Here is a 72089-nt window from a genome sequence, read left to right on the forward strand (position 1 = left end):
TAGGGTCTACCTTAGGGGTGGCATACGTAGAAAAAGGAGATTTTAAGGCTTGGCAAGTAGTTTTAAACTGCACACACAGGCCTTGCAATGGCAGGCCTGAGACACAGTTAAGGGGCCTCTTATGTGGGTGGCACAATCAGTGCTGCAGGCCCCCCTAGTTGCATTTAATGCACAGGCCTTGGGCACTTCTAGTGCACTTTACTAGGGACTTAAGGGTAAATTAAATATGCCAATTAGGTAGGAGCCAATGTTACATGTTTAGAGGAGAGAGCACATGCACTTTTGCACTGGTCGAAATTGGTAAACTGCACAGAGTCCTAAAACCAGCAAAAACAGGGTCATAAAAATGGAGGGATGCAGGCAAAAAGTTAGGAGATGACCACCTTAAGGCTGTCAGGTCTTACAGAACACATCTCAGCAAACAAACTCACAGAGACAATTTGTTAGAAAAACCAGCGCTTCATGAGTGCAATTGTTTTCAATGGCCCCTGGTCTGCATTTTTTTGCAGTTTTATATAGTACAACTGTGGCCCGAGAATAAAGAACCAAGGATTGTTGTGTCCTTGTACTGGACCACTGTATGGCCTTTTACAATCTACAGGTAGTTCAATAAAGGACATTTGGTGCTTTATTTCCTTGTATGCTTTTAAGAGGTGCCTAAATCCTGCCTGTTACTTGTGCATTTTATGTATTTTTTTTATACCGTTAATTTAATATGCATTGGTTTCCAAGTAGTACCAATGGCAAGTGAGCAGACACTCAGGGATACAGGCAGTGAAGCTTCAGCTCTGCTTTTATTTGTCCTTTCCTGTGTTTCTTAACATATAGCAGCTTCAACCTACTAGAGTGTATGACCTCTATCGTTCAACACAGAGGCCTTTGAAACAGATGCTGTTATGTATCTGCATAGCGCATACCCATAGTGAGTGCACTGGTGGTGTGCCAAAATTAAGCCCATCTTAGCCTGTTTGCACCCAGATCATGCCAAGGTCCCTGGCTCCTGGCATGGTGTGGGTGCATTGCCTAGAAGCAGCTACTTTCTTCAAGAGCTGCATGCCTTATGATTCTGCTGTAAGTGTTCTTCTACTCCCATAACCTATTGCATGTAGGCCCAGTATTATGGCTCCCTTACAATAACTCCTTTGACTTCACACTCAGACACAAAGGCACAGAAATGAGCAGTGCACCAAAGGACCCTATCACCATTCTCTCACCAGTTACATAATAAATATGCATGTCTTTCCAAAGCATAGTTCCAAAATATTAGATTTTATCTCTACTTATAATTCAAAAGCTCTTTTCCTTAGTGAAAAATGTCTCTCAGAATTCTTTATGATAGATATGGGCCCTCATTACAACCTTGACGGGCGGCGGAGGCCGCCCGCCATGGTTGAACCGCCGAGCAGCCGCCTATCCGGGACAACGATGGTGGGAAACCGCTGGTCCCGGCGGTGTGAACGTGGCGCTACTGCCACGGTCAAAATATGGCGATTTTATACCGCCAGCCTGTTGGTGGTACGATCGCCAAAACAACCGTGGAGGTCTTTGACCGCCAGGGTTGTAATGAGGGCCATGGTCAAATTTAGTCCAGGTGTCTATGCTAAGGTGTGCCAAAAAAATCCACTTTAATTTGCTGCTGCCTTCACCCACAATGCAGGATGCACTATAGAATTTATCTTCTCCAACCACTCTGACATGTCCATTAGCAGCCTGTTTCCTCTTGTTTGGACTGATCACTTATCTGTCCCTATCAGTTGTGGTTGCAATATATCTGCTCCAATCAAGGATAACCACCTTTCCCTGTCCAAAGCTTGGGCTAAAATTATCAAAGCTAATTTGGTTATTGCTCTGGCCTTGGCTCCCCCTGTTTTTTATGATTTAAATCTGAAGATGCGGGGGTGGGGCTATTCACCAGGCAAAATGCAGCAGCTAAATGTAATCCCCTAAAACCCACTCAATAATCTTATCACTCTGCCTGGTCCAAGAGAGCCCACTTTGCTGAAAGTGGTTAGGGGCTGAACAACGTGGTTCCTGTCTCTGGACACCTGCCTGCAGAGTTGTTGTACAGGAGACAGCCATAGCCATGACAGGAAGCTCAACAAGAGGACACAGGCCCAGAGCTACAGAAGCACGAAGGAGAACCAGGAGGAACAATATCAGAGTGGTGGAGGTGTTGGAGGGGGCAGGGGGCAGAGTGTTGAACTTTTTCTGGAGGACCTCATCACTCAAACGCCTTGCCCCAAGCGATTGTTTAATTTCTTCACAATAGAGAGGGCACATAGGATGCCAGTCTCTCTGTCGTGGCAGGGGGCCCCTCCCAAAGCCATAATTGCAAAGGTCTTCAACTTTTGTGACAGGGACATGATCCTACACGCAGTGATCTTCAGTACGAGAACAAGGTAATACGTTTCTTCAAAGACTTCACGCTCCAACGACAAGATATGGGGCATTTGGAGTGCATAGAGGGGGGATGAATGGGAGGAAGAATGAATGGGAGGGGCTAGTCAAACTAGCAGATGCATGGCACTTCCTGGACCCTTCATGGTTCTTACTACTGAAAATGATGCTTCATGTTTATTTTGTAAACAAACCTGTTTTTAGAAGCTTAGTTTGCAGTTCTGAGGCAATCACTGTCAATAATCTATTTTGAGCAACAATTGTTTTGTGATAACAATTGTGACGACTAATAAAAATATAAAAAAAAACCAAAATAAATAAATAAATAAATCTGAAGATGCATTGTCTCACAATGCCTGAATATCTTTGATCCCCAATTCAATCGCTCCTCTTAAATTGAGTACACCTTCTTGCACCTCCTCCTCAGCTCAGCTGATAAATGGCATTGTAGCATACTGGAACGTAAATGGAGAATGTTATGATTCAAATTATGAGCAGATTTATAAATCTTCAATCAAAAATTATAACAAACTTGTGAAAACAGCCCAGGCTTACAAACTATCCTTATCCACAAACTTGTTCAATTCAATTTTTATGCATTATTAGGTTATGTCTGTGTCTACTTGCTTACCAGCAAATGATTTGTTCCTCCCAGGAGTTATGCAATATGGCAATGTTTTCCTGACTTTGTCATTTCCATAGTGGAAATGCAGCTCACAAGTCCCTGCAGATGGACATCCAATCTAAGTGGATTGGCTAACAACCAAAGTATTTTAACGCTGTTTACGCCTCTAATAAGCCTACTACATCAGGCTAGCACACCATGATAGCAACACTCTGGCAGTCTGGATTGGCAGCAGAAACACTTCCTGATGTTGTACAGGGATACTTTGTAACCAGCTTTTCTAAAAGATTTTGCCATCTTCACACATTGTGAATTGGGCAAACTTTGAGGAAAACTATGCAAAGGTTCTAGATACACCTATTTGCAAATTTGCACAGACCTAACTCAAGCTATACCATTTGAATTGTTTCTGGGGAGATCAAGAACCATGTAGTAATTCCTTTTTTTTCACAGTTCATAGGCAATTATATAGCTCCTTTTTTAGGTCAATAGAGTGAGTACCAGCATTCTGATTTTTTTTTTTTCCAGTCTGAAACACCAAGAAAAGGAGACAATACAAATACATACAAAAATCAATCAATTATCATACAGCCTCTATTATACACATAGATTTTTCCAACCATTTAATCAATGGTGCCCAAATTCATTCCCCCCTGCGTCTCTTCTTATACCCTTTAAGTCTATATAAACTCAGTTCAATATTATAAATCGCTAATAATCTTGACCTCCATATCTCAAATGTAGGGGGCTCTTTTTTAATACAATCCGTGGTTATACACAGCCGGAGTATTGCCATTGCCACATATAAAAAGAGTCTTATTTTTTTTAATGCCGGCCCCATTTCTCCCAGTGTATCGATCACTCCTAATAATACCAATGTTGATGACAGCTTCACATTGCATCCCGTAATCTTGCTGAGAAATGCTTCTAATTCACCTAACAATGGTCTCAGCTTGGGGCATGAAAAAAACATATGCAAAATCTCTGCCTCCATCCCACCACATCGGTTACAGTGCCCCTCTGATCTTCCACACATTCTCATCTTTGCTGGTGTATAATATAAATGAAATAATGTTTTGTAATGTTGCTTTTTCAAATTTGCTGAAAGAAAGGTCGTTTCTGCCATTTCTAATGATTTACTCAACTACTCCCCCTAATTCCCCACACGTTTGACCCATCTTTCATGCTGTTGTACAAAGTCATCTTGTTGGGCATTTATTAATATTGCATATAGCGTACCTATCTTCTCTCCTCATCCAATGGCCTCTATTAATGCTATCTTATCCATGAGTGGCATAGCCTGTCTGTGGCGATAGAAAAAATCCTGCATTTGTAGAAACTTTAAAAAAATGGGTCCTGGGAAAACCATATTGTGTCTGCAGCTCCATAAATGATTTACACCTTAGATTTCCATATACATCCCCTGCCCTCCTTATCCCTTGTCGTCACCAGAAAGCTAAAATGAGATCTCTGAAAATAAAACTAGGGATAATAGAGAAGTCCAATGGAGTATACACAGTAATCTTGCCCAGTCCCAGCCTTTGTTTTACCTGTACCCAAACCTTATAAACTGCTTGTAGAGCTTTGAATCTTACTTTTTTTAAATAGCTAGGCTCCTCAAATTTCGACAACCACCCTCTTGCTGCCTGCCCAGCATCATTTCATACAAGGAGGGTTGCATTTCTTGATTATTTTCTCTAACCTCTCCCATTATTAGTTCATCCACATGTTGAAGGCAGCAGGCATAATAGTATAATGTAAATTTGGGAACCGACCAGCCTCCTTGACATTTAGGAAGCATCATATATTTCATTGCCCTCCTCGGTTTAGCATATCCCCACAAAAAGTTACTGCTTATTGTTTCAAGTTTTTTTAGCCAGCTTTTTGTAATCTCCAAGGGAATCGCCAGGAATAGATATACTTTTGGCAGAATCATCATTTTCAAAACATTGCAACGACCCTCAAGTGATAGATATAGATAGTGCATTCTGTCCAAGTCACTTTTCACTTTACTTAACAAAGGAGCTAGATTAAGTTCCACCACTTGATTAACGGCAGCAGTAATTTTTATTCCCAAATACATAGCTTCTGATACCACCCGTTTGTCCTTTACCAAAATCATGTCCCGAACATACAATCTGTGTCTTGTCCGCATTCAGTTTGTATCCGGAATATCCTCCAAACTTTCTAGCCACCTCTTCAATTTCCTTAATGGCACTCTCTGGATCACTTGTTATCACGGATACATCATCCATAAGCGAACACCTTATACTCTTCACCATGATAAATCAGTGGCTTGATGTTTATACACCCCTCTTGTTTAGACAAAAAGGGGTCTATATATAATGCAAAAAGCAGAGGGGAACAGGGACATCCCTGTCTAGTGCCCCTTGAGATCGATATAATACCTGATTCCAACCCTCCCACACACACTCTGGCTTTAGGGGCTTCATATATTGCTCTAATAGCTGTTATATACCCTGTCCCTATCCCCTTCCACTTCAAATTTTCCCATAGAAAATTCCAAACCACACGGTCAAATGCTTTTTCAGCATCTAATAATAATAAACCAAGAGGTGTTCCATACAAATCGGTGAGGTCAAACAGGGAATTATTCTCCTTATATGATCAACCGTTCCTCTACCAGGAATAAATCAATGCTGCCTTTTACAGACTAGCATAGATATAACTTTTACCAGTCTACTTGCTAGCACCTTTGCTAGATCTTCCCATCTACATTTAACAACAAGATTGGCCTATATGATCCGGGGAAACTTGATGACTTATCCTTTTTTTAAACACTATAATATTAGCATATTCCCAAGATAATGGAACCTGCCCTTTTTGTGCTTTACAAAAAGTATCATGCATATCCCTCTTTATTTCTGTATAAAACACTTTATAAATCTCTAATGGTAAAGCATCTGGCCCAGCAGCCTTTCCTGTTGCCAAAGAATTCACGGCTTCCATTATTTCCTCAGGTTGAATCGGTGCATCCAACATCCTCTGATCCTCTAAGGAGAGTCTAGCCATTTTTAACCCTCCCAAAAATTCTCTAACCTCGCTTTGAAGTCGTTCAGAGTATACTATATCTTCTCTATTAACTCTTGGTATAAGTCCTTAAAAACCTCTATAATTTCCTCTAGTTTTTCATGCTTCTGCCCCTGTGCATCAATGATATTCTCTATACTTCTTTTAACTGATTTCTGCCTTACACGTCTTGATAGAACTTTGCCGGTTATCTCACCATATTCGTAATATTTAATCTTATGGCTCTGATAATCAGCTGCAACTACCTTGTTCAGATATGCATTGATTTTAGCTTTTAACATCGATATCTGAGTCTGTATGGAGGTATGGTCCTCCTTATTTATGATATTTTGAACTAATTTCCTTTTCTTCACCATAAGTACTTCCTGAAGCTCTTTCGCCTCATTCGCCTTAGACTTCTGTAATCCCAAACTATAGTTTAGGGTTTCATCCCTAACACCCGCTTTAAATGAATCCCACACCATCCCACTCATAGCCGTATTTCTATTAATCTAAAAAAATTGTTGAATCCAAATCTTCATATGTCCTGTATATCCGGAATCGACTAATAATTTCCTGTCGAATGTCCAAGCATGACGTGGCCTTACTAACCCCTTTATCAACACAGTTAACATTAAAGGATTATGGTCTGACAAACACCTGGGCTTGAGCTCTATTCTTGCGTCTCAAATTAGATTACCAGAGATAAAGAAGTAATCCAAGCGTACTAATTTCGCGTGTGGGGAAGAATAATAGGTATAGCCCGGATCTGGAGCCATAATGCTCTCCCAAGCATCGATTAGGCCATGATCCATTATTAGTCTTCTTAAGGCCTTCCATACTTTAGATTTCCGTCCCCCATATTGGTTCTGATTACCCATAATATTACTTACTTATATATGGATATTTAAATCACCACATAATATCAGCGGTACTGGCCACTCAGTCAATTCCGAATTTAAGGTATCTAATACATCAACCTCATCAAAATTTGACCCATAAATGGTATAGAGGGTAAATTTAAATGTACCAATTATACATTCTAAAAGAGCCCAACGCCCGTCCTTATCTACCCGAGAGCGACCATCTTGAAAACATCTGGCTCTAGCTAATATTGCCACTCCCCGTGTCGACACCTTCTGCTGAGTGCAGGCTAAAAGTACCAGTCCGAATTCTTTTAACAGCTCTCGTCTTTCCCATGAAATATGAGTCTCTTGCAAGCAAAATAGATCCGCTTGAATTAATTTAAGACCAGCTGCCACTTTTTTCCTTTTTTGGGAGTTATTAAGACCACAAATGTTCACTGAACATATCCTTAATCTGCTAGCCATTCTTTCTTGTCTAAATGTGCATCTTGCTTTAACGTTGCCACATCTCCTCTACTTCTACCTCCTCTAAAACCCAACCTCTGTCTTTGCTCGACTCTCTCATTGATCTTTTCCTGCGACCTCGTATGTCTCTTTGCTTGTTATCCTGAATATTATTAACTGTCAGTAATTTCTCCCTACTCCCCCAGCCCACCGCCCTCGTGCCCCGCACCCCAGACCCTTCCTCCCATCCACCCCTCCCATCCCTTCCTCCCCTTCCTCCCCCCCCCCAAATCCCACCCCCACCCTTAAAAACTGTTTTTGGAAAGTATGGGACTCCGCTGTCCCTGGTGATGGATACGTGACCACTCTGCCTGTCTCTATCCTTATCACCTAATGCCCTACACCCACATCAAATCTCATTACGATCGCTACAAGTGCCCTGTTTCCCAGTACTACTTATTAACGCAGGAGAGGGAAAACGCTAACACCTCTCTTTCCCCCCTTTTTTTTTTTTATTTCCCCCCCCACCTCCGGCTCCCTGTCAACTGCCAAGTCCATCCAAAAAATCCCTTGTTTTACCCTCAGACGTAAATTACTGAGTCCTACCACCAACTACCACCTTTAATTTAGCAGGATTTATCAGAAAGGCCTGCACACCCTTATTCTGCAAGGGCTGAATTAACTGGCGAAGCCTCCATCTTTTTTCGACTGTTGTGTGGCAGAAATCAGGCCTTACAAAAAAATCATAGCCCCTAACCGTACGTTTAAAGTTAGGTCGGGCAAGATCATAAACAGCCTTTTTTGCCTGGAAATTGAGGAGAGAAATTAACATTCCCCTCGGCCTGCTGTCTCCTTCTGTAGAGGATTTACCTGCCCTATTAAAGGGAAACCGGTGTGCCCTCTGAATTTCTCTCTCCCACTCCCATTGGTTCAAATCTGGAAAAGCCTCTTTAAACAAAGCAACCACAAACCCACGGGGATCAGACCCCTCAACCCCTTCTGGTATACCCAGTACTCGTAAACTATTACGTCTCAGTCTATCTTCTAGGTCTGTAAATTTCCACTGGGTATCCTCAAGTTGTTTCTCCATGGTATCCCGAGTCAATTTCTGGGAGCCTACATCGTCTTCCAATCGAGAAATCCGGGTCTCCACCTTCTCCATACGTGTCGCAAACTCTGAACATGTTTTTGCCACACGATGAATTTGAGTTTGCATTTTACGACAAGCTAGTTGGGTTCTACGACTCTCAATCTTTGATTCCTCTCGATGCTCCATAATGCTTTGGTAAATGGTTTCTAGAGAAACTGGATTACATTGTTTTTCAGTATTACCATACACAATCGAATCTCCCTTAAATTGATTATTCGAGTATTCCCATTGAAGACCTTTGGTTTCCTGAGGTGTAGATAAATGTTTAGTAGAGCCCGAGTGTACACTCCTCTTTCTCAGTTTTTAACTTACAGTGATATTTTTGCCACTCTCAGGTAGTTCCCTATCCGAGGCTAGAGAGGATGTTTCAGACCCCAGCTCAAGAGAGATTTTTTCCGCCTCTGAGTCCGATCGCTCATAACTCGACCAGCTTGACTGATCCGAAAGAGAAAAAAATGTATCACTCTGTGCCAGATCCTTATCCCAAGTTGTAGCTGGCCTTGGGACATCCACTTTGATATAGCTCGGTATGCCCATTTTATCCGATGTTGCCTGATCCATAACTAGGCTACCCCCATTGCCATCAGGGGGCCATTGCTGCACATTTTCTAGTTGTGTTGGTATCTTATCAACTTTCCTGCTGTTCGTTATGTCTATAAGGTTATCTGTAATGTGGTCTATCTGTCAAGGCGTGTTGCGGTGATTCTTTAATATTGCAGTTTTCTCTGGTATTTTACTGCCCGTTCCCTCCAGTCCTTTCCGAATCGGGGTTCTGACTCAGTACCAATAAACCCAGGCTGTTCTGCTGTATCAAGTGAAGCCACCATCCCTATTTCACTCTGTGCTCCTCCTTGTTTTTTTTGTTTTCCAGGAATCTATCCAGTGAAATAGTTTTGATTTTGGCATTCATCTTCTCACACAAACCACGCTTCATTTCAAGCATTACCTCAGCAGACGCTCCCGGTCGGGTGGTTGTGCTTGTCCTGATCGGTTTTCCTCACCCTGCAAGTAGCGCTGCATTCACTCCCTTCGGCGGCATTCGTCCGACGTCTAACCTCAAACAGGCATGGACACTGCAACAATGTAGCCAACGCAGAAGCTGCCGGAGAGAACAAAGTACCACCACTAATATCGAAAATTGTGACTTTCAAACTTTTCTATTGCAGAGGTCAGGGCGCATTCCTCAGTCGAATATCACGGGGAGTACCAGGTAAAGAAAAAAATTACTGTCTGACGGGAGCAGGCAGAGGAGGTCACTCACAGCCGACTCACATGGCCGCCATCTTGTTTTCCACCCTAGCATTCTGATTTGTTAATTGCAGTATCCTTCAAAAATCCTTGCTTGCTAGTGGTCAGTTTGCCTCTTTGTCCTGCCTTTTTTCACTTTGGGAGCAGCACAAAGTACTGTGTAATTACGCTCTGTCCTGTTTATCTCTTCTGTAAGGGACATTTTTTTGGCATTTGCCTGTTTCACCTCAACGTGTGGGTGCATGTTCAGTCCCTCCTCCCCACCAGCTCCCTCTGTAAACATAAACCAACAGCAGAGGGGGCTTTTCCAGGGCCAGCTCACCCTTGCTCTCTTCCTTTTGTGGTTTTCAGTCTGTGTGGCAATAAAAGTCCAGTCAGTAATTTACAACGCTATGAATTCTAACTCGAGCAAACACGGGACTATTGCATTCAAAATGCTTGCTTTGTTAACCCCTGCTTGCCTGGTGCCCCAGTTCTGAGATGCTTTTCTCAGCCTTGCGCCGGGGTACTGTTCAGTCAGAGATGGGCGTGTCATAAATAATTGACGGCTTTTCTCTACAATCCTCGCATTCACATGGAGACAACTGCAAGGCCTCATCAGAGTGGCAAAGGTGTGAAGCTGACTGGTTTGCTGTCGGTTGTTGGTTTCCAGTGAGGTATTAGGAGATAGTACTAGGGCGATAAGAATATCAAGCACGCTGTGGAAGGTCAGCAGTGAAACCGAATGGCATGGAGGCAGGGCCTGCAGCCCCAGTTGCCATGTTACCTGGCAGCATGCATGCCAAAGGCTTTTGTCTTGTGTCTAAAGTACACAGCATCGGTTCTTATCACAAAATAAGATATAATTGAAAGGATTAACGCCACAGAGGAGGTATCTGGCTAAAAGAAAGAAGATAGTATCTGCTGTAGACAACACATGCCTCGGTGACTGTTTGTAAGGGTTTCGCTTTAGATGCTATTCCGTTCTTATTACGCACGATTTGTATTTAGGCGAGTTTGCAGTTTAGCTCCATTGCACTTCACTTCAATCGATCATTAAAAAACAAAATGTTTATCTTCAGAACGGACTGGAATGCTTTTTTAATTAACCAAATGAAACTTTGGAACAGTGCAATAGAAAAGTTTGTCACATAATTAATTGCAACGTGCTTTAGCCAGCGAGTTTCAGGTGAACTGTTTTATTATCTTCTGCTGAATTCCTGTTTTATCTTTTTATGCTGGACAGAGTATCAAACAGTGTTTAAATAAATTAAGCGATTCTCAAATTTTGTGGGATGAGTGGTTTGCTTTTGCACTGCAACGGCGTAGGAGTGTTAGGAATTGTTTATTTTTTTATACAAAATTTAACGGAAATGTTGTAAAATTGCACTTTTAGCACGAAATGTGATTTGCCAGTATCTCATGTGATGACGTACTTTGCATGAAAAAGTTACATGAGATACACACTGGAGAGTACTTTGAGCAGAAAATGTCTCTGTGAAACATTTGGGGGCATATTTATACTCTGTTTGCACCAAATTAGCTTCATTTTTTTTAAACTCTAATTCAGTGCAAAACTAACTCCATATTTGCTAGACCCGTCTAGCACCACATTTATGGAGTTAAAGTCATTTTTTGGAAGTGGAGACCTACCTTCGCCTTAATGAGATGCAAGGTAGGCATTCCCGTGCAAAAAAATTACTCTATGGCCTTAACGCCATATTTAGGGCATATTTATACTCTGGGGCATATTTATACTCTGTTTGCACCGAATTAGCGTCATTTTTTTTACTCTAATTCGGTGCAAAACTAACTCCATATTCAAGGCCCTGATTTATACTTTTTTTGCGTCGCATTAACGTAATTTTTTGATGCAAAGGTGGCGCAAACTTACAACATATTGCCCCTTGTTTATACTTTTTGCTGCAAAACTGCACTAACTCAGTTTTGCACCAAAAAGTTTAGCACTGGCTTGCACCATTTCTGTGCACCAGCCGGGCACCATATTTATGGAATGGTGCAAGCTAGTGCAAAGGGTAGGATAGAGTAAAAAAAAAAATGACTTTAGTCGAGTGGGGCTGCCCGTATAGAAGAAGAGGGTTTAGCACCAAAAAATGACTTTAGGCAGGTTAGACTAAAAAAAAATGACTCTAACCAGATTAGTGTAATTTTATGGTGCTAATCATACCATGCCACATGACTCCTGCCTTAGAAAAGGCAGGAGACATGCCCACCACCCCAATGGCCAGCACAGAGGACATTGCCATTGCACCCATTACAGGGCCCCCTATGGCGCTTTCAAAAATAAAATGCAATCTTACCTGTACTTACCTGGGATGGGGTCCCCCATCCTCCGCAGTCCCTCTGGTGTGGATGGGGGTGCCCCTGGGGCTTGAGGAGGGCACCTGTGGGCTTATTCCATGGTGTTCCACCATGGAAATAGGCCCGCAGGTCCCCTAACGCCTGCCCTGACCCAGGCTTTAAAAAATGGGGCAAAGCAAGATTTGCACCATTTTTTGACCCCTCCTCCCTCCCTTGCGCCATTTTTGCATGGGAGTATAAATATGGCGTTAAGGCCATAGAGTCATTTTTTTTTGCAGGGGAACGCCTGCCTTGCATCTCATTAAGGCAAGGTAGGTTTCTACTTCCAAAAAATGACTTTAACTCCATAAATTTGGCGCTAGACGGGTCTAGCACCAAAGTATAAATATGGAGTTAGTTTTGCACCGAATTAGAGCAAAAATGACGCTAATTCAGTGCAAACAGAGTATAAATATGCCCCTTAGCGTCCAAAAATAATGCTAATCTCGTTAGAGGCATTTATTTTGACTCTAACCTGCCTAACGTCATTTTTTTAAATGCTAGCCTACCCTTTGCACCGGCTTGCACCATTCCATAAATATCGTGCCCAGCTGGTGCTAAAAATGGTGCAAGCTGGTGCAAAACTGCACCAAAAAGTTTTGCACCAGCTTGCACCATTTTTAAAAAGTATAAATAAGGCCCTTGCTGTGCAAACCAGTATCCTGCAGGTCAAAATTATGAAATGTTACATAATACAAACTTAATTCAGTATTATTATTAATAATATTATTCTATTTTCATGTAGTGTTTCATACCAGTTTAAAAGCGCTGAAGCGAGAGGTATCACTATTTTCTGCCCTATTACTAGGTATAATGCTGTGCCACTGGAATTATATAGCAGAGAGGACCAAATTATGCAGCACGGTTGAAAATTTATGTGGCGAGAAAAGTCCAGTTATGCATGTACAAAGCTAATAGCTCTAACTCAAGCAAATGCGAGACCTATTGCATTGTAAATGCTTGTTCTCATTTTACTCCTGTAAGTGTATGCTTTCTTTATTAATTTTAATGTCTGCACCCTTTACCTTGTAGTATGAAAAATAGCTTACTGCTGCCTCGCTGTCCACTTTACAATTGGTATCAACCACTATGGCGCTGTCCTGGCTTTTCTTCTCCCACATCATTTTGTGGGAGAAGGACTCAGGTATATGACAACTGCCCTGTTATGTTTACAATTGCATCTAGTTCGGTATGGCAGCTATTGGCAGGTCCCACATTGCAACTAACAGCTTGGTTGGTTGAAATCCATTCACTGGGCTAGCCGTAGCAGTGTAGGAGCACAACACTCTCTGGCTCTTCTGAAAGAAAGATTATAAAGTCAGCAGCCAGAAACATGCCTGCAGTTAGACAAGGCCAGGAGATTGAATATGTAGGATTGATAGGGTCAAGTCAAACCGCCCGTCTATGGTAATGGCAAAGAAATCACAAACCTCTACTATCCTACAGCAAAGCTAGATGAGATTTCTCCAGCAAAAGCACTAACAATTTAGGTTATCATACCAACATTGCTTTCTACTGCAAGTACTTTTAAAATGCATCGTATTTGAGAACAATTATGTAGAACAGACCAGGTTTACTATCACATTTTCTTTGTTGTCAGTTTATTTAGGGTCAGTTTGGCAGAGTTTAATAAAGTATTGTTCTGGCTGACCATAGGCTAACTGTGTCTTTACTGACACCTCCCCTCATGACACCAAACCCCTTTTGCCCCAGCACATTCCCACAATTTGTAGGATCACAAAAGGCTATTTTAGCATTTTTGAAACTGCTGTAAGGGTAGAATGGATTAGACTATCAGAGCCTACAGTGTACGGGAAAACAAAATGCCCAGCCGCCTAGGGCACAGATGAAGAAGCTGCAACAGGTGTCTAACAGCCATGTCCTGCACAGGAAGCTTGCTGAACATGGCTGATGGCTATGTACAGCAAATTTGAAGGTACATGGATAACTGGTGCAGCTTAGAACTTGGCAGGCTCTTTGAACTACTTGCAATGTGATCGGTTAATAAGCACATGCAGGGGGTTACAATAACTGGGTGCAGGGTGAGTCCCAAGATCATGCATTATGCACAGTGCCTAACATATGTGGCCAATTACCTGTGTTGTTATTTTCAGGGCATAGGTAGCATATTTTTCACACAAAACTTTGAAATTAACTATATATTTAAACTATTAACTCCTTGAGTGGCTAAAACAGCCTTGGGTGTCTTCATGATGCATACACACAGATCTTTCCACTCACGTACATACACATACATATACCATTCCTACAAGCATTTGTTTGGACATAATATAAAAAATAACAAACATTTTGTTGCAGGAATAGCATGATGTCAAAAATATTGCGAACATGAAAGGTAAGTATATCAATTTTAGTCTTGTTTTGAATATTGTTGGTAAATATATAATTTACTGAAATGTTATTGCATATAATGTTGTTTGTTAACAATATGGTACTAAAACAACATCATTTTATAATTTTTTAATCAAATGTGATTACAATATTTTCAATATTGAGATGTTGGCTTTATTTGGAAAAAGGTGGGGAATGTTTAAAGTATGTCTGTGTCAATAGTTTTTTTAAATAATTGAAATATTTTATGTAGTAATTTTGAAATGTTAAAAACTGAACTTTTTTATATTTATGTAAAGGTAAATATTGCTTTGTTGTTGGTATTTATTTGTTTTCACTTTAAAGAAAATAATTAATAATATTTTATTAGTAGGATGTTGGGTGTAAGGGAAGAGATTGGGAAATATTTTGAAATATTTTTATCATATTTAAATTTGTTAATGTCTTAGATAAACCATATTTATATTTATCATTTTTTACAAAAGTTACATTTTGAAACATAATGCTTAATTTTAGATATTTTAATTGTTTACAATTATAATTTTACATTAACAAATAAATAACATGTTATTATTTTAAATTAATTTGACTTTTTCTTCAATTTATTTTCAATATTGTTCATTTCTTTGCATTTGTGTAGGTAATACATGTTTATATTGTCTTAACCTTTTCTTAAATTGTAATAAAATTACATACTTTTAATTTATAGAAACATTATAAATTAGGTCTAAAATTAAGTAGTTTGTCATTTTTATCACATATTATTTTATTTGATTAAATGCAGGTTTTTAAATGTTGTTTTCAGAATTAAATGCTTTATTTTATATTGGTTTATGTTTTATTTTGTAGTATTTATGTAAATTGTAAATGTGTATTGTAAATAGTTATTTTGGGGGTTTCTAATGCTATTTATGATTTTGAGTAATGAAGTATTGTCTTGCAGAATTATTAAATAATACCACTGTTGTTCCCAAGCACTTCCCTACAATGGCTTAGCTTGGCGAGGAAATAGCAAATCTAACCCATTTGGTGTCCAAAACCAAAACAATTTAGGTTTCTGTTTTCATTTAGTAGTATTTTTCTTTTTTAACCCTACCTGTATTTTGTCCTCTATGCATGTTATTTTCAGGTAGATTTTGTTTGTGTCAGTCATAGTTCTATGTTGCTATTCAATGGAAAAGGGAAGACCTTTTTTAGGATTTTCTTTAGGTTTTGAAGGGGGGTGGAAATGGGTAGATCTCGTTAGTATGGGTTATGGTGTTAGTTTAATTTAGTGAGGTTGTTTTAATCACTGTGGATTACTTCAATGGATTTCAATTTGGCATTTCATTTGTGCATTTCATTGAGGGGTTACTTTTAATTTCACAGTTTTTTTGCGAATGACGTGGAGGTTGATGACGTGGAGGTTGAGCTGTGCAAATGTAAATAAGATATTTTCTATTTATTTTTGGTGGGAAATGTAATATTTTAATATGTAGGTGTATTTTGTTCTTACTGTAATGGATTATTTACACATTTTGTATGTTTCTGTTTTAGTTTGTCATCTCCTTTGTGTGTTTTTATATAGCAGTATTTTTTGTTTTCTTACAAACAGTTTGAATTAAATATTGAAATAAAATATTTTTGTAAATATTATTTATCAGGCTTGATTTGTATTTTATTAATATTTGTATGTTATAGATTGACTATTAAAACCAATTATTATAATATTTATTTAAATTCATGTGTTTTAGTGGTTATGTTCTATTTTAGCGGGAAGTATATTGGTTGGTAGTTAGTTTATAATAGTGATTTAGTTATAATTTCTAGGCTATTTGTTATTTATAAAGAGTCTGGATTTTAATGGTAGCATTTCAAACATTTCCCTGGTTTATTTAGTTATTTTATTTTTGATTTGGTTACGTGACTGTTCTATCCTTAGTTGTTGGTAGTCTTTGTCTTTTTGGAGGGCTTCTATTAATTTTTAGACTGTTTTTTAGGTTCGTCCTAGTGCTATCCTTCCACTGCGTTGTTGGTTTTGTCTTGTTGAGCCATGGTGCTGTTATAGACATTCCACCATGGTGCTAGACCTGACAGACTTAGGGTGGCCTTTCCCCCAAGTTTTTGCTTACCTCCCTCCATTTTCCTACCTTGTTTTTGCTGGCTTTAGGATGCTGAGCACTTTACCACTGATAAGCAGTGCTAAAGTGCTTGTGCTCTCTCCCCTAAAACATGGTAACAGTGGCCCATACCTAATTGTCCTATTTAAAAGTCCCTTGTAAAGTAGGCTATATGTGCCCAGAGCCTGTAAATTTAATGCTGCTAGTGGGTCCAAATGTTCAACACAAAATGACAACCCCATATATTCTTGTGGGCTTGGGCAACCATAGGTAAGTTTGTGAAGGTGCCAACAAGGGATTTAGTTAAAAACAATCTCTTGAGGAAATTTCCTATATATTTATGATGTCCAAAAGTGACATCCAAAATGAACTGAATAATTATTTTACTTATACACAGTAATTGAAAAAAAACAAAAATGTAGATTACTGTATACAAGTCAAATAATTATTCCATTCATTTGGGGTGTCACTTTTAGACATCAGAAATATCTAACACATTCAATCAAAATATTTGTTTAAGTGATTCCCTGTCACCTTTACTTACCTAACTAATGAGCTTGTGTCACTGATTGCGCCACCCACTTACATACCCCCTTACCCATGTCTCAGGCCTGCCATTGCAGAGCCTGGGTGAGCAGTTTAAACTGCCATGTCGACCTAGCAAGTTAAACCTCTTGCCAGGCCTAAACCTTCCCTTTTTATACATAAAGGTCACACCTAAGGTAGGCCCCCATGACCCATGGGATAGGGTTCATTGTATGTAAAAGGCAGGACATGCAATTTTGACATGCATGAATGTTCAAGTTTTAAATTTATGCATGCAGCTTTGCATGCCCTGGTATACTACTGGTACCCACTGGTTTTCACTACTGCAAGGCCTCACACAAAGGAACCTTAGGTGTGATGGATAAGCAATCAACATCCTTATGGGCCATCCTGGGTTGGATGGGAAGGAGGGTCTGACACTCACACCTGAATGGGAAGTGCTCTTCCACACACAATGGGCTACATATCTCCCAGTAGTGAGTCTAGAGTCAGGGCAGGAAGGGAGACCTTTGTGTCCTTCAAAGACCTTTCTTTGAAGTCTCCCACACTTCAAAGGCACAATTGGGTATAAGTAATGGACCTCTGACACCTCAAGCTCAGTACACTTCTGAACTGTCAATACTCTTCCAGAAAAAAGGACTGCTGTGCTGTTACAAGGACTGCCACCCTGCTGAGCTGCTACCTACTGTTCTCCTACATTGCTGAGCTGACTTGCTGCCCTTAAGCCTCGAAGTGAGAAGGTCTGGATCTGCATCTCTACATCCCAGAACCAAAGTGACTCCAATGACTTGCTGGCTTGCCTCCTGTATTCAGAAGTCTCAGGGACACAAAAGGCTTCCAACTCACCTGCTACAGCTCCTTGACCTGTCTTCAACCATCTCCTTACCCTCAAGAGATGGCTGTTCAGTTCTGGGCCCTTGGAAGTGCTTTTTGGCTCCTAAATTCAAGCTTTTGAGTTCTTTGAGACCTCAATTGGTCCTGATTGCACAGGAATCACACTGCTCGCATGAACAATCAGCACTAGCCATCGCAAGTTCATCTCTTTGCACAGCAAGTACTACCACTCATGACTGCGAGGCTCCAGCCTGACCACCTGCATTGCACCACTGACTATTTGCGCTTGTGGACCACTGACAGTGATGCTCTTCTTGTACCCTGTGACCTTCTTCCCTGGGAACAGGACTCTTGGCTTAACTTTTGAGAAGGTAAAACTTCAGCTGGACTTAACAGAGACTGTACCTGACTCAAGCTTCATTGCGGTTGGCCTGAACTTTAGAATTTAACCCGGTCTAGAGTGATTTATGCTTCTAGGCAGGATATTGCATTTTAATCATTAAAAATTCATATCTCCACTTGTACTTATAGAATTTTTGTCATGTTGGTCTTGTTTAAGTAATAAAATTAAGCTATTTCAATTTAACTAGGTGTGGGTATTTTTGTATGGTGTTCCCACTGTTTTACTTTTTGAAGTGTTGAATAAATGCTTTACACATTGACTTAAGTTAAGCCTGACTTCTCTATTCCAATGTACCAGAGGCTGGGCACTGGTTAATTTATGCTGTGTATCTGACTTACCCTGACTAAGATTGTGGTTCTTGATTGGACAGGGTGCATACCAACTGACTGCCAACCAGAAAGCTAATTTATAGCACATAGTATTTGGAATTTTAGTTGATGTCTGTGTCCATAGCAGTACAGCATGCATTTCCATGTGTCTGAAGTTATCCATTAATGAATTTAGAATCCCTATTTTACTAAAGAAGTAAACATAATGATTAGCATGTTGTATTGGTTAGTTATCTCTGTTTCATGTACATATGTCACATCTAGTAACTTTTTAATTTCAAGAACAAATTGGCTTTTTTGCATGTTCAACACTTGGAAGTGCAGATTTTTGCAGATGTTATTGAATGCTTTAGTTGAAGTGGTATTAGCAACCTTCTATGGCTGTGCGTGGATATAGTATAAGTATTTTTTGTGTCATTGTCCGTTCAAAGTCTCTTCTAATTTTCTGTGGAGAGTAGTTTTTACTTTGATGTGATTTAAAGTGCATAGCAAATTGCATTTTGTTAGGGAGCACTGCATGAATTCAGGTTTTATTAGTATTATGATAGTCACCATGAATAGTGTACGTTAGTCCTGTCAGTCTTAGGGTGGTGTTCCCCCAAATTCTTTGCTTTTGCCCTCATGGTTAGGTAAATCCATTTTTGTTAGCTCTAGGTCTTTATGCACTTTACCGCTGTTGGCCAAAACTAAAGTGCTTGTGCTCTCTGCCTTAAACATGGTGAGGTAAAGTTGACTAATACCTGATTGGTTTATGCAATTTACTTATACTCTTGATGTAGAGTAGTATTCCATATTTAGAGGGTGTGTAATTTAAAAGCTACTGGTGGGCCTCCAACACTGATTGTGCCACACACTTAAATAGGTGCTTCAAACATGTTCCAGTTGCCATGAGATCCCGAATGCAGTTTTAAACTGGAAATTAAATTTAGCAATATAACCCCCTTGCCAAGCTATAAACTCCCCTTTTATTGCATATAAATGACTTCTAAGGTAGGTCAAGGTAGACCACAGGATAGGGTCCATTGTAGGTAAAATGCTGGGCATGTACTTTTAAGTTTTACATGTCCGGGTAGTGAAAAACTCTTAAATGTGTATTTCACTACTGTGTGGCCCACCTCTGCCATTGAATAACATAGGGTTGCTTCATTACATTTAATAAGTGCTAATTCTATTCTTGAGAACAGGTAACTTTATTTATTTATTTATTAATGTGCAGTTACTAAAAACAGTTGTATGGATGCAAATATAAAACGTTTCACAATTAACTTCTTTTGTGACATAAAAAATCATGCTAATAATACAAGTTACACACAAATCACAAAGGGATTTGGCGAAGGTGGGAAAACATTTTCATAAAAATAATATCTGATGGTTTTTCAGTCATATCATTGAAAGAAAGAATGATAATATCACAGTAACTACAATTTGTTGAGAAAAGATGGTGATGCAGGCTGCCTTTTTAAAGCTGGGCCATAAATTCTTGCATAACACTGAATAAGGTCTTTTAGCCTGTGGTGGATTCAGGTTTTGGCCATAAAGCGTTTAGGGCTGGGATGTTAAAACATTTATTAGAAGCATTTCATAAGACAATATCATAAAGTGGGAGCATTACGGTGTCATTGTGGTAAGGGTTGTGGGACAGCCTTTTAAATACAGACTATTGTCCCTTGCTTGACCCTGGCTGGGTACATCCTCATGCAGTACTTTTAGTTTATTGGCCAGATCACCTGGGTATTTTATGAAACAGGTGGTTAATCTGAGATCACTGGATTGCAGGGACTGAATCACAGCACTTCTTCATTAATGGGTCACTGCTGCAAAGACAAATGGCCAGTATCAGCATTCAGTCAGCAAAAGTGGATTGGTAACAGGCAAGCATTTCATCTTTTGTGTCTATGAAATTGTAATTAAAAATCCTGTTTTAGAGTAAAGTCAGATTTTTTGTTACAATTTTGAAAATGTCACTTTTAGAAAGTTGTCATTTTCTTGCTCTATTCGGTGCCTGCAGCCTATTCCTGTGTCACATGACTTGGTGTACTTGGCAGTTGGATTTTGTTTATTCCCCCCAGACAGCCACCCAAATGAGGGATTAGGTGTGTCTGGGTGGGCCATCGACTGGCTGGGGTGGGGGAGCTGGGCACAGCCTCACTTTCAAGTGAACAGTCTGTATTCTGCCGTCTGACAAGTGGCTGCAATGCAGACTTGCATCGAGGATGCATCACATAGCTGCAGTTCTGATGAGCTGCAAGGTCTGTGATGTGAGATTGCATCAAGGATGTTTCACTTAGCATTTTTTCTGATATGAAGCTTTGAGGTCAGCAATGGTAAACTGCACACAGTCCTTAGTTCAACAAAAATGAAATCAGTAAAAATAAGAGGATGAGAGCAAAAAGTTCAGTGGAAAAGGCAGAGGCTGACAGGTCTAACAAACATTTCACAACCATGTATTTTGTGACATCTATACGATTTAAGGTTCCTTTCACTGAGGGCCTTACTTTGATAGGTTGACCAGAAGAAACTGCTGTACATGATGATTGCCAGATTTTCATGCCCTTTTTTCCTAAATGTGGTACTTCCCCTTGCCTATCTCAGACAGGAACATATACTTGAAAGGACTTGACCCTCATCCATCTTTCCCTGGGTCTCCTCTGCATTGCAATCCCAGATATGTATGGGTGTTCTGCGTTTTTGTGTGCCAAAAGGCAATTAACTGGATGAAGTACAATTATGCAATTTGGAAAGCACCTGAACATGAGTTGCTGATTTTGGGTACCCATGCCAGGTGGACACATACCACGATCTTGTACTTTTAACACCTAGACATTATAAAGCTTCTTCCACTTAGTGACAAACCTCTCTCACACTCATTAGCTGGCTGGATGATGGTCACCAAATCTCCAGCCTTTTATTTCAAAATATAGTAATTCTCTTCTGTCTAACATAGGAAAATATTTGTGCCAGTGCTTGACACCCATCCTTGTTCTCTTAGATGTCATGAGTATCTGGATGCTTGCCATATTTAATTGCGCATAAGGGTCTTCGACATAGACTTCACATCCCATTTTGGCACCACCGCTGTGCTGTGTAATGCCTCGGAACTGGGATTAAAGATACACTTCTCAGCGGGACTAATTTAGACCCTGTATCCTGACTGCACTCCATCATTGCCAGCCTGAACTTGTGACTTTGACCTGGTCTGGCGTGGCCAGATAACTATAGTTGGCACTTTGTGCACTAATTCTACCTAAATATTTAAGAATTGCATATTTCTCTGCTTCTACTAATTGCATTTTTGTAGTTTTGGTGTCACATAGTTTATTAAACGGCACTCTATTGTTCTAAATTAGTGTAGGATTTGTCTGGTGCTTTGTTTCCATTGTATTACTGTTTGTGTGCTGCATAACTACTTCACACATTGCCTCTAAATTAAGCCGGACATCTTTCGTGACAAGCTACCAGAGGGTTAAGCACATGTTAGTTTAGTCATTTTAGCGGTTCATCTTGACAGGGATTGTGGCTGTTGCTTGAAGAGTGCTCACGCCCTCACCAACTAATCACCCAATTTCTCACCATTTCCATGTGTTTCAAACCTGCAACCAAAAAACTTCCCCCTACACCAACATTTCCCTTTCAGATGCTTTATACATTTTTGCACTCAGTTTACTGCCTGTGGGCACCCTGAACCCACCGAAAATTTGTACAAATCTAGTACCACCACGCTCACGGGAAACATAGGAAAAAAGCTGCAGGTCAAGACTTTGAAGAAATTTGTCCCTGTGTGAGGGACACTGAAGAGAATTACCAAGTTTTTAAAAATGCTAAAAGTCTGACAAACATCGTATTCCCAGTGTTCTACTGGCTGGACAATGAGGTCTGGCTCACACTAATAGATTCCTTAGAATATACAGAATTAGATGTATCTTTTATACTTTTGTTAGAGTCCTGAGTTCAATAGCTATTATGAAATTAACAGTGCATTATAAACAATGATTCTGTCAAATTTGTGTTCTGCACTTACATTACATGTTTGACTTTGTAGACTACATTCTCTATGACAAATAGCACATATTTACTATTGCCAGACTCTGGGCATCCAGGACAACACTTCTTTGGTTAGCTTTCTGGGATTTCAGTGTGTCTAGTTCTGAGATGCAACAAAATAATGAGCAGATTTCTTCACAATATATACTGAATGTACTGGAAAAAAAATCTGGGATTTGATTCATAATTTGCATTTTGTAATACATAAGGTGATAATACTCACATACTACTAAATGCAGTTCAAACACTGAATGCCAGAGACCTGTTCATCTCTTTTTCTGTGTGGTGGTCTCTGTCACTGTTGCAGAGACCTCTGCACATGTAGATGCAAATAAATGTGGGAGGGACCACTGGAGTGGTGGAAAAATTGAAAATAATTACTACAAAATGGGAGTGGGTTATGGAAATTTAAGGAGTGGTTTATGAGTAACATGCTAATATGAAACACCCTCCTACAAAGTTACTGCAGCCACAAAGGTGTCACAAAAGGCTCAAATGAACACCAGCCAAGACATGGAGGAAGTCTGCAAAAACACACTCCTAGAAAACGATGGAGGAAGGGAATGAAGACCGCGTAACAATAAATGGTAAATGCAATTAGTTAGTTAAACATAAATTAGTTCAACATCTAGTTATAACTCGGGCTCCCAACATGTACGTTTTTTTGGTGAAAATCTTTACTGCATACATCAATTGATATTATCAGTGATGTTATCAAAGATGTCATGTGTGCCATAATTTGTTGGGTAATTAGCAGTGCATGGTGAGGGTGTGGGTTATAGTTACCTTAGGGAATGAGTTATAGCTACTTGAGTTAACTCTAACTATAACAGGTGAATTTCTATAGTTTTGTATGTTTACAATGTGAGCCTAACTATAACTTCCCAGTAACCTTTGTTTTTTAAGTGAGTTTCTTAGTTTTTTTAATTCTAGTTCCTAACTATGATGTCCCTGTCTTATTACGCACGAGCTTTATTCGGCCATCAAAGCAATACAATACAAAATAGAATAATCATCATAAGAGAACATATACATATCCATCAATAACCAAATGTATAAAAGAATAAGAATCAGTTCTGTCCAAGCTAAAACCAATTAAGATCATTATAGGTAAAAGTTACGTATACGCCATGCCTCTACTAAAAACTTGCTTACAGCATAAATTAACACACTTGAATTGTGACTTTTCAGAATCCTCAAAGCTAAAGCACATTACCTTAACTTCAGTTCCCGGCAAATACTACGGATCCATTTAGACCTTGGAATTAAATAAGCAGGACAGAAAAACATAAAATGCTCTACTGTTTCCGGGGAATTGCAACACACAGGACAGATATCAGATGTTAAATTGGGTCCCCATCTGCTTGTCAAGGCCATTAATGGTAATGTCCCAAATCGGAATCTGGCATACAGTCCTTTGCCTAAAAGGTCAGGTATTATATCTAAATATAATTCAAAATCTGAGTACCATTTGAAATCATTAAAAAGATTAGTTAATCGACCACAAGATTTGCGTGAGATATAATTATTCCGTACATAAAACCAATAGGCCTCCTTCAGAACTTTAACATGGGATTTCTCAAGTTGATAGGGGTTCTCCCATAGATCTCTCAGTTCCAATGTGCAAAACCAGCTGGAAACATGTCTAATCCATGGTATAGAGGTGGAATTAGTACAATGTAACAATTCTAGAAGTGAGGACCTATATACAACCAACTCTGGGACTACCCATAGCCTCACCCAATACAACAAGGGTCGTAATATGATTAAGTCAGCCATTCGTTTTAGGCCTAAGTCTAAAAATAAAGGAACTAATGGGGTGCTGGTGGGGCATGCGCATAAAGCCCGAGCAAAGCTGTTCTCAATTTTGGTTATTCTACTACTATCTGCCATGCTCTAAATCTCTGCACCATAGGCGGCAGCACCCTGCGCCTTAGCCACATAGATCTTTATTGCTGGGGATACAGCTTTGGCAATCGTACTCCTATAAAGGCACAATATGGATGCTGCCCGATGTTGCAAAAGCCCAGCGCTCTTGCTAACCTGGTCCTCCCAATGAAGTGAATCTGTGAGCCTTACGCCCAGGTAATCAATAGAGCTAACCTGGTCCAGAATATCACCATCTATCCTTATAGTGCATTTCTTCCGACGTCCGGAGCGGAGCACCATCAGTTTAGTTTTCTTCAGATGCAGCTCTAGGCCGGAATTTCCACAAAATAAATTGAATTTATCCACCAGAATTTGTAAACCCATTGGCGTTTTTGAAATAAGTAAGGAGTCATCCGCAAAGAGGAGAATAGGGATTTTCTGGTTGACTAAAGTGGGGGCATCATTCTGACATGTCCTTAATTCTTGCACCACCTCATTAATAAATAGGGAAAACAAGAGTGGTGCTAACACACACCCTTGTCGGACGCCTCTTTTAATAGGGAATTTATTGGTCAGTTCACCATGTTTGCCCCACCTCACTTGCGCATATGTATCTTCATGCATGTGTTTCAATAAAAGAATTATATGAGCTGGAATCCCCATTCTATATAGCACTTCCCAAAGTTTCCCCCTAGGGACCAAGTCAAAGTCAGAACGTAAGTCAACAAAGGCAACATATAATGGTTGCTTTGCCAAAACCACATATTTCCAATGTAACACAGCCAACCTAAAGGTCTGATCTACCGTACTTATTTTAAGCCGGAACCCCACCTGTAACGGTGAAAGAATCTGCTGCTCCGTGACCCAACTCGATAGTCTATCGAGAAGTTGTTTTGCGAATTTTTTTTGCAGATTATCAATTAAGCTAACCGGTCTATAGTTGGTTGGAAGATTTGGGTTACCTTTTTTATAGATGGGGATAATTTCGGCACCCTTCCACGTTTCGGGAATCTGTCCTCCCTTTGTAATTTTATTTGACAATAAGTTAATATACCAGGTCCATATAAGTCGTTCAGATTTATATAAATCGCCTGGGATTTTATCTGGTCCTGGGGCTTTACCAGATTTCAAAGAGTTAATAGCATCAGAAGTTTCTTCTAGGGTGAAACAAATATAACTCTCAGAATCGTTTGATAAAGTGGATGGGTCTGAACCCACATTTTCACAGTCAAAGGCCACAGAGGAGGAAGTATCCTCATACAGACGAGAAAAGTTCTCCACCCAACATTCCGGTTGAATATGATTCCTTATATTAGATCTGTCCCCTCTCTCATGTTTAGTCAACAGTTCCCAAAAAAGCTTATTATTATTCATTTTTGAAGCATCTAACAGCTCCTGCCAAGTAGAGTCTTCCCAAGATTTCTTTGAGTGTAAGATTGTCTTTTTATATGTACATCTAGCTTGTTTGATCACCCCCGGAATCCCAGCCTTTAAGGCCGTTTTTAGACCAGACTTGGCCCTCATACATAAATCGTTAAACCATCTACTGTTGTTCGAGCCCCTGCCTCGCCGGCTTATCTTGGTCTTTTTGTAAAAAATACTTTGGAGTTTAAGCATCATATCTGCATAAATACCGAGAAGTGGAATGGCCTCAGGATCAAAATCTTCATAAACTGACAAATTGTCAGAAAACATTAGATACATTTCGCGTAACATATAAGGATTCAACATCACTTTTGGCCAGCCTACCTTTGTATAAGCATTATTAAAAATAGGGGGAGGGACCATTGTAAATTGCAAGTTCGAGGTTCTACCAAAGATGTTCCCAGAGAGGGTGAGTAACAGGGGAAAATGATCGCTCTCACACCTGGAATCCACCCTCATATCCCGCAATAGAGGCCAAAGTCGCACATCCACTAAAAAATAATCGATGACACTAGTCAGAGAACCTTGTTGAAATGTGGGAGCTAGGCTTAGGTCAGAAGGAGTGCGCCCATTACAAATTTTAGACATAATGAGGCTAACTGTGCTGCAACACGAGAGCGTGGGCAGAAGCTATAGCTATCTAGTTGCGCAATCCCCCATAGTTCGTCCTCCTCCCTGGTTAGATCACTAAAGAACTCGAAAGGTTCAAAAGTACAATTTACATCCCCGGCAATAATTTAGTAAGTTAGTTTGTATGGTGTCTAAAAAATCTGTGAGTAAGGTTAAAATATGTGATTCTGTGCCACGTGAGACAGATCGTGCGTATACATTAATAAGAATTATGTTAAAATTCTGCTGGAAAGAAATTTGTAAACCCATCAGGTCAGGACAATCAAATTTTATGATGTCCCTGTAATCTTTGTACTTTTCAGTGAATTTCTATGCCTTTTTTAACTTATCGTAATATTTATTACTGTACGTTAATCCAACCATCTCTAGGCACAGCCTCTGGCCCTGAAGCCAACCCCATATCAGCACCCAACCTTGCACTGTGCATGGCCTTCACCTGTGCACAGCAGAGGTTGCCTGCAGCCAGGCTCTGTGGCTAACTGCCCTAACCACCCAACCCCACACTGTGCACAGCCCTTTGGCCGTACACAGTGTGCATGGCGGGAGTTGGCCACAGTCTGTCTAAATATGTGTGAGAGTGTGTATCTGGGAGTGAGAGCAGCCCCCGCATGAAATTAACAATGCCCCCTGGACTTGGCCCACCTGGGGGCTTTAGATTAATGATGTGCAGCAGCCTGTGCTTGATTTAAAAAAAAAAGTTCACTGGATTCGCAGATCTGCTGCAAATTTTAAAAAAATGCTTTTTAGCCCGGGGGGAGAGGCACCAGAGCTAATGGGTCAGGGTGCCCCTACCATGCCCCCAGTTTTTTTTTGTTTACTTTTTTGTGTGACTCGTCTTAAGCCAAGTCCCAAGATGGCTGCCAACACTTCCTGGTTTGAACTGCTACTAGCCATTCAGAGCTGTGCATCTGCATTCAACAGCTCTTAATCTTTGCGAAGTTGCAGTGGCCAGCGTTATACAATTGATTTTTTCTTTAATATCTTCAAAACTACTAGACTGATTTACACCAAATAAACAAATGTGCAATCTGCTTCCACTAGCTAGATTTCTGTTAAATTTGGTTTAATTCCATCCAGTGGTTTGGGCTATAGCCTTGTTCAAAGGTACTATGGGAATTAACTTGTGAAACACAACTTTTTTGACCTGTTTATTTCTTAGCCCACCGCTTCACGTATCACCCTGAAACTCTCTGTGTGCAACAAGAATTACAGGGCACTATTTTTGGAAAATTTCGTGAAGATTCATCAAACTGTGCCAAAGATTTAGGCAAGTAAAAAATGCGTTTTTGATCGAAACATGGGGCCTAATTAAGAGTTTGGCGGACGGGAAGCCCATCAGCCAAACTCCCAACAGGGTGGCCTCAGCCTTATGGTGACCACCCGGCCGGAGTAATTATGAGTTTCCTGCCAGGTCGGCGAGTGAAAACCACAGTTTCTGCCCCCGGCCTAGGGGGAAACAAGCTACAGCATTATCTCCGGCTAGTAATTGAGCCGGTGGCAATGTTGTAGCCTTCAGGGTAAAGCAGACAGTGAACTTTGGGAAGGTGCTTGCAAGGTGGGGGTCTGCACTGCCCATGCCCTGTGCCCCCTGCACCTGTTCCTGGCCAACCTTTTCATGGCACTGTGACCACCATGAAAAGACTGGCAGAGAACAAGGCCGTAATCCACAGGTCAGTGATGCATCAGCTGCCCTGGTGGATTGCGATCTCCGTCACCACCAGGCCTCCGGGATCATGGATCCTGGAGATGCTGGCAGTCTGACCGCCAGAGTCTTAATGTGGCGGTCGGACTGCTGTAACAGTGTCTGAAGAACACCACACTCGTAATGAGGCCCATAGTCCTTACTATACCTACCTAATATATATAAAATATATATATATATATTTTCACTAAAAAAACAAAGGTTAGAGGGTCGTTATAGTTAAGTTCAGACTTTCCACATACAAAACCATAGAACTTCAACAGTTATAGTTATACTTATCTCAGACACTATAATTTGTGGTCTAAGGTAGCTATAACACCCCCCCCACCATGCACAGTTTTTTATCAATAATTTTAGTGCAACTGTTGCAAGGATATTATCAATGATGTCATAGAAGATGTCATTACTGATGATATATGTGGGGTATGGAGCAGTGCATGGTGAGGGCACACGTTATAGTTACCTTAGACCACGACTTATAGTGCCTCAATTACTAAGAAGTGGTGCAGTGTGGTGCTGTGCCGCATTTGGCAGCGCTAGGCTGCATCACTTCAGAAACGCAGGGGTGCACCGTATTTAATACAATGCGGAGCATCCTAGTGTTTTCCCTAGTGCTGGGGCTAAAATGAACTCCTTAGTGCTAACACTGCCACCCTTACATCATAGTGCAATGATGCCTGAGCTGCAGGGAATGATTGTTTAGGTGTCCCTTCCTGCACATAAACAATCAATAATGGAAATTTACTAGTTCTATGTGTGCTGCATAATGCAATACACATAGGAGTAGCAAATTGTCATTGTTTAATGATTATTTATGTGCAGGAAGGAACACCTTCCTTGGCATAAACAATCATTAATCGCGTTTTGGTCTTCTTATGTGTGTTGCAGAATGCAGCACACATAGGAAAAGCAAAAACAAAGAGAAATAAAATTATTTATCCTTGTTGCACCATAGTAACGCCACACGTGGGTGGTGTTAGTTTTTGGCGCTGCCTCAGGTTTACTAATCCTCATAAATCTGGGACTGAGTCAAAACGCAATGGGTGTTGCAGTTTAATGCTCACAGTAACACCTATTGCACGCCCCTGTCATGCAAAGTGATGCGGGTAAAGGGACCATATTAAAAAATCGGCGTTAAGCCACAAAAATCTCCATTGTTTGTGCATGTAAAATCTGAACCTAACTATAACATCCCTCTAGCCTTTGGCTTTTTAGTGAATTTCTAAGTTTTTTTTATACTATTTCCCAATTATAACACCCTTGTAACCTTTGTTTATGCTAGAAATTTCTATGATTTCTTTAATGCTAAGTAACATTAAATTACCTTATGTTAATCGAACCCTTGCTGCGCAAGCTTTTGGCCGTGCACTGCAAGAGTTGCAGAGAGCATGGCCTGCAGCCAGCTTCTGAGGCCAACCTCCCGTAGGCATCCAACCCTGCTCCACACGTGTTTTTTAATGTGGAATTCCAGAGAAAATACCTTTTATTTGCCTTGGATAAGTTAAAAAAGTTGGGAGGATTTGTCCTTTACAGAAATGGAGCTTCAACTGGGGCACCTGCTATGTTTATATTTGTAAGTGCTTCCTGTTGAGGTTTAATTTCTGTGAAATAAGCATTGGTGCCAGAATGAATCCTCACCTGCCTAGTTATCCAAGAAAAGTCCACAGTTTTGCACAAAAGTTCCTCAACTGAAGTATTTTCTCCTGGCTAATTAGTAAGTGTTACCTCATTGGGTAAACGTATAGTGCATATTCTACTCTATCACTGCTTAAAGGGTCATGAGTTAATGGCTCCAGCGACTAAGGTTCTCATTCCGAGTTTGGTGATAACCAAACCGCCATACCGATGGCGGTCTTGTTACCGCAGGCAGAGCGGTGGTAAAGACCGCCAAATAATGAGTAAGGCGGTGAACCCAATGCAACACAGACAACTCACCGCCAGCACCGCCACCGCCGACGAGCAGCATCCGCCAGTGGAGGGCAACTTCAGGCAGGCGGCAGCCAATGTCCTTCCCTCCATATTCCGATTACACACTGTGCCAGGATATCCGGTGGGGCCTTCCCGCCATGAAAAACCTGGCAGAATCAGAAAGTACAAAATAAAACACCCACCTCCAGGCACAGAGACGCCGTTGCGGCCGCCATGGCAAATGAACTGCTAGTCTTCCCAGTGTTGCATCTCGCCATACACCTTCAGGACCACCGGCGACGATGAAGACGACAAACGTAAGTATACCTAGCACAGAGGGGAGGGAAATTGGGGTGATACACTCCCACACAGAACATACATACCCCACACACAGTGAAGGCCATGCACACATAACATACGTCAATGCCAAATACCCAATACACACACAAAGCCATGCAGATACGAGCCAAACATACAGCACAACGCACAACAACACCACCAATATACCCCATAACCACACAGTGACAACTACCCCACAAACACATCAACCGTGGCATAGACAGGCACATTGTGCAACACCACACATACACACTCACCATGAACTCCATGTAGCAATGACACACAATCAATAGCGGAAAACACATCCAAACAATCATACAGGTGACACAACACGTACAACCAACAATCAAGGAAATACACACATGCAGCACTAGACAGACGGATGCACACAACACCCCATACAAACACACAAGCAAGCAGACACACACATCTCAACATCCGCATGGCCCAAACCATCTATCAAGCACATGCAACAACACAGACACAACCCACACACAGACCTCACACACCTGTGCACACAGATGTCACACCACCATGTAGAAGGAAACCAGGATAAGCATCTTATCTTGCCAACCACAGCAATGTGGGCAGTTGTATTCAACCAATAAATAAACTATATACAAAATGTGCCAATGGCAAGTGCATTGTCCACTTCAGCAGGACACATTGTCCATTATTATGGGCCCAACTTGGCTCCTGATTGAAAATAGGCCTCCACTTCATAGGGGCAGCAACGGGACAGGCAGGCACCTCAGGGGTGTGGGTGTGGTGGAGGAGGCTTGGATGTGGAAGGGGCACGTTTCGGCTTGGGCTTAGGAGGGGTGACCTTGGCACTGGGAGGGGTGGATTTTTTGCTAGGTGGAGGAGCAGGAGAAACACCAGAGGGGATACCCAAGGAATGGGAGGTGGAAGGGCCTGAGAGGGGCAGGGGGACACACTGTTTATGGGGAAGACAGGGGGGGAGAGGAGTAAATAGAGGTCAAGGGCGCCAGGGAAAACTCTCTTAGGTACACGGGCGGTCGCATGATTGAGGGTTGGGAGTGCTCGTCTGACGTGTCTGTGTGTTGTGCGTGGATGCCGGTGTGTGCAGTGTCTGTATGTGTGTGGTGGCTGAATGTTGGGTGGGTGAGTGGGTACGTATGCATTTTTTGGGAGGGGGGCAGAGATGCAGGGAGAGGGAATGGGTGATATGTGAGTGAATGTTGTGGTGGTGTGTGCAAGTGAGGTGGATGTGCTGCAGGTGGCAGAGAGGGTAGTCGTGGTGAGTGTGGATGTGGTATGTGGAGTGTGTGACTGTGAGTCTGCTGTTGTGGTGATTGAGGGGATGACAGGAATGACAGCAGGACCAGTGTGAGATGATGCAGTGCTGGCAGGTCTGAGTGGAGATGTGACTGTAAGGGAGGAGGTGGTGGGAGAAGTGTCTCTTGTGTCTGCAGATGTGTGTTGTGTGTGTGCATGCCTGAGTGAACGTTTGTGATGCCCATGTCTGTCTTTGCGCACCTTGTCTGTTGTAGTGGGTGTATGCATGTCTATAGGGAGAGGGCTTGTTGATTTCCAAAAGGTAGCTAGAGGGGGGATGGAAGATGAAGGGACACTGGCTGCCATCAACGAGGAGGCCAGAGCCTGAAACGATCTCTGTAGGCCAGACAAGGCACCGTGAATGCCTTTCAGGAACGCATTTGTCTGTTGCATCTGGGATGCCAGTCCCTGGATGGCATTCACGATCGTTTTCTGTCCCACAGAGATGGACCTCAGGAGGTCAATAGCCTCCTCATTGAGGGTAGCAGGGCTGACTGGAGCAGGGGCAGAGGTGCCTGTGGCGAAGGAGACGCCCACCCTCCTGGGTGAGTGGGCACGGGCAACTGGGTGGGGTAAAACAGGGAGGGCGGTGCTGGTAAGGGGGTGGCGGATAACAATGATGTTGGTGTGGTACCAGAAGGGTCTGCCACCACCAGGGAGCCACCATCAGAGGAGGTATCTGAATCAGATGTGTTGGTAGCTCCAGTCTCCTCCGTGGTGCTCCCCTCACCCTCTGTCCCACTGGTCCCCTCGGCTTCACTGCTGGCCGCCCTCTGGGTCCCGTGGGCTGCTGCATCCCCACTCACTGGTGCCCTTCCTCCTTCTCCAGATGATGCTATTGCACACATAGACAGGGGAGGAGAGAGAAAAAGAGGGTGGCAGAAACAGAACGGGAGAAAAATATTAGAACCCACACATCCACTTCACATACAAACAATGCAGAGAACATTCCTGCCTATAAAACAATAGAAAATTAGCAATTATTCCCAAATAGAGTCATGCAAGCTATATCCAAACCCATCTCAACCCTGCAGACCAAACTCCTGCATGAAGACAACTGCATGCCCATTGATGCCAAAATGACTACTCCTAAAATCAAGGCCAGGATTGTACCCAACCACATGTCATCCATTACAGGATGATAGTAATCTAAGCAGAGAGATACTCAGAACCCCAACTAACTGACAGGAATGTAAGGAGTACATGTGGTACAACGGATCTATTGATGTAGGAAGTGATGCAACTGCAACCTTCACGTAACATGGCTGTCATTACCCATATACAGTGCAATCATGACCACTTTGTACTACTACAGTACACGCAGAGTTGGAGGATGCAGCCATTGACATGATAGCAGATAGTCAAACACCACCCAACATGTGGGGCAAAGGATGTTGTACTGACCTGTTGTCCTTAAAGTCTGTACAACTGCCCATACAGGGGTAGGACCCTTTCGACAAGTTTCTCCAGCTCCTCTGTTGAGAAGGTTAGGGCCCTTTCCCCTGCACTGCATGCCATTGTTGCTCCAAGAGACAGGACACAGCAGCACACAAAGTGGAGGTCTGACTATCCCGAATGCCAGGAGTCAAGCGAGCTGGCCCACACAGCTGCAGTGATGACCATCACCACCAGCGGTGATCGTCATTGGTCCCAGTCTCCCATTGACATCAACGTTAACCAATGAGGAGTTGCATGGCGGTTCAGACCGCACTCCGCCATGACGACTTCCACCGTGGAACGAGGTCACTTCCAGCAGTCCAATGCATGCCAGACACGTGGATGCCATTTTAATCTGTGACATTACTGTGGTGCGTGTCTAGTGGCATTTCCACACTTGTCACAACAATTCTCAGCATATATGATCAGTATAGTGGAACACATGGAAGGTGTAGGTGTACATGTCCTGTATACGGCCATTCCCACAGGAATTATGTGCCATCGTCTGGTTAGGTACGGAGGGTAGAATAATGTGTATTCCCACAACATGACAGGCAACTTGCATGACTATTACCTAATGACTGTTGTGTGTCATACTGAATAGCTACACTGTGAGAGATTCCCAGATTGTTGTTTGTGTCCCCCCACAGATTTGGCCACAATGGAGTGATGAGGAATGCACTGATTTACCGGCCACTCGTAGATCTTGAAACCATAGAAGAGCGCCACATCATTATGACCTATCGACTAAACAGTTTGTGCATCAAGAAACTGGTCGCCAAGTTGAAGCCAGACCTCCTGCCGGGTTTGGGGAATCCCCATGCCATCCCTCCAACAGTCCAGGTGTTGTCAGTCCTGTATTTCCTGGTGAGTGGCTCTTTTCAGGTCACAGTGGGACTGGCTGCAGGGTTTTTGCAGCCCAAGTTCTGTAAGGTGTTGCAGGATGTGCCGGATGCCATACTTAAGCATGTGCACAGGTACATTAGGTTTCCACTACCTCCAGATTTTCCCACTGTAAAAGTAGCCTTCTACAACATCTCAAATGTCCCACATGCAATCGGGGCCATTGAGGGGACTCACATTGCCCTGGTAACCCTGAGGATCAATGAGCAGGTCTACAGAAACAGGAAAAGTACATATTTACCCAATGCCAAGTGATGTGTCTTGCAGACCAATACATTACACATGTGAACGCTAAATTTCCCTGGATCAGTACATGATTCCTACATCCTGAGGAACAGCACTGTCCCTGCAATGATGTCACAGCTACAGGGAGAAAGGACCTGGCTCATAGGTATGTGCACTGCTCTCCTTGTCAGACGTTTAGACCCCTCATGACACAGTCAGTACTCTGACTAGCAATGTTACCTATGACCATGTTTCCTTTTCCACACAGGTGACTCTGGATACCCCAACCTGCCCTGGCTCCTGACACCTGTGAGACATCCAACTACATTAGGGGAGATGAGGTACAATGAGGCACATGGCCTGGTGAGGCGTGTGATTGAATGGACTTTCGGTCTCTTGAAAGCAAGATTTCGTTGTCTTCATGTGTCTGGTGGTGCCATACAGTACAATCCTGGGAAAGTCTGCAAGATCATTGTTGCATGCTGTATGCTCCATAATTTGGCCCTCAGAAGGCACATCCCACTGTTGGAGGAGGGGAACATTAATGCTGGAGCAGTGTTTGTGGCCGTTGCCTCTGATGCTGAGGGGAGGCTGACGAGGAAGAGGCACATGACAACAGGACTGACATGATTCGTCACTACTTTCCTTGATGTACAGGTATGTCTGCATTACATATCATCTGTGCATGGGAGATGTATTACTAAAGCCAATCTGTAGCCAGTATTTGCATGCATCAAGGTATGTGTGGGGACTAGAGCCTTACATATTGGTTTACGACCTTGAAGGGTAGGTGACTCACCATGAGAGGTAGTGGAAATGCACAGCTGGTATGTTCATTTGTGGAATGCTGGTACCATTGCGGTACAGCCTTCTAGTTGTACTAAAGGTTTAGGGTCCTCAGGCTGCCTGTTTGGGGATATGTTAGGGGGACTTATCAGTCTTGTCCTGCTGCATAGGCTTGTCATGTATTGTCATCTGCTGTGTGGCAAGTACCTGTTCCTGACTACTCAGGGACTTGTGCAATTGAGGATGTTACGTATGTTTCATATTTCCTGTCTCACACGTGTGTGAATGGCAATGCAGAACCTTAGACGTGGTGTAACATAGCTGCTGGGACACTCATCCTGTGTTTGTGTTCAACTGCTATTGATGTATGACGGTGGATTACATTCCTTACAACATTGTATCTCATTTCATTTATTTATCCCTCTTCAGGTGACATCTTTGTTTGCAGTCTGGTTGCTGATTTGCCTGTTGGCATAGTTGACAGTGGATGTTAAAACAATATGGATGTACTCACACACCTACTTGAGTATCCCACTACATCAGTAACTTTGACATTATTGTTGTGTAGACATGTGTATTATTTTGTTGTTCTGTAACAAATTTGGCAATACAGACAATAAAGAGACATGCACCATGACTTGTGAAAATAGGTGTTTATTTAGTGTAGAATTTCAGAGTCCAGAGGAGTTGGGTAGTGCTCTAGGTGATGATCAGAGTGGGTGGTCCAGCTGTTAGGTTCATAGGTCCTGTGTCCATTTGACTCGGAATGATGTGACCTTGGTATTGGACAGCCAAAAGGGTGTAACAGTGGCACACAAGGGATCACTTCCTGGTGGGGGGATTGGTCTTGGCCTGAGGTTCTGCAGGATGTCTGGATGGGCACCTTCTTTTACAGGGGGTTCCTCAGCAGCAGGGGTAGGGCTGCTGGTGACCTGTGGGTCCTCCTGCTGTCCCTCCATTAAAGTAGCAGGTGCTGATGTTGAGGGCAGTGGTGATGACAGACTACTGGATGGGGCCTCCTGTTGGTTGTAAAATGTCTGCAAGATGCAGTTGAGTTCCTGGAACGCCCCTAATGTGGGGGACATGGCGGCATTGGGTGCCTGCCACTGCTGCCTGGCCTCCTGGTGGTATTCCTCCTGTAGCCTTTGTGGGTCCTGCAAGGTGATAAGTATCTGGCCCAACTGGTCCTGGGTTTGCTAGTAAGTTCCCAGGACTCTGGAGATGGCCTTCTGGCCAGTCGTGTCCTGTACCTGCCTCGTTCCTTGTCCCACAATTGCCCCCCCACTGGCCCTTGGCCCTGTGCCTGTGCCCCTGGTGCAGTGTGCCCCATCTGACTGACAACAGGACTGTCATTGTCTTGGGTTTGCACCCTTGACTCCTGCCCCTGTCCTGTGGGGCACACTGATGATTGATGTGACCTTGGGACACAGGTATAGGAAGGTGGGCTCTGCTGTGCACTGGCTGCCACAGAGGAGGTGGTTTGAGTTGTGGATAGCGTGAGGCTGGTGGTGGTGGAATGACCACTCATGCCTGATGGGCCAGGTTTGCTGTCCGAAATCCAGACTTGCAGGTGAATCCTCCCCTATTGGTCCTGCATCTAGGCCTGGGCTTCCTGTCACTTCGCTCCTCTGCTGTGTGTCAGTACTTGGGAGACCTGTGGGATGAGAGGTATTGTGTCCGATGATGGCATTGTAGCGGTGACCCAAATGGTTGTATGCCCTCATTTACTGTATTTGCAGAGCAGGAATGGCATTCATAGGTTCCAGTCCACTGCTTGTGTTCCCATCAGTGGAAGGTTGCAATGGCCCTATTTTGGAGCACAGTTTACATTTGTCTTGCTACTGTCATTGCCATGTACTGATGTGCATTCATACCACATATTGGTGATGGAGAGTGACATGGTTTAACGTGCAATTGCAGACGTGATATGGACGTAGCAGTCAGGCAAGGGTAGGGAGTGTTGCATTGTGGTAGTTGTGGTACTTACTGCTCTGTGAGGCATACATGCACTAGGTGGAGCTGTGAGGGAATGGCATCAGTGGGGAGCTGTGGCATGCGAGAGTGGGTATAGGGCCAATAGTGGGTTTCTGCAAGTTTGGGTCGTTTGAGGGGATGAGAAGGTGGTGTGGGTACATGCTGTGCACAGGGACATGGTGGCCAATGAGTACAGCAGACTTTCCAGTGTCCAGTCCAGTAGCAATTCCTGTCAGCCCTTCCGGATGTAGTATGGCTAGGACCATCTCCTCCCACGGTGCCATTTCTTGGGGAGATGGTGGGGGTTCTCCACCAGTCCTCATGACAGCTACTTGATGCCTAGAAGCCATGGCCCGTACCTTTCCCCTAAGGTCGTTCCTCCTCTTCCTATTGTCCTCCCTTGTGCATGGATGGTTCACCACTGCATTCACCCTGTTGACTATTCTCTGCCATAGCTCGTTCTTCCAGGCTATGGATGTCTGCTGGACCAGTGTTCCAAACAGTCACAGCTCCACTTTGACTTTTTCTTCAACCATTACCCTGAGCTTTTTTGTGGTGCCATGGTGGTTGTGTTGTAGGTGGGGGTGTATGGTGTGCAGGGATTCCGGGTGTGCTGTCTGTAGTTGTGAATATGTGTAATGGTGTTTGTGTGCAGTGGTGTGTTGTGTGATGCGTGCTTAGTATGATGGTGCCTGTGGTATCTAGGTGCAATGCATCCTTTCAGTGTGCTCTTCTCTCGTTCTGTCAGGGTTTCTAGTTGCAAAGGGTTCTGGGTATATCTGTGGGGGGGTGTTTTGTAGTGCTGTGGACAGGTGTGTGTATGTGTTTCAGGTGTTGCTATTGCTGTTATCCCATCTAGTGCAGTGTTAATGCGGTGGTGGCTATTCCTTTCCCACGGCGGTTTGGCCTCCATTGGATTACCGATGTGTTGGGTTCCACGATGCTGATTTGTGACTCGTAATTTGGCGGGCGGTATTTTTCTCAGCGTGGCGGTGATGGCCGTGCAGCTGCCTCCTTCATACTGTCGTTTCAGCAGACTGTGTTGTTTCTTCGGTCTATTTTTGGTGTTGCTGTGTGGGTCACTCGTAATGCAGCAGTCTTCACTCCGCTATTGCTGGCGATGTATCGGCTGCCTTTTACATGGCGGTCTTCGGTAATGACCGCCAAACTCGGAATAAGCACCCCAGTCTGGTGTAATTTTGCCAATATGACTGTTCCTTGGAGATCTTCCTACTAGAATATGTGCTAACACGAGTCCTCATATAGAGAAGAAGGCATTTCTACAAAGAGTTGAATCTCCACCAAACAAAGGTACTTCCTCCTACTGATATGAAGTAAGTGCCTCATTGGTGGAGATTTGCTCATATTCCTATGCATCATGAACACTTGGGAGGACCTTTCAGTAAGCTGTCCATTAAGCTGGAAAAAGGCAGAAAAAGCAATTCTTACATAAATAACATATATGAGGCGGGCCAAACGGCAAAGCTTCAAGTTCATTTTGCACATTTGCACACTAGTAATAATAAAAAAGATGATGGGTGGACTCTGCTCTCACAAGTAGAAGACAGGAAAGATCCCACTTGTGACAGTCACTACTGAAGAGATTGCATGAGGCTCAAGTGGAGCAAGAATGCATTCACCTTTATCGAGTATGTGAATCTGTTTGCTTGTTGTCGGATTACAGAGGAAACATCCTTTCTTTGCCTTCCAAAAGTTCAACAACTTTGGAGGATTTGCCCTTTACAAATGCGGAACTTCAACATGGGGCTCTTGCTGTGTTTTTATTTGTAGTTGCTTCCTGTTGCGGTTTAATTTCTGTAAAATGAGCATCGGTGCCAGAATGGTCTCTCACTTCCTTATTTTTCTAAGAAGAGTCCACAGTTTTTTCACAAAACTGTGGACTCCTGTAGACCGTTGGGAAATCTCAATTGCCCCCACGGTCCCATTGATCCCATACTCAGGGAGCAGGAAGAAATGTTGGAGAAATTGTTTCATCTGTTTTCCTGGCCACTAGGAGCAGACTTACAGTTTACTCTAGCTTGGTGGGAGCTGCCATAGCTCCCACCAAGCAACAGCATGCTACTATGTCCCAAGGGTGGGCACCTCGGGACATAGGGAGCTGGCGCAGGGGGAAGGTTGTGGTTGTCAGGGCCATTAGTGGCTCCAGAAGGGAGGCGCACATGGCCACCTTCCTTTCTGTTTGTATGGCAAGCCCAAGGGAGCTGGTGATCCAAGGGGTCAAAAACAGCCCCCCTTCTGTAGGAGGCTGGCCTGGTTTGTAGTGGGTACCTTGAGTACTTAGACTTTACACCAGGTCCAGTTATCCCTTGTTAGTAAATGTATTAATGTTCTAGCAGCTTAGGCTGATAGAGGTAGCTATTGCAGAGCAGCTTAGGCTGAACTAGGAGACATGCAAAGCTCATGCAATACCACTTATAGTTACAAGTAAAGGCAATACTCAGTGTTATCAAAAATGAAGGAATTTATTTGGGGTGACAGAGTACCATAAATATCTTAGAGTCAATACTCCTTCTGGAGGTAAGTATTATACACAATATATACACTAGACACCAAAATTAGACAAGTAAATAGTCATAGAACAATGCAAACAGTAGGAAATCATATAGAATGCAATGGGAAAAAATGGGTCTTGGGGCAACGCAAACTATATGCTAAGAAAATGGAATGTGAATCACAAATTCCCCCCTAGACAAGTGCAGTGTGTGCAGAATCGCTGAGAGAATAAGAATACAATAAGGGTAAGTAAATTACCCCACCCCAGAGCCCAGAAAAGCAGGAGTAAAGTACTGCAAGTTTCCTTAGGTCACACTACACCTCATTTTTGGGATTTTGCAGCAGCCAATCAAGCCTGCAAAGAACAACTGCTGGATGTATGAACATGAAGACCTTCAAAGGAAAAGGACCAAGTCCAGAAGTCAAAAGAAGTTCCAGGAAGGACAGGAGCGCTGCCAACCCAGAAGAGGGTGCAATAGAAGAGTCCCCACTTAGTTGAAGACTGTAGAAATGCACCCTAGGAAGATGCCAGTGGGTTCCTGCATGATGCAAATGATGTCCCATGGTGTGAAGATTGTTGCAGATGAGATTTCGTGTTGGAAGGCACCAACAAGCCTTGGCTACTACAAAAGAGCATTTTGCGTCAAAATGGCACTGGATGGACCCAGGAGGGACCTGGGGGCATCAACTCTGTGTGATCAGGAAGAGGGGGCTCTCATCACTTTCGAGAGCCCTCAGGATGCCAGCCAGCACTGCCAGAAGCTGCAGGATCTGGGTTAAAAGGAGGTGCAAAACATGGTTGATGCAGCACAACAAAAGAAGTTCCCACGCTGCCGGAGAACAACTCAGCGAGTTGAGCATTACAGGATGGAGTGCTGAAGACCTGGGCTGGGCAGTGCAATAAGGAGTTTTGCAAAGAGTACACAGAGGCCTCAGGAGGCGAAGAAGATGCAGTACACAGGGGTACCATCGCTCTCGGGAAGGCATGGTCTTACCTCCTCCAAATTGCATCAGCAGGACCTCAGGACAGTGTATGTCGATGATGTACACCCTCTGTGTCCTTAGTGGCACTCTCGCCACTGTGAGAGGAGTCCCATGATACCGGTCGTTGTCTTGGAAGATGTCTGCTTGGAGCATGGGAGTGACTCCATCACTCCACGGGAGATTTCTTCGGTCCTTCTGGTGCAGGATGAAGACAGGGAGCCCCCAGAGAATGCACACCATGGAAACTGTTGCAGTTGCTGACTTGGAGCTGAGGTTGCTAAAGAAAAGTGTCTCTTGTAGACACTTTGTTGCAGTTACAACGTTCCTTGGCGCAGGCTGCCGTTGATCCGAGGTCATAAGAGTCTGAAGTTGTTGAAGAGGATTCCTGAAGGGAACTTGCAATCAGAATCTGAAGAGAACCCACAGGAGAGACCCTAAATAGCCCTGAGAGGGGGATTGGCTACCTTATCAGGTATGCACCTATCAGGAGGGGTCTCTGACGCCACCTGCTGGCACTGGCCACTCAAAGCCCTCCAGAGTGCCCCCACACCTTGCAAAGCAAGATGGCTAAAGTCAGGGACACACTGGAGGAGCTCTGGGCACCACCCCTGGGGTGGTGATGGACAGGGGAGTGGTCACTCCCCTTTCCTTTGTCCAGTTTCGCACCAGAGCAGGGGAGAAGGGATCCCTGAACTGGTGTAGACTGATTTATGTAAGGAGGGCATCATCTGTGCCCTTCAAAGCATTTCCAGAGGCTGGGGACGCTACCCCTCCCCAGCCTGTAACACCTATTTCCAAAGGGAGATGGTGTAACACCCTGCTCTCAGAGGAAATGCTTTGTTCTGCCTTCCTGGAACTGTGCTGCCCAGACCCCAGGATGGCAGAACCCTGTCTGTGAGGTGGCAGCAGCTGTAGCTGCAGTGCAAGCCTCAGAAAGCTGGTTTGGCAGTACTGGGAGTACATAGTGGAGTCCCCAGGATGCATGGAATTGGCTCCCCAATACCAGATTTGGAATGGGGGGACAATTCCATGCTCTTAGACATGTTACATGGCCATATTCGGTGTTACTATTGTGAAGCTACATATAGGTATTGACCTATGTGTAGTGCACGCATGTAATGATGTCCCTGCACTCACAAAGTCTGAGTAAATGACCCTGAACTATGTGGGGGCACCTTTGCTAGTGCAAGGGTGCCCTCACACTTAGTAACTTTTCACCTAACCTTCAGCAAGTGAAGGTTAGACATATAGGTGACTTATAAGTTACTTAAGTGCAGTGAAAATGACTGTGAAATAACATGTGCGTTATTTCACGCAGGCTGCAATGGCAGTCCTGTGTAAGGGTTTGTCTGACCTCCGTATAGGTGGAAAAAGAAATGTTGCAGCCCAAATGGATACTTGGAACCCCAATGCCCTGGGTACCTAGGTACCATATACTAGGGACCTATAAGGGGGTTCCAGTATGCCAATTAAAATTGGTAAATGAGGTCACTGGCCCACAGTGACAAATTTAAAAGCAGAAAGAGCATAAGCACGGAGGTTCTGGTTAGCAGAGCCTCAGTGACACAGTTAGACAGTACACAGGCATACACATTAGGACACAAACTATGAGCACTGGGGTCCTGGCTAGCAGGATCCCAGTGAGACAGGCAAAACATACTGACGTATTGGTTTTTATCTATGAGCACTTGGGTCCTGGCTAGCAGGATCCCAGTGTCACAGTAAAAACACACTGACACACACTCACAAACAGGCCAAAAGTGGGGGTAACCATGCTAGAAAGAGGATACTTTCCTACACCTCCCACTTATAATTTGGCCAGGACCCAAGGAAGTGGTGATGTCCGGGGCAGAATATGACCATTTTTAAAATTACAGTGGCCCAGGGAAGGTAGCTATCCCCAGAGAGGGGCGTGTGCACTGCCTCCCTCTTATTATAAAGACCATGCCCAGGGACATGGCGGTCACCTGGGCCCTAAAAAACCTATGGAGGGGATTGTGTGGTCCCCCTCCTTATATTGCATGTAGGGCTGGCCCCGGGCTGATAGTAGTCCCCGGGGACGTATGAGAAATGAGGAGGGGAGCCATATGCACTTCCCTCTTTAAACTCTATATATATAAATATGTCACTGGACCTAGTCCACCCAGGGGCTCAAATACATGCAAGATTGAGAGACTGGATTTGTTTCTGTTTTTAAATTTGAGCTGTGATTCATGGATCTTCTGTGATTTTGCAGCAAAAATTGAAAAAAATGATTTTTGGCTCAGACAGGGTCCCCTATCACCAAGCTAAGACGGTCAGGGTATTCATACCCTGCCCCCTTTTCTTTAACTATTTTTTGGGACTCGGGTGGGTCTGAGTCCTAAAATGGTTGCCAACACTTCCTGTTTGAAGTGTTGGCAGCCAATCATATCTCTGCATGAGATCTGTCTAATGAAGGGAGGATCCGCATACATAGATAGCTATGTTTTATTTTCCTTTAATAACTGCAAAGCTACTGAAGGGATTTACACCAAATCATAAGAAGGGCTCTTTCTGGACCAAGAGCTACTTGTCTGCCAAATTCAGTGTAATTCCATCCAGCAGTTCAAGCTGTAGTTGTGTCTGAAATCCATATGGGAAACTGCACGGGGAATATGCACTTTGAGACCCCCCCTTTTCCTCTGCCCCACTTGACAAATCATCCCAAAACTGTCAAGACAGCAGCTGAAGTGAGTGGCTCATAGTTTGTATGTTTGAATATATAGACCCTAGTGGTACATGTGTTTGAACAACCTCATGGAAAGTTCTAGCACAGAGGTGCACAAACACCCTGGAAGAGAAAGGGTGAAGGATGACTTAGAAATGTTTGGGTGATGTTATCAGACAACATTGTAGTGTGGTGTCTGCTACAAAACCAACAGAGCAATAAGGTAACTATGTAACCTTAGTTCCAGCCATGGCCATCCACTGCTCATGGTCTCTTATATGATAGATTACTTAAATCATATCTGGTAACATCATATACCCATTAAGGTCATTATGCTTTGCCCAACAGTCTATTCTTGACCTTCATCCAATGATTGTGTTTGCCTGGTAGCCAAACCCTGTCTTTAGCTCTCTGTTACTCACTAGTACTCTGTAAATACCAACATGTATACACATCTGTGTGGATAACATCACTGAAAATGTCATTCTTGAGCTCCTGGACATTGCAGCACTCACTTTGTTGGTAAAAGATAGATCAGTTACCAAAAGGATAGGGGTGCATGAACTGGCCATTGTTTAGGACTGGTCAGGCCAGAGATGCTTTTTCTGCGAGCAGGGAGTGGATGCTTTGGGAGTTTCCTTCAGGGTCTGGGTGCAGAGACAGATGGTTAAATGGTGCAGAGTTTACATTGCCCACAGAGAGTCTGGCCTGTCATTTGCCTAGATAGGGACATCTTAAGGATTTTGGGGGACCTGGACCAACGTATTTTGGATGTACCTGTTCTCAACAGCTTTGAATTTATGATCCAATTTCAGCTCTTTCATGCCTTCATTGACCAGGTCACTGACAGTGCACAGGCACACTGGTACAAATTCAAAATGTGTTCACATCTAATATTTAGGGATAGTGTCATATTCTGTTAGTATTGTAACACAGCAGCAGTTCGCTATTATTACTGCAAATAATCTCTTTGACACCCTCCAATTTCTCATATCTCTGGTCCTGTTTTGACCTAAAAGACAGTTCTATGTATGTTGCATGAAAAATAAACAGAGCACATCTCTGCAAAATGTCTGTAATAGACCCTCACATATTACCACATTAAACACATTCAAGATAAATCCAAGGAAAACGGCATTTAAAACAATCTGTTTAAGAATTATTGAAGATCATCAGGGCATCACTCTCTGCAGAACTGAGATGGGTCTTTTAGAGGGGAACCAGAATACTGGGGCTCTGGGCTAGAGCTCCACTTTTCCCATGCCTTAAAGCGTCTTTGTGGCTGAGACCTGCATTTAGGTAGTGGCCATTGCAACACTATTGCTAGGTTCTCCTGTCTATGGCCATCATCTATACTCAATAGACAAAGACTGCAGGTCCTACCCTTTGGGCAGGCCCTGCAAGAAATATGCCTATCCAGGAGCTCACGGGCACATCCTTCGACTTTGTCTAGAGGGCTCTGGATGCAAGTCTGTTGCCCATCACCTTTCCCCTATTGCATTCTTGGAACGTTCTTCAAAATTGTCCATTAGGCTTTGAGCAAAGCCATGTTGTGTGATTGCTGGGTCTGACTTCCATCACACTATTGTACTTAGCAACCCTATTGAGCATCACAGTGGTTTGGTCCTTTCCTGCGGCAATATCCTACTATTAGCCCCCTACCACCATAGCATAGTAAGTGCACAGCTCTCTGAGCTAGGCCGATGCCCATCACCGTGTTCGACCTGCTACACATATTTATGTGTGACTACTTGTATGTTGTGTACCACTGCCTGTAAGAGAGTTGGGCTGATTCCTTGAGCATTTGTATATTTGTTGATGGGTCCAAAAATTAATTACCATTTGTGTGTGGGCTTGTATACAGATGGGTCTATTAAAAAAGTGTATTTGTATCATATGGTATGTCCCTTTGATCGCATGCACTATACAAAAGTCGGTCTATTGGTTGCCTTCATTTTTGCTTTAAATATGTTCTTCCTTGTTTAGTTGTTTGGTCTCATTATGTGTCCCTATTATTATATATACTTTTATGAGAGGCGTTACGTTTCATTTCTATATGAATTTGTGATTCAATTCCAAAACGACCTAACCACACTTTAAGACCAGTGCGCGTTTTTGCCATATTTCTAGCGTACATAAGTTTAATAAATGTGTATAATAGTCTGCACTTCATTCCATTATCAGGCAAATCTGATTGGTTACTAAAGATTATTTTTTCTGAAATAGTCACGTTCAAAGAAAATGCAACAAGTGTTAAAAATAAATGATTTCGTGTTAAGAAAATTGCTCCTCCTGCTAAATCACATCGTTCCATTTTTAGGAGAGCCTAGTATTGACTAAATCACACTTATTATGGTGAAGCGTATACATAGAAACATAAAATGACAAGTGATAATTGTACATATGCTCTCTTTACAAATGTAAATAAGAAGTAATCCACAATTATGTTTATTTTTTATTAATCCTTAACTGGATGTGCAGGAAATGATTTAACTTGAAGGTAAAGGGCCACATATTTGGTGATTGTAGGCTCCCACTGGATGTCGAGTGGATCCACTGCCAGTCAGAGGCAACCTTCCCATTACACTACGATTATCAAGACCTCTACCTGCAGGAAACCAATTCCAGAGGCATCTATGACCTCAGATGGTGGCAGAGAGACAGGCAGAAAAGATCGGACTTGTATTGAGTCATCCTTGCGCAAATCAGGTCCTGAGCCCTTCCATTCCTGTTCTTGCATGTCAAAAGTGTTTTGTAGAGTTGGTTTGTGAGGGCAGCCAAAACTCACTAGTGTAAATGTGAGGGGCATGTGTAGTTTGCACAGGCACGTCTTTCTGATCTCTGTCATTTAAAAACTAAAAGGACAACCAAAACATATACAACTGGAATCCGGATAGACCACACATAATTTTTTTTATTTGTGAAAGTCTGGTCATGGTCCTTCACATCTGTTGTCATTCCCAGAAAGTATATCACTAATTCATAAAATTATTTTAAAAGGGGTCATAAAGGATCCAGTCTAATATTTAATTTTAACTGAAAGCAGCCGTATGATTGGATGGAGCGCCCTGGCTGGGCACTCTGAGGCAGAGTGGAAGCCTCTGGCTTCTCTCTCCAATCCGGCACTGCAGTCCGGGTTGGACAAAGCCTACTGCGCATGAATGTTTGGCCGTCTCAGCCAGGGCACTCTGTCCAATTCTACCACTGCTCTCATGCTGCTGGTGTATTATCGATATACACTCGGAATTATTGCATCACTTCTTAGAGAAAATGTGAACGTAATATTCTTTAAATATTTTTTGGTAAAAATATGCAATGAAAAGTTAATTATTTGACAGGATTGTATTAATCCTTTATTACCCCTTTTAAAATAATTATATGAATTAGTGATAAACTTGCTGGGGTATTACGTTTTTATTGAAAACTTTTCCAGCTGCTGCTAAGCGGAGGAGCCGCCCCTGACCTTATCTTTGCACACCCTACCAAATACAATAGTTTTACTTTATGATTAAAATTCCACAGCACACATGCTTATCGCAACTGATATGCTATAAAATTTTAACAAAATTAATTTTGGGAAAAAAATTACAATAGTAAAGTAATTACCTGAATTGGTTAAGCGCATCCTTTATGACGACGTTTTTCTTTTTAAGAAGTGTACGGAATAGGAAATTAAAAGTTTGGACCGATAACTGATCTTAAATATGCGTCCAGGCTTAAAAAAATTGCAACAAAATAAGTGTACTTCCTTAATGGCTTGGGTACTTGTAAACATTTTCCCGAAGGCCAAAAAGTTTGGTCTGTGGTGTGACCAAGTGCCAAGTTGATGCCAGCAGAGTGCTGGTCGGGGCTTGGGGGGATGAGAGGGTTTGAGGTGGAGGTGGGTTGTGTAAGGTCATTGTAGGTAGTCACTGCATTGTACATTGTGAAGCCAGAAAACCAGGGTTCACACTTGGCTTCCCCACTTGTCCAATTTGTGTGATCCTAGGCAACTGGTTTATTTCACTTTCCCTACTTTTTCTTCATAAAACATAGAAGAGGAACTTGAAATACATAACTTCAGGTTGTGGGCTGTATAAAACTTTCATCTCTGTTTAACTTAATGAACTATAAAGTTGTCCATGTATAATGCAACCCAAGCCACCCAAATTGTGCACTTAACAACTGTCCTGCCTCTTACTTCACTATTGGTTTGTTGCCACTGTGAAGGGGAAAGAGGAAGCATGAATGTTTCCAAATACATATCTGAAAACTATTCCTTCCAAAGCAATGCATCCAATGTAATGATATTATCTGAAGGACTAAGGTGGAATGGTAATGCAGGTTAAGGAAATCCACTTTTTGAATTTTTAAGAAACTTTATGACATTTTTACTAATTTGTTGTATTTCTTTAAAAATGATGGAGTTCCTAAAGTTAAGTAGTGCAGGACACCCTAGTTATTTCCTTTCTTTAACTTCACTTAACATGTAAATAAATACTAGCATGTTTCTTTAACATCTTTTTAGTTTTAGGACTGATTTGAGTAGACAGAAGCCCAGTGCTCCTGTTAACAAGGGGGTCGCATGTGAAGATCAGGAGGGCTGCGAGTAACCCCTGGACGATACTTTGAGTATTACTGCTCTATGGGATCCTTTTTATGTCTGAGCTGTGAAGCCACTTTATCTGTCTCCCCAAAACTGTTGTAAATAATTCACATATTATGCAATATACATAGAGCAGGGTTTGGGTAAACACCCTTCAGCCATTGCCTGGTTTTAATGTCATTCGTAGTCTGGATTTGCCCAGTGACAGCATATAAAAAGTTGGGAAATTGGTCTTAATTCTTCATCACTGCTCAGTGTAAAGGTGTCATGCCCTGTACATAGACAATGTTGAGGCCTACGTATCCACCTAATCCTATTGGTCCATTCACCCGCTAAGATGATCTCAAGACTTCTGAAGTGGACTTGTATATTATGTTAAAAGAGACAGAGGAACTCGCTCCTGCTAGCTGATCCGTGGTAAACCCAGCCAGGACTGCATTGCCATGGCTGCTTTAGCTAATATTCTGTGTTCAGCAAATTGTCACCTTGGAAGAGAAAGCACAGTCACTGGGGAAAGCGCAATTGAGATATACCCATAGCATATCACAGCACTGAGGAATGACTTACCCAGTGTGGCAGGCAGACTGCAACTAGCCCTCAAGCATACCTGGATCCCTGCTGAAAAGCTGAAATAAAGTGAAATGTCACAGCAGCACCAGTAAGGGGAGGGGGCACTGTGAGTAGGGAATCGCAACTAAAAACATGAAATTGGCTGAAATAACTTGAAGGCAAGGATTGTGAACCAAGGGAACTGAGAAGTAAAACAAATAGCAACAGTAAATAAACAGTATATTCATTACAAACTGAAGCAAAATCAAAGTAGTCAAATCAACCATTGTTGGCAAACATTGTGCTTACACACAGGTTAGGGCTTTATAGTAAATCTGCCTCATTTGAGCTGAAAGAGCTACTTACTATGAGTGGCTTAAGTGGGGTACTGCAACCTATCCGCATAGCACTGAAAGCACTTGCCCTTTCTCTGCAAGACTGTATTCTCTTTTGCGTCGTGTTCCACCTTTTCCAAGTTTGATTTCTTTGTGGTCCTTTCACTGCTACAATGCTTAGTGACCTGGGAGAATAGTCAATAAGATTGTAGATCAACTCACAAGGTGGTCTTTGGTGTCTGGACTATCAGGGTTTGTGCATCACAGCATTTTACCTGTTTGCAATGTCCCATGGGGATTCAATGACAAAGGACTCTCTGTTCATAGTCATTGTTTAAATACCTCCTGCTAGACCTGTCAGCCTTAGGTTGATCTTACTCCAAACGTTTTGCCTCCCTCCCCTTATTTTTGCCAATCTCATTTTTGCTGGCCTTAGGACTCTGCACACTTGGTCACTGGTAACCAGTGCTAAAGTGCATGTGCTCACTCCTAAAATCATGGTGACATTGGCTTATCCCCAAAAGGCATATTTCATTTTCTTTTAAGTCTCTAGTAACAGAGTTCTACATGTACCCACAGCCTGTATACTAAATGCTACTTGTGGATCTGCAGCACTGATTGTGCCACCCACTTAAGTATCCCTTTTAACACGTCTCAGGTCTGCCATTACAGCCTGTGTGTGCAGTTTTAAACTGACATTTTAACCTGACAGAATAAACTTCCTGCTAGTCCAAAACCTTCCTTTTTAATACACATAGGGCATTCCAAGTGTAGGCCATGTACAGCCCAGGGTGCAGGGTGTATTGTACTTAAAAAGGTGGACACGTCCTTTCAGGTTTTACATGTTCTGGGAGAGAAAAACTCTTAAACTCATTCTTCACTATTGCAAGGCCTACTTCTCTAAAAGGATAACATTGGAGTTACCTTATTACATTTAATAAGCTGTAACTTCCAAATGGGAACAAGTAACCAGTTCATGTTTGGTGTCATTGGAATTGTAAGACAAATTTTCTCTTATACTAAAACTGGATTTTAAATGACAATTTTGAAAATGCCACTTTTAGAAAGTTGGTATTGTTCTGCCTAGACAATTTAGTACCTGTAGCCTGTTTCTGGTCACATGACTGGGGGTCGCCAGCAGTTTGGCTTTGTGTATTCCTCCTAGACAGCCACACACAATAGAGAGCTTAGCTGGGCCTATATGGGTCATTACTGGCAGGGTGGGAGGGTGGAGCCAGGTACTTGAATCGGCTGTGTCCTGCTTCAACACAGAGAGCTGCATGCTTAGTATGAAGCCAGGAACAGAAGGTAGGAAGCCTGTGCACAAGAAACTTCTCCTGACTCCCAATTAGCACCAGATATAAATATTGGACCTCCAACACCACAACCTCTTCAGTATCCTTTTAGACCTGTGGAAACCCTGCAAGGAAGAAGAACTGCTGTGCTGCTGCAAGGTCTGTCACACTGCTGGGCTGCTTCTCTAAAGGAACTGCTGTTCTACTGTGCTGACCTGCTGCTCACTTGCCTGGGTGCAGAGGACTAGACCTGCATCTGTTGAACCCATGACCCCAAAGTGACTCCAAGGACTAGTTGGCTGGTCTCCTGACTTGAGCCTCAGAAACAGATGCCTTTAACATCAGTGAACCCAGCACCTGGATTCTACCATCTGTGAATCTTCCCCTGCCAAGTGATGCCACCCCATTCCTGCCCCTTGGTGGTGGGCCTGAAAGTGCTCTGTAAGACCATCTGTGGACCCAGCAGAACCACTGCATCTCCTCTGCTTAACGGCACTAACCAGAGCTGAATTGATGCATCATCTCTGCTGCAAGGCTTTTAATGAGGTAAAGGATGCTGTTTAGACCTCACAGCAAAACTGCCGCCAGTGGAAAGCTTTTCCAACGCATCCCCTTGTATCGCAAATCTCACGTCAACAGAAGCCTTGACAATGACATAGGTGCTTGCATCGCAGCTCCTCTGAACCAACGCATCAACTTGACCGTGCAATGCAACCCCAACTCTGGATTTGGATACATCACAAAGCCTTTATCTAAGTGATCCAGGACTTAGCATTGCAGCTCCTCAGCTCGGCAGCCCTACAGCCCTGCAGAACCAATGCATCTCTTCGACTGCTCAATGCATTCATGCACAGGACAATGCAATGCTCCGCACCCAAGACATAAAGTACACTTTTCAGTGGGCCTAACTGGGTCCCTGTAGCTGGCCTCTGCTTCATCATGGTCAGTCTTAACTTGTGACTTTGCCCCAGTCCAGTGTGACCAGATGTCCACAGTTAGAGTTTTGTACTTTTTGGCTCTATTTTCCCTATAATCATTAAACCTGTCTATCTCCAGTTCTACTGATTGGATTTTTGTTGTTCTGGTTATGTTTTATTTATTAAAGAATAGTCTATTTTTCTAAATCTGGTGTGGGATCCTTTTGTGGTGTGACTTCTCCTTTTTACTGTTTAAAGTGTTGCACAAATACTTTACAGATTGCTTTTAAGTTGAGCCTGACTGCTCTGTGCCAAGCTACGATGGGGTTGAGCACAAGTTAATTTGGGTTTGCTTGCGCCTTACCAAGTAAAGGATTGTGGTCCCTGCTTGAGTAAGAATTTACCCCCCACATCCAGCAATCAAACTTCTTATATCTCCCAATACACACACAAATTAAGTGTATTTTAGGATGGCCTCATTCCACTTTGCTGCCTCTACGCTGGGCACCAATAAAAACGAATTTGAGTGTGGTACATTAGCAAATAACAGAAACCTCTCTTCATGGTCCAAAATATCCCAAAACCAATACAGACAAAAATAGTATAATGTAATATAATAGTGCTACAGACACATGAAACATTTGTCAAGGCTTATCGAGAACTGGGCTGAGTTTGAATTATTAAGCAACACCTAATTGGCACTTCTAATTTATTTAGGAGTCCCTAGTAACATGTCACTACACACACCCAGGACCTGTAACTTAAATGCACTAGTGGGTGTGTAGCACTTATTGTGCCACCCACTAAAGTATCTCTTTGAAACATGTCTCAGGCCTGCCATTGCAGATTATAGTGCATTTTAAACTACTAATTTGACCTGGAAAAATAAACTTTTTCCAGGCCTAAACCTTCATTTTTAGCTCTTGTGTTAGCCAAGAACGTTTGATTTTACGAACATATGTATAATACACTTATATATAGCACTTTCACCCACCTCACTTTACCATTGGTCTGTTGTTTTGTCATGAGCATTTAGACCCTGATTTAGGAGGGCTGAGCGCCACTTAAGCGCTGCCCTAGCGTCTTTTTTTGTCACTAAGGTAGCGCTACAGTGGCCTTTTCCCCGCACCATATACCCTTTGTGCTACATTATGCCTGCACCAGACATAACGTATGCAAAGGGAATGTTCCCCCATTGGGGGGGGCAAAAAAATGGCACAAAGAAATCAAAGCACTTTTAACGTCTGCTCAGAGCAGGCATTAAAAGGGGGCACCCCATTATTTACAGTGGGCCCCCATGTACTGTTCAGGGTTAGCGCCAACATGTTGGCAATAACCACGATCAGTACATCAATAGTGTCAAAACGTTTGATGCTGTTGCCCCCTACCCTGTGTCATGGTGTGCCGTATCCTAGATCTTAGATGGTGGAGAGAGGGGGGGCACTAAGGGGCGCAAGGAAAGTGGTGCTGCACTCTGTGCAGCACCACTTTCCTGAAATCTGCCCCTTTGTCTCCACCCACTACAGCATATAGCATGTGCAATGGGTCAGCCTACTTAAGTCACTTGTTAACTTCACATTGAACAACTGCATTTTGCTCTCTCAGAAGGAGCACATCCGCACATAAGCTAGTACCCTTCAGTGCAGCTGTTTTTTTTAACTTTATCATTACTTTACTGTTGCCTTTGTGTTTAGACCTTCATGTGACAGGAAGCCGTTTCTGATGCACCTTCCATCTTAATAGATCTTACCTCCTGGCAATGCTGTAGTAAATTCCTTTGGGAGTGTTTTGCTTTTTTAACTGCTGCTATTTCACAGCATTTCAGATTGCGTCCATTTGAAACTATTCTGTATTATGGTATTTCCTTTCTTTCTTTCTTTCTTTCTTTCTTTCTTTCTTTCTTTCTTTCTTTCTTTCTTTCTTTCTTTCTTTCAGGAATCGGACAGCATCCCTAGTAGCATCGGAAAGTTACCTGGCTCACTCTGAAATTTGTGGGTTTAAGTAGGACATCTTCTCATACAATAAAGTGTAAAGTGCAGTTTCATCATGGTTTGAGAAAAAGGATTACAATTGAACATATAACATTGAATTATAGTGTCCTACAACTAAACACAAAAATGACTAGCATGAATGCCTTCAGCAGAAATCTTAAAGCAGAAGTTAGATAAAACATTAGTTTTGAACAAGAAAGTGTCAAGCTCTAGCTGAGACCCAGGTGGAATAAATCACTTTTCCTGGCTTTAATGGGGCACATTAAAATTGATTCAAAGGTAATAGCATCATGTTCAGTGTACACTTGAATTTAAATGTAGATTACCATTCTACTCAATGTTAATAATGCACAATTCTATTAACACAGAAAAAATTCCACACATTTTCCCCTCTTATTGTTTTATAATCACTAACAACCCCTCAATAACTAATTACGTCAGCATCACTTACTGCTTTTGCGACTGGATTTTTCCAAAATCTTGAGTTGATTACATACTCGATCTCTGCCAACTTCAATTGCAAGTCTAACCCTCTTCATTTCTTATTTACTCCTTGTACTGACATTTTAGAAACATTCAGTCAGAAATTTTAAACAAGAGAAACACAACAATTGCACAATAAGACACAATAATTACAAGTGCTTATATTGTTAATTAACATACCCCAACTCGAATGAAAACACTCACCAATTTTACAAAAACACTTTTCAATCTCACAAACCCAGGAGCCTGCTGCTTCCCACAAGCCATACTCTTCACAAACTTTAACTTCACAAGAAATGTTTGCTATAATTAAACTATAGGCACTACTATTCTTATTCTTATCTGGGATGAAGATGCAACTCTCCCTCACCTTCAAAACCATGCAAACTCCACCTTCTTTCACAGGAAGGATATCTAGAACTAGTTGGTTTTTGCAGGATCATCATGTGCATATCAATTAGCTCATGTTTTCATTGTGTTTGTGCACCAAAAGTATTAGAAGCAAGCCCATAAATAATTGTAAAAAATAGTCTAATTTTCACATCATTCATAGCCACTCTAGTCGATGAAATCATAGCTCCTAATGCATCTAGCATGATTTAACTAAAAACTCTTTTCATTCTCTTCAATTCAACATCATTCTTCTCATTCACATGGTAAATTCCAGGGAACATAGCTAGTATCCATTTAATTATGAGGTAGGTTGAAATAGGCAGTTTTACCACACGCATAATAAATTCCTCCAATAATTGGTTATTTTCCAACTTGAAAATTGCTCCTGACAACCTAATTTTTCACATTCACTCTTTCCCAAAAACTCAATCAATATAACGCCTGTAGGTTCATGACACACCATACACTATTCACCCTTTCTCTTATACTACATTATCAGCCGGGGATACAAATTTGAATTCCTAAATTCCTCTTCAGCATTAATCTGTTGTTTCATTCTTCCAGTTTCCCAAGATCTGCACTTTCCTCTCATAAACGAAACTCCTGTTCTTCTTTACTCAAGTTACACACATTCTCCCTTTTAGTCACTTAAGTGTTGGAATCATTGTGTGCAACTGTATTCAAATATTTACCATAGGTTGCCGCATTTCTAGTATCTTCAGAAACAGGATGGTCGTTTAGCAAAGCATTGAAATTGTACAGCTATGGCAAGGAAAATCTTGCTTATTAAATATACTAACAAATACATTACAAGAACAACCATTGTTGTTGATGTGCAATGGACTCTGTTTTTGCTATTTTTGTTACTCTTGGCACTTAACCACTGCTAACCAGTGCTAAAGTGCAAGTGCTCCTCTACAAAATGTGTATGTAATAGTAAGTCCTTAGTAAAGTGCACTAGAGGTGCCCAGGGCCTGTAAATCAAATGCTACTAGTGGGCCTGCAGCACTGGCTGTGCCACCCACATAAGCAGCTCTGTAATCATGTCTCAGACCTGCCACTGCAGTGTCTGTGTGTGCAGTTGTAAACTGTAAATTCGACTTGGCAAGTGTACCCACTTGCCAGGCCTAAAACTTCCATTTTCTTACATGTAAGACACCCATAAGGTAGGCCCTAGGTAGCCCCAAGGGCAGGGTACAGTGTATGGTTAAGGTAGGACATATAGGCAACATTGGCGGTAAATGCTGCCTACCGTCGTGCTGACAGCTGCCAACATGCCCTGACCGCTGTGGTTTACCGCTACAGGTATTATGACCCACACAGAGAAATCCTTCACTATACAGACACCTCACAAGTCCACCAGACCAAAGGTCAGTGATAAACTGGCAGTACCAAAACCCACACCGTTACGCCAACAGAAATACGCCCACAGCATCATGACCCAAGAATCAGCACAGTGGACATTCAACCGCGGTAAACCATTGGCAGTGCACACCACTGCGCTCATAATACACACACACTAACAAAACAGCACCACATTGGACAATTCAAACTACACAAACCTGACACACATACACACACCACACCCACAACACTATAAAACACCCACCCACAACCCCTTACAATGAAAAGAAATGTTGCCAACTCAGAGAGAGAGACAAGCCAGGAGCACCCACTGAATCCGAGCCACAGAACACCATCACCCGTACACCATCCATGCACCTCACAGCACACACCCCAACACAGCACCCCACTCACCCTCACACATACAACTCACACTACACCCATGGCACCCCAAAGATACCCCAGGTTCTCTGAGGAGGAGCTAAGGGTCATGGTGGAGGAAATCATCCTTGTAGAGCCACAGCTATTCGGATCACAGGTGCAGCAGACATCCATTGCTAGGAAGATGGAGCTATGGCAGAGAGTCGTGGACAGGGTTAACGGCGTGGGACAGCACCCTAGAACAAGGGATGACATCAGGACAGCACCCTAGAACAAGGGATGACATCAGGAAGAGGAGGAACGACCTACGGGGGAAGGTGTGTTCCATGGTTGTAAGACACCATGTAGCTGTACAGAGGAATGGCGGTGGACCCCCACCTACTCCCCCACAACTAACAACATGGGAGGAGCAAGTCTTGGCGGTCATGCATCCTGAGGGCCTCGCAGGAGTAGTAGGAGGACTGGACTCTGGTAAGTCATCTCTCTATTACTTTCACCCCCCTACCTGCATTCCAACACATACTCCCATCCCTACCCTCAACCCCATCACTCCACCATCTCACATACACCCCACTATCACAACCCACCCATCCCAATACCAATCCCTGCATGCAACACCAATGCATGGACACCCATCACAGACCTGCATGGACACCCATCACCACAGCATGCACACTAGTGACAATCACTTAGCCAACAAAATCACAACTCACACAAGCTAAAGCTCCCTAGCACTTAACAACCATTGAGGGAAAGATATCTATGCACAAGATGGCACACACAGATACAATAACAGTGCATTTACATCCCCACAGGACCCCCACTCAATTTCACTGGAGAGGAGGTGCCACCAACATCCAGTCCCCCCCAAGAAGAGGCCCACAGTGATGACAGCAGCTCTGCACGCCTGGATCACAAGGATCAACCTGGCCCATCAGGGACCTCTGGACAGCCAGTTACCCTGCCACAGTCCCAACCCACCACAGAGCCTCCCCCCTTAGGAAACACCAGCACAGCACCCATCCAGTGGGCCCATACCTCTGTCCCTAGGACACGTCAATCAGCAGTGTGTACACCACTACAGGGACCCCAGGCAACCCCACAAACCCAAGGCAATCAGAGACCTGGGGTCAGTGGCAGTGGGCACACGGTTCAAGGGACAGAGGCACAGGACAACAGGGAAGCTGAGAGGACTGCTGTGCGACAAGGGGAGGACAGGCCAAAAGGGAACCCACTCTCCACGAGGCACTTGCAGGGATCCTGGAAGTATACCACCATTCCCAGGAGACCTTGGGCCAGATACTGTACAAGTTGCAGGAGACCCAGTGGCTGCAGGAGGGACAGTACCTGGGGATCAGGGAGGACCTGAAGCACATCCACACCATCCTGGTCACCATTGCAAGGGTGCTGGCTGATATGGCCAACACCATGAGGGAGGCAGTGGCACACCAACGGGCCCCTGACAATAGCCACACCGAAGAACAGCCCTTCACCTCCGCCGGCACTAGTGGACAGGAGGCCCCTCCACAGGACCAACAGGCCACCAGCACCCCACCCCATGCAGAAGGAGAACCACCCCGCAAACGGTCCCTGCGATCCAGGCAGAAGCCAGGGAACATTGCCAAGACCCCCACCAGGAAATAAGACTCTGCTGATTGTCACCCTTCTGTCCCGCTGTGTCACCCTGTCCACCTTAAACTGCCATTGCTCCACTTCCTATGCCCCCTAAAACAATGCACCTGTGATACAAATAGACTGAACTCTACCCTGGACTTTCCTCCTTCAGCAACCCAGCCCATTGCAATACCCCCTCCACTTACTAGTACATAAATAAACACCCTTGGAACAAATACAAGTATGGAGTCTGTCAATTCATTGAAATATGTATTCGTTTAACAAGCTGTAAACATTGCATTTCTAATCTACTGTAATTTTAACATAGGTATAACCAGTAGTGGGCGGCAGTAAACACACCAGGAGCCTGAGTGGGGCACAGAGATCTGAAAATAGAGATGCCAAAGGGTACAGTAAGTGGCCATAGATATAGGGAAATTGGGCTGCCATGTTAAATGTCAAACACATAAATGCAATGGAAGGTGAAGTTACAGTGTCTTACCTGTGTGTCACTGGAAGTACTGTTGAATGAGTGTATGTCTGTTGTCCACATCTTCTTCCTCTGCCTTCTCTTCGTCACTGTCCACAGGCTCCACCGCTGCCATAAGACCATCTCCAGACTCGTCCTCTTGCAGAAAAGGCACCTGGCATCTCAAGGCCAACTTGTGCAACATGCAACGATGATCTGGCACACCTTCTTGGTTGAGTAGTACAGGGATCCACATGTCAGATGGCGGCACCGGAATCTGGTCTTCAGGAAGCCAAAGGTTCTTTCAATTATCCTCCTTGTTCTCCCATGTGCCTCATTATAACGTTCCTCTGCCCTTGTCCTGGCATTCCGCACTGGGGTCAGTAGCCATGAGAGGATGGGGTAACCAGAGTCACCTGCAAATATCGAGGGGTACCTGTTAGCCAGAAACTCACCCTTAGGACCAAACCCATACCCATATACCTACATCAACTGGGTGGGGACCATGGGCTCACCTATTAGCCACACCCGGTGCCTCTGGATTTGCGAAATCACATATGGAATGCTGCTATTCCTCAAGATAAAGGCATCATGCACAGAGCCAGGATACTTGGCATTCACATGGATGATGTACTGGTCCGCCAAACACACCATCTGCACATTCAGAGAGTGAAAGCTTTTTCTATTCCTGAACACTTGGTTATTTCTCCGGGGGGGGGACAAATGAAATATTTGTACCATCAATGGCACTAATGATGTTGGGGATATGTCCCAGGGCATAAAAGTCAGCCTTCACTGTGGCCAAATCCTCCACCTGGGGGAATACGATCTATCTGCGCATGTGTTTCAGCAAGGCAGACAACACCCTAGTCAGCATGTTGGAGAACATTGGCTGAGACATCGCTGATGCCATGGACACTGTCGCTTGGAAGGAACCACTTGCCAGGAAATGGAGCACTGACAAGACCTGCACTAGATGGGGGATACCTGTGGGGTGGTGGATAGCTGAAATCAGGTCTGGCTCCAATTGGGCACACAGTTCTTGGATTTTGGCCCTATCAAGTATGTAGGTCAGGATAATGTGCCTGTCCACCATTGTCACCAGGTCCACCAGGGGTCTGTACACAGGGGATGTCTCCATCTCCTATTCATCCTCAGCGGTTGAAGTCTAGGGAGAAAAACGGTGAGCAGAGGGTCATATTCACACATATGTTATAATAAAATGCATTTCTTCCTTTACAGAAACAGTATGTGAATTCGAGAGTCAGTTGATATGCCAATTTCTACTGTGACGCAGTTAGGTGCCATGGTCTGTGCCCCCCTGAATTGGTGGCGGCCTGACCTGTGAGGAGAGACAAGTGTAAATGAGGCAATTCCACTGGCATTGTGCGCCGTTGCGGTCGGCGGTTGACGACCACCTCGCAACTTTGCATTGGTTATCATTGGGCCCTATGGGTTCCAGGAGCCAATGGTGATGTACTCTGGCGGTGAGGGTTAAGTCAACCATACTGAATGCCATCCAGGGTGTTGAAAGGCATTTGCAACAAACAACTGCATACCTGGAGGGCATTCACTCTGGCTTGGCAGCCCAACCCCCTCAACCCCAATCAATCAATCAATTTGTTAAGCACGCCTCTCACCCGGAGGGGTCTCAAGGCACTTGGGGGCGGTGCTACTGCTCAAAGAGCCAGGTCTTGAGGCGCTTCCTGAAGGTCAGGAGGTCTTGGGTATTACGTAGGTTGGTGGGGAGTGAGTTCCAGATTTTGGCTGTGAGGTGAGAAAAGGATCTGCAGCCGGTTGTGGTACGGTGAATGCGAGGGACTGTAGCGAGGGTGAGGTTGGTGGAGCTGAGGTTGCGTGTCGGGTTGTGGAAGTTGAGTCGTTCGTTGAGGTAGGCCGGTCCGGTGTCGTGGAGAGCCTTGTGAGCGTGGATTAGGATTTTAAAGACGATCTTTTTGTCGATGGGTAGCCAGTGGAGGTCCTTGAGGTGGGCAGAGATGTGTTTGTGGCGAGGAAGATTGAGGATGAGACGTGCTGAGGCGTTCTGGATGCACTGGAGTTTTCTCTGGAGCTTGGCCGTTGTTCCCACGTAGAGGGCGTTGCAGTAGTCCAGTCTGCTGCTGACGAGGGCGTGGGTGACCGTTCTTCTGGTTTCTACAGGAATCCACCTGAAGGTCTCGCGGAGCATTCAAAGGGTGTTGAAGCATGAGGACGAGATGGTGTTGACTTGCTAAGTCATGGCGAGTGAAGAGTCTAGTATGAAGTCGAGGTTGCGTGCGTGGGTGGTGGGTGCGACCCCAGGGTGGCTGGCCACCAGGAGTCGTCCCATGCTGATTTTTTTCTGAGTTCAGCTTGAAGTGGCTTGCTGTCATCCAGTTGGCAATAGCGAGGAGTCCGGTGTGGAGGTTGTTCTTGGCGGTTGTGGGGTTCCTCGTGAGGGAGAGGATGAGCTGAGTGTCGTCTGCATAGGAAATGATGTTGAGGCCGTGGGATCGGACGATGTTGGCGAGCGGAGCCGTGTGGATATTGAAGAGGGTGGGGCTGAGTGAGGATCCCTGGGGGACTCTGCAGATGGTCTTGGTGGCCTTTGACTGGAACGGGGGAGGCAGACTCTTTGTGTTCTCTCGGGGAGGAAGGAGGTGAGCCAGTCCAGGGCTCTGTGGCAGATTCCGGCATCGAAGAGGCGTGTGCGGAGGGTTTGGTGACATACAGTGTCAAAGGCTGCGGAGAGGTCGAGGAGGATGAGGGCAATGGTTTCATCATTGTCGAACCTGGTCCTGATGTCATCAGTGCAGGTGATGAGGGCGGTCTTGGTGCTGTGGTTTTTGAGGAATCCAGACAGGGAGACATTGAGTAGTCTGTTGTCCTCCAGGAAGCGGGAAAGCTGGTTGTTGACTATCTTCTCTATGACCTTTGCGGGGAAGGGGAGTAGGTAGATAGGTCGGTAGTTCTTGAGGTCTTCGGGGTTGGCTTTGGGTTTTTTGAGTAAGACGTTGACCTCGGCGTGTTTCCAGCTTTCCGGGAAGATGGCGGTCTCGAAGGAGCTGTTGATGATGGTCTGGAGGTCGGGAGCAATGATTTGGCTGACCTTATTGAAGACGTGGTGAGGGCAGGGTTCTGCGGGGGAGCCGGAGTGGATGGTGCTCATGGTTTTGGTGGTTTCCTCATCATTAGTGGGGTCCAGACGCTCAGTACATTGGTGGAGCATGGTACGATGGGTTCGACCATGTCGGTGGTGGGGGACGGTGTTGCGAAACTTCCATGAATGTGTGTACCGCCATGGACAGGCCGGCGGTCAGGGACTCATAATCCCCAGGGCAGCGGTGCTGGCACCGCTGCCCTGGGGATTATAACCGCCAGGCGGAATCCTGGCGGGAAAGTGGAGGGGCCGGCGGTATGACCGTGGCAATTCCGCCACGGTCATAATTGCTGGCGGAACACTGCCAGCCTGTTGGCGGTGTTACCGCCAACATACCGCCGGCCGCCAGGGTCGTAATGACCCCCTAAATCTTTAAAGTGAGTTTGTAATGTCACCACCCCATCTTCTCAATTTCTGCTTCACTCAAATCTATTCTGCAAATTTTTTGTAAATTCCTCATCCTGCTTATATCAACCTCATATTCTTCAACTAAATCCTCAAGTTTATCATGTCATTCACATAGCTTGCTGCCTCTCTGATCAAGTATATTATTTCAACCACATTATAAGCCATTACTCTGTTTAAATCAATTGCCCCTTGTAAAATGTATCCAAATTCAAATTTTGAAAGTCCAATATTAATATCCCTCTTTTTAGGACGGTTCAGGAGAGACAAGAGTAGGCACGACACTAGGCAAATTAGTAGTGACAATAGTTGGGACAGTAGTGGGGATAGCTTTACTAGTAATAGGCAAATCCATCAAGGTATTCTCTGACAGAGCATTTGTACTTGCTATTGCACTAATACATGCCATTGCAAGTACCCTATGTCTTTTTGCACTTACACTCGGTTTGAGGGATGTACCTATGTCAGGAACAAATGTAGAGACAATTTGGGGGTCATTACAACCCTGGCGGACGTTGTTAAAGGTGCAATAATACTGCAAACAGGCCGGCGGACAAAAAAAGGGAATCATGACCCTGGCGGAAACCGCCAACAAAGACAGCCACTTTAACACACCGCCCGCCATGGCGGTACAGACAAGCAGCGCGGCGGTCACCGCCAACAGACAGGCGGGAGACAATGTACCGCCCACACAATTACAACCCGCCAATCCGCCACCTTTTCCAGGGCGCATTCACCGTGGATAAAAACACGGCGGAAACAGCTTGTGCTATGGGAAAACGCTCACCTTAACATATCCCACGAGGAACAACGACTCCATGGACCCCGAACTCCAAATACTACCTGCCCTTGTCTATCTGCTCCTTTACGACCAACAGCGAAGTAGGCGCAGAAGATACCGGTGAGTACTGCACCTACGACACGGGGAGGAGGGAGGCAAAAGTTAGGGGGACACCCACCAAACACCCCCACCCTCGCATATTACAACATACACACCAATGCAGTCAAAAATATCACATTAACAACCAACAATCCCCCCGGAAGAATCCAAAGACAAAGCGAATTTCGGTTAAACATTGTAATGTGCCAATATACATGTCATACAAAAATATACAGATTATATATGTCTAAATCACTCATAATTATATATACAATACAAGAAGTAGTGCAGATATGTACACAACAATGTCCGTGCACCAACAGTCCAAAAATGCATGGGCGAGGCCCACAATAGATACCTGACCAAAATCGGAGAGAAAACTGCCGGGGCATCAGATAGAAATAAAACAGGCACCTCAGGGGGAAGGGAAGGGTGGGCACCTCAGCCAGATGAATGCGAAGCCAGATCCACGACGGGGCTCCATGCCCATTGATGTATCCTGGGGAGTGCAAAGCCACAGTCTCTCAAGTCTCTACAGTGGGTGGCTTGCCCACTGTGCCATCCTGGGGAGTGCAAAGCCACAGTCTCTCAAGTCTCTACAGTGGGTGGCTTGCCCACTGTGCCATCCTGGGGAGTGCAAAGCCACAGTCTCTCAAGTCTCTACAGTGGGTGGTTTGCCCACTGTACCATCCTGGGGAGTGCAAAGCCACAGTCTCTCAAGTCTCTACAGTGGGTGGCTTGCCCACTGTGCCATCCTGGGGAATGCAAAGCCACAGTCTCTCAAGTCTCTACAGTGGGTGGCTTGCCCACTGTGCCATCCTGGGGAGTGCAAAGCCACAGTCTCTCAAGTAGATGCAGGTCTCCACTTGTTCTGGAGGGGGACTGGTGCCCAGACTGGATGCGTCTCCCCATGAAAGTTCCTGTCCTGTCACTGTCCCAGCTGCACATGGGATAAGGATGCCTGATGTGGCGGTCCATTCATTACTACACGGTCTATGCCCTGTTCAGCGGTGCTTTGCCAAGGCGGTCTTTGCCCTGTTCAGCGGTGCTTTGCCATTGAGCTTCATGACTATTCAGCGGTGTTTTGCCATGGCGGTCCTGATACTGACAATGGTGTGTGGCATAACGATCTCTACACTGGGCATTGGTGTGTGGCATGACGTTCCATCATTGGCCTGCGGGGCTGTGGCATCCTGTCCCCTCCTGGGCTGTCACTCTGGCGGTGGTCTCTGGACCAGTGATGATACTTGTGCCCTCCTGGGCTGTGACTCTGGCGGTGGTCTCTGGACCAGTGACAATACTTGGGCCCTCCTGGGCTGTGACTCTGGCGGTGGTCTCTGGACCAGTGACGATACTTGGGCCCTCCTAGGCTGTGACTCTGGCGGTGGTCTCTGGACCAGTGACGATACTTGGGCCCTCCTGGGCTGTGACTCTGGCGGTGGTCTCTGGACCAGTGACGATACTTGGGCCCTCCTGGGCTGTGACTCTGGCAGTGGTCTCCTGACCAATGACGATACTTGGGCCCTCCTGGGCTGTGACTCTGGCCGTGGTCTCCGGACCAGTGACGATACTTGAGCCCTCCTGGGATGTGACTCTGGCGGTGGTCTCTGGACCAGTGACGACGGTGCTGGCGGTTGTGTCTGGACCGCCGGAAAAGATGGCGCACTTCTCCGCCGTGACACTCACAACAGGCTGGGCAGACTTCCTCTGGACCTTCCCCACCTTTTTTGGAGTTACAGCTGACTCACCAATCGCCTTCGATCCCATTTCACTTGTTGTCCCACCAGGAGTCTTGACACGGTCCCGTCGTCCACTCTCCAATTTTAGAGCCTTTACAGGGGGTGGGCTGCCAGTGCCTTGGCTCCGGGTCCTACTGCCTGCCCTGGTGGACGGTGCACTCCAAAAACATGGAACACGCACCACTGGTACTGGAGGCTTTTTGGCTGAGGCGCTACGACAGGACTAATGATTTTGAGGCGAGGGTGGGGGCAAAAAGGTCTATTTGACAGAGGGACAGTTTCTAACAGACACTGGGATGCGTAGCTGGAGGGGGTCTGGGAGTGGAGTAAGAGGAGGTGGTTGTAGGAGGTGTCACTTTAGCTGTTTTGGGTGCAGGTGCAGGTACTGGAGGCTGTTGTGAGGTGGATGGATGTTGGGTGAGTGATTGCCGGCGTTTGGGTACTTTGGGAGGGGGCGTTACAGACACACTGGGAGAGGACACAGGGGACGTGTAAATGGCAGTGGATGTGGTGAGTGCAGGTGAGCGGCTTGTGGTGCTGGGTGTCCTGGTGCGAGTTCTAATGCCTGTAGATGTGGTGCATGCAGGTGTGTGTGTAGATGAGACTGGGAGGGAGGATGGAGAAGAAGAGGAGGGGGACACAGTGGAGACAGTGGATGTTGCTGTATCCGTATGTGTGTGATGCTTGTGTGAGTGCCTGTGGTGTGTGTGGTGCCTATGTTTGCTTGAGCTACTTGTGTGTGTTGACTTGTGTGCATGCTGGTCTGTAGGTGTGCTTGGGATGGGCTGGGGTACAGGGGATTGGGTCTGGGTGGAGGAAGTTGGAGGGGGGAGGCTAGACACAGGGACAATGGCTGCCATCAGTGCTTAGGCAAGAGATTGCAGGGTTCGCTGAAGGACAGCCTGACCAGAATAAATGCCCTCCAGGAATGCATTACCGTGTTGCAACTCTCGTTCTACACCCTGGATGGCATTCACAACGGTAGACTGCCCAACAGTGAGTGACCTGAGGAGGTCAATGGCCTCCTCACTGAGGGCAGCAGGGGTGACTGGGGCAGGGCCTGAGGTGCCAGGGGCGAAGGTGATGCCCACCCTCCTGGGTGAGCGGGCACGGGCGAACGCTGAGGGGCTGCTGGGAGGGCGGTGCTGGTAGGGGAGGTGGCGGCTGTACCTGTAGAAGTGGGGGGCACAGATGGTGCTGCCACCACAAGGGAGCTCCCATCATCGGACGAGTCCGTGTCACTGGTTGCTGATCCTGTGGCCGACGTGAAGCTCCCCTCGCCCTCCGTCCCACTGGTGCATTCAGAGTCTGTGGTGTGGGCCTCCATGGCCATGTGGGATGCAGCTCCCTCGTGCTCCGGTGCCACTGTACCTCCGCCTGATGATGCTGATGTACAAAAGGACAGGGAGAGCAGATAAAGGGGGGGAGACAAAAGTAAGAGAGTTTTAGTGCATGGCATACCGCTACCGTTGGCGGACAAGACAGACGCAGCAGCCACATGCATTACGCCGTGCTCCTGGCCTCTGCACATGCAATTTCTGGGATATGGCCTACATGGCAATGGTGGACATCTGCGCACATGGGTGCCACAGGGGCAACTATACCTCAACTTGGCACTCTTCTGAGGTGGGGTAGAGTGCCACATGGCCTACATTACGGAGGGGCCTTGCCTACCGAATTCGCCCTGGCCTAGGGACACCCACAGCCCACCTCCCCCACCCAGACCACTCCACTGCACGCAAAGTCCGCAGAATGAGGTTGTACTCACCCCCTTGTGTCTGCTGTGATGTCCTCAAGCGCCCATCCAACTCCGGGTAGGCCACCGCCAGGATCCGGAACATCAGGGGGGTCATGGTGCGACAGGCACCCCTCCCACGTTGGGAGGCCATCCCCAGCTGAGCCTCCGCCGTCTTTTTGCTGCAGCGGCGAATGTCCTCCCATCTCTTCCGGCAATGGGTGCCCCGTCTCTGGTGGGCCCCCAGGGTCCGGACCTCCTTGGCGATGGCACGCCAAATGTCCCTCTTCTGGTGGGCGCTGACCTACATGACATGCACAAGGGAAGAGGAACAGTCATTACCAACTGCACCATCAATGTGAGTGGCCACCTCCCTACTCTGACCATGTGGCCCATTTATTCCCATTCTTTACTGTAGTATGAACTCTGCCCCCTTCACTCTTCCCCCCAGCCCTGTCCACCCAGGCCTAGCCCATACAACGTGCTCCCTGTGTACTAATCTGTTGGTCTGGAGGACCGTAGAGTAGCATGTACTGGGGGAGGACCCCATCCACAAGTTTCTCCAACTCCTGTGCAGTGAAGGCAGGGGCCCTTTCCCCAGACGCAGCAGCCATCGTCGCTTCCAGACCGAGGTCACAGCAGCACTAGCAGTGTAGGTCCTCTCCTGTCGAAGGTCAGGTATCTAGTGATTGAACAGATAGAAAATGGCTGTGATGTCCGCGGCGGTGATGTCCGCCAACGGTGCGCATCGTCACCGCCAGCGCACCTGTTCATGGCTCCTGGGACCCATAGGGTCCAATGTTAACCAATGCAGCAGTGCGCCGCGGTCTACGACCGCCTACCGCGACGGTGTGCAACGCCAGCGCTCTTACCCCACAATCCCATTGTCCCAGTTTAGAGGTCAGGCAGCCGCCATTTCAGGGGCCCACATGGATTCTTTTTCAACTGCGTCACACATACTGAGGCCTACACTCAACACACATACAGGAAGGGTTCATTGTCTGGTGTAGTCTTGTGTGTGACTGTGGATACATACCTGGAGGAATATTGACTGGTTCTTCGCTGTTGTCCTTCGTAGGCACCGTCAGCTGGGACATGTGAGAAGATGGTGGAATCCTCCGGTGTACCGACCGCTGGTGGACCTGTTGACAATGGAAGAGAGACATTTAGGGGGTCATTCTGACCTCGGCGGTAAAAGGCGCTTACCGCCATTCAGAAGACTGCCATAACACCGCCGCGGTCGCGGTAAACCGCCACGGTCATTCTGACCCGCAACTGGCAAACCGCCAAAAACCCGACACCAACAATAGTCCGCCACACCAAAGGTCAGCGGGAAACTGGCGATGACCAAACCTCCACCGTCACGCCAACAGAAATACGCCCATACTATTCCGACCCACAAATCCCCGCAGTGGTCTTTCAACAGCGGTATTCCATTGGCGGTACACACCGCCGCGCTCAAAATACACACTCCTTTACAAAACACTACCACATTGGACAAATCAAAATATACACACCTGAGACACATACACACACCACTCCCACACACCCAATTAAATATAAAACACACACCCACATCACCCACAAACCCTTACGACCACAATTGTGACTGAAGGACAGAGAGAGACAGCACAGCATAGAGTAGACCATCACACAGAGGCAAATCACAACATCACCCACACAATTTCCACGCACAAAACACCATACACCACCACACTCACCACACTCTACAACACATACACCACCCCTCACCTCATCCACGCCACCCCATGGCACCCCAAAGACACCCCCGGTTCTCTGACGCAGAACTCAGGGTCATGGTGGAGGAAATAGTTCGTGTAGAGCCCCAACTCTTCGTGGCACAGGTGCAGCACACTACCATTGCCAGGAAGATGGAGCTATGGCAAAGAATAGTGGACAGGGTCAACGCTGTGGGACAGCATCCATGCAATCGGGAGGACATCAGGAAGCGGTGGAACGACCTACGGGGGAAGGTGCGTTCCATGGTATCAAGGCACTACATCGCGGTACAGCGGACTGGCGGCAGACCCCCACCTACTCCCCCAGAATTCACAGCATGGGAGGAGGAAGTGTTGCACATCCTGCATCCTGAGGGCCTCGCAGGAGTAGGCAGAGGAATGGACTCTGGTAAGGCAAATCTCCACTACTTCATTCCCCCCACCCCACCTGCATGCCAAATCATACCCCCACCCTCACCCCCACCCCCATCACACCAACTCCTTGCAAATGGCTCACCATCACATCCCACCCATCCCAATACCTAGCCCTGCATGCGTCCCCAAAGCATGGACACCCATCCCCAAAGCATGCCCACTGCACACACCCATCACCCCCACAAGCCACCATCACAAAAGCCCCCATAAGGGAATGCCAGCACTGGGGTACACGGGCACCCACCCATTACACGAAATGCCACACACAGAAGCAATAACCATACTCTTATACCCCTGCAGGACCCGAATGCCACCACACCGCCACGGAGGGTCCATAGATGTCCATCCCACCCCCAGAAAAGGCCCCCAGTGACGACAGCAGCTCTGTCTCCCTGGACCCAGATGACCAGCCCGGCCCATCGGATGACCAGCCCGGCCTATCGGGGACCTCGGGACAGTCGGTTCCCCACAGACAGCCACAGGCTACACCTGACCTAACCCCCTCTGGGAACACCAGCACAGCTCCCACCCAGCGGGCCCATGCCTCTGTCTCCAGGACACGTCAATCAGCGGTGTGTCCACCACTACAGGGCACCCAGGTTGACCCACCACCCCAACAACAACAGGAACCTGGGGGCAGTGGTAGTGGGCACACCGTCGAGGGGACAGATGCCCAGGGAAACAGGGGAACTGGGAGGGCTGCTGTGCGACAGGGGGGGGACAGGCCCAGGGAACCGACTCTCCAAGAGGCCCTCTCCTCCATCATGGGAGCATACCACCACTCCCAGGAGACGATGGCTACGGTACTGGCCAGGTTCCAGGAGATCCAGGTACTGCAGGAGGAACAGTACATGGGGTTCAGAGAGGAACTGAGGAACATTAGTTCCGCAATGGGGACCATCGTCGTGGCCCTTAACCAGATAGTCACCACATTGCGGGACCATGTGGCACCACAAAGGGCCCCTGTCACTAGCCTGGACCAGGAACAGCCTACCACCTCCGCCGGCGCTAGTGGACAGGAGGCCCCCACACAACGACAGGCCACCAGAACCCCACCTCATGCAGAAGAAGAACCACCCCGCAAGCGGAACCTGAGATCTCACAAGAAGACAGAGTAGGATGCCAAGACCCCCGCCAGCAAACGATACCCCCTGATGTCATCCCACTGTCCCACATTGTCACCCTGTCCAACCTTGAACTGCCCCTGCTCCATCCTTCCACAGGCATATGGACAATGCACCTGTGAGACTGAGAACTGGACTCTGCCACGGATATTACTCCACCATCACCCATCACCGTTTTACAATCATGTTCCTAAATGTAGCACTTTAATTAAATCACTTATTGCACTTAAAAAATCTGGAGTCTGCTTGTATTTTGAACAAATGTATTAGACATAACAGTGCAAAAATGTTCAGTTACATTGTGATGACAACATACCACTGTCACACAGCTGTAGTCCATGGGCAAACAAAGCAGAGGTCACGCAGTGGGGCCCACAGCTCTGAAAACGGAAGGGAAAGTCACAACTCGGTTAACAGGAACTGGGGGGGAACTCAGACAGTAGAGAGGCAGGAGACTTTAAGTAAATGTAAAATGGCGTGGTTGATTCGTACCTGTGTGCTACTGAAAATACTGTTGTATCACTGTGTCCCTGTTGTCTGTGTCGTCCCCGTCGTCTTCCTCCTCTTCACTCTCCACAGGCTCCACAGCTGCTACAACACCACCATCTGGACCATCCTCCTGCAGGAAAGGCACCTGGCGTCGCAAAGCCAGGTTGTGAAGCATACAGCAGGCCACGATGATATGGCACACCTTCTTTGGTGAGTACATTAGGGACCCACCTGTCATATGCAGGCACCTACACCTGGCCTTCAGGAGGCCGAAGGTTCTTTCTATAATCCTCCTAGTTCGCCCATGGGCCTCATTGTAGCGTTCCTCTGCCCTTGTCCTGGGATGCCTCACTGGGGTAAGTAGCCACGACAGGTTGGGGTAACCAGAGTCACCTATTAGCCACACACGGTGTCTCTGTAGCTGTTCCATCACATAAGGGATGCTGCTATTTCGCATGATGTACGCGTCATGCACTGACCCAGGGAACTTGGCATTTACATGGGAGATGTACTGGTCAGCCAAACAGACCACCTGGACATTCAGAGAATGATAACTTTTTCTGTTCCTGTACACCTGCTCACTTCCACTGGGGGGAACCAAAGCCACATGGTCCCATCAATGGCACCAATGATGTTGGGGATATGTCCAAGGGCATAGAAATCACCCTTCACTGTAGCCAAATCGCCCACCTCAGGGAAAACAATGTAGCTCCGCATGTATTTCATCAGGGCAGACAACACTCTGGACAAAACCTTAGAAAACATAGGCTGAGACATCCCAGATGATATGGCCACTGTTGTTTGGAATGATCCACTTGCCAAAAAATGGAGTACTGACAGAACCTGCACCAGAGGGGGAATCCCTGTGGGTTGGCGAATGGGGACATCAGGTCTGGCTCCAGCTGGGCACACAGTTCCTGTATAGTGGCTCGGTCAAGTCTGTATGTCAGTATGACATGTCTTTCTTCCATTGTCGACAGGTCCACCAGCGGTCTGTACACAGGACGATTCCTCCATCTCCTCGCAAGTCCCAGCGGACGGTGCCTAGGAAGGACAACATGGAGCACAGAGTCAAGCAACCCACAGGTACGTAACCACAGCTTGCACAGTACACGATTCGCTATGCATTGAATGGCTTGTATGAGTGGCAATGCAAGGCCTAGGCCTGTGTGACGCAGTAGAAATTAAGCCATGTGGGCCCTTGAAATGGCGGCTGCCTGACCTGTAAAGTGTGTCAATGGGATGTGAGGTCAATGCGCTGGCGTATCACACTGTGGCGGTAGGCGGTCGAAGACCGCGGCGCAAAGCAGCATTGGTTAACATTGAACCCTATGGGTCTCAGAAGCCAATGACGATGTGCGCCGGAGGTCGCGGTACGCACCGCCGCGGGCGTGACCGCCATTTTCTAACTGCTTAATCACTCGAGACCTGTGTCTAGCCTCCCCCCTCCAACTTCCTCAACCCAGTCCCACTCCCCTGTTCCTCTGCCTATCCCAGACACACCTACAGACCAGCCTGCACACACTTCAACACCCAAGGGCAGCTCATCCAGACATAAGCACCACAGATCACACAAGCATTCACCCAAGCAACATCCACATGCAGACATGCCAACAGCCACTGCCTCCTCTGTGTCCCCCTCCTCCTCGTCTCCCTCCTCCCTCCCTGTGACATCTCCACTCACACCTGCATGCACACCACCATCAGCCAGTACGTCCATCACCACCACACCCACCAGAACAGTCCGCACACGTGCAGTCACCACCCCCACTGCCATTTACACGTCCCCTGTGTCCTCTCCCAGTGTGTCTGTCACCCCCTCTTCCAAACCACACAAACTCAGGCAGCCACCCACCCAACAGCCATCCACCTCACGACAGCCTCCAGCACAAGCACCTGCACCCAAAGACACCAGACTACACTCTCCAACAACCACATCCTCTTCCTACACTCCCATACCCACTACAACTACCCGTCCCTGTCTTTCTAAATTGATTTTCCTTTCCAACCTTGACCTCTTTCCAACAACTGACCCACCCCCTCCATCTCATAAGACTCCAATCAGCACCTCAGCCACCACAAGCCCTGCACCTACTAGGACCATCGTTCAGGGCTATTGGAGTCCACCAGCTCCTAGGGCAGGAACATCGGCCAGCAGCAAGGGGACAGCCAGCCCACCCCCTGGGAAAAGAACCAAAAAAGGGAAGGGCCGGCGCGACAGGCCTAAGACGGCTGCCCCCAAGGACACCACCCTTGCACCGTCACCTGACCCATCCAAAAAGGGAGGCAAGGGCCCCAGAGTTTCTGCCAAGGAGGGCAAGGGCAGCAGGGCGGACAAGTCCGGCAGCAGGCGAGCTGCCCAGGAGGGCCCCACCAGCCCCATTTGGGGTGTGACGGAGGACACCCACGGGCCCAGGACTCCAGCACAGGAGGGCCCCGCAAGCGAAAGGTCGGATGGCGACTGAGCGGGAATTATTGGCTAGATCTGGTTCCCTAGGAACACAAGACAAGCACCGCTGAACTGGGCCCCGCCGTGAGAAGCACCGCTGAACTGGGCCCCGCCGTGAGAAGCACCGCTGAACTGGGCCCCGCCAAGACAAGCACCGCTGAACAGGGCCCCGCCGTGAGAGGCACCGCTGAACTGGGCCCCGCCGTGAGAA

The sequence above is a fragment of the Pleurodeles waltl genome, chromosome 1_1, assembly GCF_031143425.1.
Source record: "Pleurodeles waltl isolate 20211129_DDA chromosome 1_1, aPleWal1.hap1.20221129, whole genome shotgun sequence".
In the NCBI taxonomy this organism is placed as follows: Eukaryota; Metazoa; Chordata; class Amphibia; order Caudata; family Salamandridae; genus Pleurodeles; species Pleurodeles waltl.